This window comes from Sceloporus occidentalis, unplaced genomic scaffold, assembly GCF_023333645.1.
Source record: "Sceloporus occidentalis isolate IW3139 unplaced genomic scaffold, rSceOcc1.0.p SCAF_18, whole genome shotgun sequence".
Lineage (NCBI taxonomy): Eukaryota > Metazoa > Chordata > Lepidosauria > Squamata > Phrynosomatidae > Sceloporus > Sceloporus occidentalis.
Window position 1 is genome coordinate 15,051,918 of NW_028316998.1, and position 72,089 is coordinate 15,124,006.

The following is a 72,089-nucleotide window of genomic DNA, read 5'->3' on the forward strand; positions in this document are numbered from 1 at the left end:
TTTTAATCATTCCTGATTATGATGTATGTTGTTATTTGCATTTGTTTATTATAATTACCCTCCCAATCACTTTACATCCAGGAAACATATTCCTGCCCCACAATACCCTCAACATTACCAGTATGAATATAAAATTAAAATAAAGGGTTTTATGCTAAGAAATTGGAGTTCTTTGTTAATGTCACTGACATTAACAAATTGCAGTGGTATTTTTTTTCTTTTTCTCTTTTTCTTGACTTTCTATTCTTCTCGCTCTTCTTTCTTTTTTTTTTTCTACCTAGTTTAATTTATCCTGCGCCATGGGGCAACTAGGTCTGTATATCTTTCATTTGGTCTCAAAGCAATGTGAACGACTAGTACAGACAATAAGTCAGTCACCCGAGGACACTGCTGTGTTGCAGAGTTGGAAGTATTTTTGTTTTGTAGAGTACAGATGCCAGATGGGTTTCTGAGAGGTGTGATCCATTTCGGCTGCTTAAAAATTTGGATACGTGTGTGTGTGTGATCTGATTCATTCCTGACACAAATCCAGCACTTTTCCCTGACAACCTGTGCATGATGAGCATCTCCACATTTAGCTGCAGTAACGCAGGAAACTGAGCACTTTGTCAGGATGCATTCATAGGCCGATTCATAGTTGAGTAGGTTCAGGTCTTGAGGTTTGTTCCTCCTTAAAGTTGTGTTGATTATATGGCTGTATTTTTCATCTAAGAGCAAAATTGGAAATAACAGTAGTGTACCGTGAAAGCTACCATTCAACTTAGCAAATGTAATAAAAATACCTAATCTTGAGTAGATCCTGAAATTGAACATTAAGATGCATCGCAATGCATGTTCTATAAGACTTGCTTTTGGGTCGCACAGGAGGTATTCTTGGCAAAGAGTCAAAATTTTCTGTGTTTTAAAAAAAATAATAATAATAATAATAATTTCAGTGAGTGTTTGGGCATTCAGTTCTAAGAATCATGCCTTCAAAGGTTTGTTTAATTACAATTATATTAAATTCAGTAGGGTAGGTAGAACATCATCTTTAATGAATGACAAATTATTTGTAATGGAGTAATGGCACAGATTAAGCTGTGTAGCTCTTGCCAAAACATTTTTTGTTTTATTGTTGTACTGCTCATCACTTTAAAACAGTACTACGGTTTCCAGCCTATCTTCTATCTGGCGTTTGGGACGAATGTTACAGCTCACAGGATAACATTTTCAATAGCTGTATTGTGGATTTTTACAGTTTCTCCAGAGTGGAATGTGGTTTAGGGTAGTATTTTACAGACAGGCTGCCCTTTCAGTACTTGCAATGTAACAATATATACAGTGATCATTTGCCAAGGAGTAACAGGTGCTATTTTAGGTGCCTTTTTAAGTGAGAAAAGATATTCTTGTGCTTGCGATTAATATCTACATATATGTTTACCACGTGAAGGGCATTAAAAAGTCGGAGTATAAACGTTGTCATTAGCTGTTGAAACTTCAGTATAAGGCTCAATTTCTTAATTGAGCTATATGCAACTCGTAACACTGGGGTCATTTTGTGATTTTTATTTTTTCTTTCTTTTCTTTAGCCACTTCTGATTAGCAGGTGACTTTAGAGTCAAGTAGTTTGTTGCCAACCATTATTATTTGCCAAGTCAATTATGTGTTTCTGATCAACATTGTTCCAGTCAGTTTAGCATGCGGTGTGGGCAGTTAAAGGAAGCTATGATGTCTCTATATTGCATTATGGAAAGCAAAGTCCAAACCTTAAACACTAAACCAAATGTTTATAGCACCACAAATGGGGCACTACAGGGTTTGTTAAGTAAGTAAGTAAGGTCCCAGTGGTCTTCAAAAGATACCTGATCCGTGGATTTCCCATAGGAAGTCCACATGTGGATTCATTGTGTAGAAACAGAACGGAAATAACTTTTAACTTCACAGGAATACAAGGATATTAGTACAGTTTTCATAAATGCTTTATTTTAAATCTACATGCAGTATACAGCATACCGCGTATAGGCATACAGCGTAAGAACAAGTAGAGCTGCCGTTTCGAACCTTCGTGCTTAGTCAAAAATGTTGGTTTTAGAAAGAATTACTTGTGCTTACTTATTACTGCTAACGTTATTTTGTGTTCCTTGTCATTTCATATAATCTGTTTCTTTGTTTCATTTTAGATAAAATAGAAGAAGCACAAAAAAAACTGAACTGCCCAAAGGAACCACATAAAGGTAATGTTTCCCTTATATCATTTTTTCTTAATAAAAATACAAACACCGACAATTCCAAGGTCTGTTCTCCTGATGCTCTCCTCCTGCTATGTGGAGTAGGCAGGAAATGGGGTGTGTCCAGGTTAAGGTGGCAGGGCTATCAAAAATAACAGAATTGGATTGGGATCAGAGATGGTCCTGGGTGTGGACAGAGCCAAACACAACTCCCTCACCCTGAACATAAAACAGTGACTTGATGCTGCTAGTTAGTTCTGATTTCCAAAGCTTCATCCATCAAGTTCAACCATTCTACAAACTCATTAATTGATCTGGAAGAATGCAACCCCCCCACCCCCACCCCCTGAATCAATAATGTCATCTCAAAGGGAAAAAAGAAATACCTTCTTAACTCAAAGGCAGTTGCACTCACCCTGGATCAACATTGCCTTATCTATTTTTACAGTCTATTCCACATTTTAACCATCCTAACAGGTTAAACTAAAACAAAGAAAATCACTGTTCAGTGGTGTTTTTAGTAGTTTCTGTAACAGTTATTTCCAGTGTCTCTCAAGCAGCAATTATTTTCTTGTGTTCTTCTTTCAGTAACCAGTGGATCAGATGTTTACTGATCTAGTGAAATTACTTAACACAAAGTTCTATACATTGTCTACTCCTCAATATACTTGCTGGCTTCTTTGCAAGATACATTAATTATTCTATGCATTACAAAAAAGCTTAAACCTTATGAAATATTAGTTGTGACTAGGTGTTTGGTTGTATGGTTCTCTATCTGCGGTCACTGTTTACATTTTAAAGGTTTTTCTTATTACTGTATTTGCTTGATTATAAGACGACCCCCCTGAATTTGAATATTAATTTAGGGGGGGAAAGCCTGAATATAAGACTAACCTATAAGAAAAAAGTTTTACCATTAATATTCACATGTAAACTATTTTTTCACATTTAATAAAAACGATGATTGGGAAAAATGCATTTTGTTTTTATAAGACCCCCTATATGCCACTCTGCATCCCAGATATGCCTTTTAACCCCCCTATATGCCATTCTGCCTCCTAGATATGTCTCTTGACCCACTATTTGCCATTCTGCCACCAGATATGCCTTATATCCCCTATATGCCACTCTGCCTCACATATATGCCTCTTGATCCCCTATTTGCCACTTTCCCTCCCTGATATTCCTTTTAACCCCCCATATGCCACTCTTACCCTCCCCTGATTTACCAGTGCTTCCCTAGACTTGTCACCCGTGTTTCAGATTCCTTGGTGTCTAGTGGGGCAGCTGGTGGAGGTCTGTGTGATGCGCACGGACAACCTCCGCTGCTGCTGCCGGAACTTCCGCTGGGGCTAATATGAATGAGCACCAGAAGGTCATGTGATGCCGGCGCTCCGTTATAGAAGCCCCAGCAGAAGTGAAAATAACCTCGTCTTATAATTGAGCAAATACAGTATTACCCACTGGCACTCCAAACACATGTGACAGCAGGTTTAGTTAAAGAAGGTCATGGGCTTGCAAATATCTCAACACCATCACATTTAGAATTTCTAATGCATGTAAAAGACAAAATGATTGCAATATCGACCATCAGGAAATTACATTATGATTTTAGGCTAATAATCGCTGTAAAGCAGTGACAGAAAAAAACAAGTACAGATTTCAAACCAGTAAAAGTTGTTGTTTTGTAATATATATATATATATTGTTACAGGGTCACCGTACCCAAGGCTGGGTACCCCTGTTTGAGGGCTGAGGAATCACCAGTCAGTCCCTCATACGGATAGCACTCAGCTATCCACGGATCATCCAGACCACCATTCGTAGTAAACCAAGAAGAACTCTCTTTATTACAAACACACAGAACTTTATACAATCTCAATGCAATGTGTACCGAACCCAACCCCCAATCCCATCAGCCACATCCCATCACAAATCCCATCAGTATACAGGGGATGTATCAGGTGAGGGGATTACAGAATACAATGGGTTCCCCCACCTGTGTTATCCCCCCTGTAGTGAGGGTGCCGTCTGGGCAGACAGGGCTGTGCTGGCTGATTAAGAGCCCCAGCCAGATTATAGGATCGTCTCTTTGAAGGCTGGGGCTGAATCCACATCAGTCTCTGGGCCGGTTACACAATAAACACAATATAATATATTACCGGGTCACAGTATACAGAACCGGACACAAAAGTGCTCCGTGACCCGGCTAAACTTCATATGACACATGAGCCAGCTAGCCTGGCCCTGTCACATATATATATATATATATATATATATTTACTCACAGAGTCCATTGCACACCATTCCAAATATTCCAAGCCCGGTGCTAGTAACCAGCAGTTTTGAAAGTGTTTTATATATATATATATATATATATATATATATATATATATATATATATATATAAATTACACACATATATGTCTACAGATTCATGTAGGGCTGCAACTAACGATTATTTTTCAATTTTAAATAATGTAATAAAAAACGTACAATTTACACTTTCATCTCTTTATTGCAATGGCCTCTCTCTCTCTCTATTCACCTTCTTATTTTACTGACATAATAATAATAAGAGATACAAGAACCCAAACACTGTGTTTCTCTAACTAGGTTTTAATGCAAAGTTATTAGTAAATATTAATTCATATGTTAACTATTTTTCATATTTTTTCATAAAACTATGAGAAGAAAGCCTTGTTTAAATTTTTTTTTATTTACCAAACTGCCCCCAGTTATGCACATCTGACCCCCAGCTTGCCACTCTGCCCCCATATATGCCTTATACCTCGTATATGCCAGATTCCACTGTGCCCCCTGATATGCCACTGTGCCCCTTATATGCCTTATACTCCTTATATGCCAGTGATATGCAACTGAGCCCCCGATATACCTTTTACCCCTAGATATGTTTTATGCCCCCCCTGATATGCCTAATATCGATATACCTTATACCCCCTATATGCCACTGAGCCCGGTGATATACCTTTTACCCCCAGATATGTTTTATGCCCCCCTGATATGCCTAATATCGATATGCCTTATACCCCCTATATGCCCTGAAATTCATAATACCCCCCATACACCACTATAACTCACCCATACACCACTCTGGCTCCTCCCCCTCCCATACACCACTCTGCCTCCTCCCCCATCCCATACTCCACTCTGCCTCCTCCCCCCTCCCATACACCACTCTGGCTCCTCCCCCTCCCATACACCACTCTGGCTCCTCCCCCTCCCATACACCACTTTGGCTCCTCCCCCCTCCCATACTCCACTCTGCCTCCTGTCAGCAACGGAGGTTCACAAGACACCAGGGAGCCATTCTCAAGACGTGTGGGAGTGGGAGGAGCCAGAGTGGTGTGTGGGAGGGTGGCTCCCATACACCCCTCTGACTCCTCCCCCCTCCAATACACCGCTTTGCCTCTCTACCTGGCTCCGTTACTGACAGGCACGTTCACTGCAGCTTCATAGAAGCCTCAGCGTAAGTGAAGGTGAGTAACGGAGGCTGTCTGTGCGATGCAGACCCCCACCGGCTGACAGAGAGGATGATTCTCTGTCAGCCGGTGGGGGTCTGCACGATGCGCACAGCCAGCCTCCATTAGTGCCCTTCACTTACGCTGAGGCTGCAGTGAAAGTGCCCGTCAGTAACGAGTCGGGAGAGAGGCAGAATGATGTATGGGAGGGGGGAGGAGTCAGAGGGGTGTATGGGAGGGGGGAGAGAGACAGAAGTGAGAGACCGGCCGACAGTGAGGGGAATCCAGGTCCCCTGCAGCGTTGCGGGGGATCTGGATTCTAGTATTATAATCCGATCTCTGTTTGAGGTCGGATTATATAAGGAGAGGAGTTTTTCAGAGCATTTGCTCTGAAAAAAACCTCTTTTTATAATCGATTAAAAAACCTCTTTTTATAATCGATTAAAAAATCGATTTTCATTATTGATTATTATCGATTTTATCGATTAGTTGTTTCAGCCCTAGATTCATGTTTTTCTAATCCATAAAGATAACTTTTTTAGGATTGAGTGTTTGCAGGCCAAGGCAGTGGTGTATTTAGATAAGGCTGATGTGAGAGGGGGAATATGATGGAAATGTGTTATTATTATCTTTTATTATTATATAGCGCCAACAATTTACGTAGCGCTGAATACAAAGGAAACTGTATGTCAATTTGAAAATACTAGGAATCAGAAAAAAATAATTATGAAATAAATTAAGTTTAAATAAATAACATTTTACTGAACGGATATGGTACAGCATAACTCCTATAACTGTATACTGAGCCAGACATTGACAGTAGTACAGCATAACCCATATCACTATACACTCAACCAGACATTGACATGGTATGCCTCTGCGCCTTTAGCAGCCTGCCTGTGCCACCTCTGCCTCTGAAGCACCCTGCCTGCATAGTATTTTTATAAAAATGTTTAAGCCCCAGTGGCCGAATGGGCTACTTACGGGAATCTTTAGGTATGTAGAGTAATGAAAGAATTGTATTTAAATATCAAAAACATTTAAAGAAACACTAACTTGGGAACATGAACACATATAACACATAATAATAAAAATCGGAAATGCTTGGCTCATTATTACTGTAAAATAAAGAAATATATAAAAAGCCTACCATATTTTGCTAATTATAAGTCTCCTTTTTGTTTCATATATCATAATAGCCGTAAATGGTTCTTTTTAAATACAATGTGTGTGTCTAGGTGTATATGTGTAGGTGAGTGATTAATAGTTTAGTTTTTAAACTTTTTGTATGAGTGACATATCTTGATAAAGAATTATGGTGTAACCCGTAATGTCGACATTTTTAACTTGAACATCCAATAAAAGATTTTCTACTTTCATAAAAAGTTCAGTTAGCTCGCCTTTTGTTTTGGACCTTATGGTTCAGGCTATAGGCACCCGGGCAGTAGATTGTGTTGTTACATTGAAGCACAGTGCAGGTAGTGTGTGCCGGTATTGCAAAGATATACATATGAGTACTATACCTGAATTTGATAAGCGAACTCTTACTGATACAGTATTCCATGGGATGGGATACATTACTTAGACGCCACTAGGTCTAAATTTTTATTTAGACCAAAGGGAGACAGTGTACCTAAAAAAAATATTATATATTTAGTGTCAGCTAAACTCTGATGTTTCATTACCAGCCCACCATGCTTTTGCAGCGCAGACCTCTATCATAGATCCAAAAAGAAAATCCACAAAATAAAGTGTCTCAACCTGGACAACTGGAATATTGGGGATGATACTAATGTTATGCCAGATTTTCCAAATAGCACTTAGATACTTAATACCGAACGAACAATTTCATAAAATGTTCTATACTATGTATTGTTTTTATCAGTTTTCTAGAGCTGTCTTTGCCAAGAGTAATTAAGCAGAATTGGACATATATCCAACTTTGGCACGCCCAAAATACTCAGACTTGTTTGTTGATGCCAACAAAAAGAAACATCTTTGGTATCAATGCCATCTGCTGATGTTGCTCATAGAACTGTTCGTTTGTCTCCCAGTAATCATTTTAATTATGTTTTGCTGATCAATATTTGCATAATGTTTTAGTGTTCTTCACCAAATGATCATCCTTATGAAAAGTTTCCATTCTACATGCTGGACATGATTACATAAATTAAGGGCAGTCTGTTTAACCCCTTAAACAACCAATGATGTAGGCACATCACAGAAAACATATAGTTAAAGACCACTGATGTGCCTGTCTTTCTTTGCGCAGTGTTGCTGTTATACCTCGACACTGAGGCATTCTTCAGCACACTAAAAAATCCGTACAAAGTAAAAGTTACCAGAACCTTCCCAGGCCTAGTTAAAAAAACCAAAAAACAATAAAATAATCATTTAAAAAAAACACGCTAAAATAAAAATGTAATACGTTTTTTAAAAGACTACAGTGATGTCACATGAAAACACTCCGTTCCCAAACGATGTAAAATAAATGTTCTAACAGTCCGAAAATTGGTGCTGTATCTTTCCAAAAATCCTTGCATAGAAAGTGTTAAAATAATACCATTCAAAATACTTTGGGGTATCTAGTTTTCAAAAATATATGGTTGGATGGGGACTAATTTGAATTGCCTAGCATCAGAGATGTCCCAGATAGGCACAGAATGACCAGATTTTAAAATTCCACGTTGAAAAGTGCACATTTCCCAAATGTGGCCTTTTAGCCCCGAAACAACTTAACAGGCATATGCATAAGTGGTATCACTATACTCAGCAGATGTTGCTGAAACATTTTGGTGGTATGTGACATATCCCATGAACTGTAAATTCATACCCGAATACAATGTATGTGGGGGGGGGGGACACAAAATAACGACCACAAACTTTGACAAAGGCTGATGGTAGAACACAGATTATAAATACCACAATTTGAAATACCCTGCTGTGTCTAGTTTTCAAAAATGTATGGTTTGATGGAGTAAATTAAATGGGTCAGCGTCAAAGATGTCCCAAATAGGACATGGACGCACGATGAACAGATTTGAAATAAAGAAGAAAAAATGGATTTGAAATAGCAATACACCATTTGTACTTATTGCCTTATAACTTGCAAGGAAACATTGGGTATTTCTAAACACAGGACACTATTAAAATCTATTTAGCATTTATCTATTTAAAAGCTATTTCATTAGCTTTTTTAGATGAGTAAAAGATTTTCAAATAGGTTTTTTTTTTTTTATTCACTATATATATATATATATATATATATATATATATATATATATATATATATCCCTTATTTGCTCGATTATAAGACGACCCTGATTATAAGAGGACCCCCAAAATCTGAATATTAATTTATGAAAAAGAAAAAGCTTGAATATAAGACGACCCTATAGGAAAAGTTTTACCAGTAAATGTTAATTCATGTAAACTATGTGAACAATTGTTTGTTAATAAAAGCTACGATTGAGAAAAATATTTTGTTTTTATTTCCTTTTTTTTTCAACCTCCCCCCCCCCCCCCAGTTATGCACATCTGCCCCCAGGCTTGCCACTCTGCCCCAGAAATGCCTTATATCCCGTATATGCCACTGTGCCCCATGATACCCCTTTTAACCCTCTAAATGCCACTGTGCCCCATGATACACCTTTTAACCCTCTAAATGCCACTGTGCCCCATGATACACCTTTTAACCCTCTATATGCCACTGTGCCCCATGAAATGCCTTTTGACCCCCTATGTCCCACTCTGCCTCCAGAAACGCCTTATACCCCTATATGCCACTCTGGCATTTAGGGGGTTAAAAGGCATATTATGGGGTAGAGTGGCATATAAAGAGGTATAGGGCATTTCAGGAGGCAGAGTGGCATATAGAGGGTTAAAAGGCATTTCTGGCGGCAGAGTGGCATTAATGGGGGTTAAAAGGCATTTCACAGAGCACTCTGCCTCCAGAAATGCCTTATGCCTCCCATTTAACACTCCCTCCTCCTCCAAACTTACCGGAGCCCCTCAGATGCAGGGGACCTGGATCATCCTGTGTTATCCCCCCCCCCAACTTACCGGTGCTTCTGAGTCCCCCGGTGCTTAGTCCGGGCAGCATGTAGATCTCTACGTGATTCGCGTAGACAACTTCCGCTCTACGCGAATCGCGTAGAGCTCTACACGCTGCCCGGACTAAGCACCAGGGACTCAGAAGCACAGGTAAGTTGGGGGGGGGGATAACACAGGATGATCCAGGTCCCCTGCATCTGAGTCCCCGGTGCTTAGTCCGGGCAGCGTGTAGAGCTCTACGCGAATCGAGTAGAGCTCTACACGCTGCCCGGACTTAGCACCGGGGACTCAGAAGCACCGTTAGTTGAGGGCGGGGGGCATAGCACAGGAGGATCTAGGTCCCCTGCATCTGAGTCCCCGGTGCTTAGTCCGGGCAGCGTGTAGAGCTCTACGCGAATCGAGTAGAGCTCTACACGCTGCCCGGACTTAGCACCGGGGACTCAGAAGCCCCGGTAAGTTTGGGGGGGGGGGCATAACACAGGAGGATCCAGGGGATCTGGATCTTAGTCTCATAGTCAGACCTATTTGAGGTCTGATTATAAGACGGCCCCGATTATAAGACGAGGGGTATTTTTCAGAGCATTTGCTCTGGAAAAAACCTCATCTTATAATCAAGCAAATACGGTATATTATAGTAAAATAGATGATATGATCTAAGCAATGTTAAAACAACTTTTTTTAAAGCCCCTGTCCTTAAGAGGTTAATCATACTATATGCCACTAGGATAATGCTGTATTAGATTCCTTGTATCACATTTTTTATTCTTTCCACATGTTTCCATCTAGTGATTTCATGAATTTCTGTGTTCTTTTCCCTTCCCGTACGTTATATCTGTATGACGCCAATTAAAAAAAGATAGCTCCTAGATTTTTTGATCTTGTGCTAAATTCTAATGTCTATTTCTCTCTGGACAATTCATATTATCTGTACTGCTATTCTGGTGTGTAAAGGTTTTTTCCCCCCAGATAGAACCATCTTTCGCAGTAATAACCTGCAGAAGGAAGTTGTCTTTTCATTTTGATTCTGTGCACAACCTAGGCTAGCAGTTATTGTGGAGTGCATATGTGTCTAGAACTCCATGAGTGCAGTGGACGAAGCTAGTGGAAACTGCAGTAAGTGGAGTTAGCTTCGGTTGCAGCAATGAATTGTGGCTCACTGGGACAAACCGGAAGTTCCAGTGGTGAGAGTGTGCAGAGTGATATTAGAGTCCATTGTTGTATGCAAGTAAAGGCAAACGTATGGTTGAGAAAGGCACTAAAATGCATATTGAGTTGGATTTTCCAGAGTTCACCATGCTTTATGAAGTGCCAACCACAGTGCGCTTTTTAGTGAGTGTGAGTGTGCGTGTGTACAGTACACCTATACATAACTTCCAAATAAAGGTTTGTATTTTTCAGCCAGCAAATACTATGAAAGTAGAATGAGCACACCAGGATGTTTGCAATATTAGGTGAAGACAGTATTCCTAGAATGAGTTGTTATATAACCAGGCCAGTTATGTGTGTCATATAAACTCTGCATCTAGACTAGCATCCAGTGCATAGGATTAACTGTGAGCCCTATGCGTACATCTTTTTTAGAGATATCTGTATGAATGCGAGGCTTCAGAAACAGAGAGAGGGACAGGGAAATACAGAGCAAAGCAAGAGAAAGGAAAAGGTAGGTGTTATAATAATGCGTGGGCTTGAGATGGCTAGGACTGCAGCGCTGAGAATTACTACAAGCTCATCTTTTGTTTTCCAATCCAATATTGCCGTTGGGAGGAATATTGCAGTCAAGGTAATTAGATTTCTCATCCTAATGTATGTAACAAGGCTTCATAATTCATTGTTCTCTAGTATAAAAATACAGTGTAGATATATTATATTATATATATATATATATATTATATAAATATCACATTGGATATTGCATGCTATGAGCCCTTATTTTTATTAAAATGGAAAGTTAATGGAAAGCTCGAGCAGTTCGCGTTCAGCCTGAGAAGTCATATTGAAGAGTGTTCTTTTGTCACCTGCGGAGAGAGGTCGTTTTCAGCCCCATTTAGTGTTATGTTAAGATATGCCTTTACTGTATGGAGGGCTTTAGGGCTGTGCATTTCAAACAGTGAATTCTAAATATTGTGCATCCCAAGTTAATAGTAACCATCTGCTTTTTATTTTACAACATACTAATATTGTGAAATATGAATTGCTCTCATTTATGTGTGTTAAAAGAAGAGCAAGATGAGTTATTTCCTGCGGTGTTTGTTTTTAGATGAGGGCTAGGGAATTTTCACCATGAATATGCATTGGTAAACAGATATGTAATATCATACATTTCTAAATAATGTTGTCACCTAACCTTATGTTAAGTGGGGATAAGGCACCTCCTGATGTTTCAACTGCTTTGACTGGCATAATCCTCAACCTCTTCTCTGACTGAGGTGTTATCACCTGGGATTACCGCAAAGCCAGGTATTAGCTATGATGCCTGGTGGTGAGAATGAACTTTAATTGAAGGTTTAGTTTCACTTCGACAAAACATTAATTGTGCTGCCTAGGATGTTATGCAAATTAAGCAAATTTTAGTCACTTAAAAAAACAATCTAGACTATTTTAAGAACCCTTCCAGTGTTTATGGCACCAACCTTTCAATACCCACTTTTTTGTCACATCCCATCTTACCTGCTTAATTTAACACTTTTTTTTTTTTGGAGTGCAGCATTAGACCCAACATTGTTAGTGTTTCTCAATGCCAAAACCCTAGAAATAATTCATTAAGAAAGTATCAATTTGCTGGGAACACTCAATGCAATACAACTCCCATGGTAGTCCTTACCATAGAAGAGGGCACTTTTCTTCTGTATGCAGTGGCGTCTCCAGGTTCATATTTAGGGGGGGCACATGGGGGGGCCAGGGACCAAAGTAGGGGGGCCAATTATAAAACGGTACATATACACTATATATATATATATATATATATATATATATATATATATATATATATATATATATATATATATATATATATATATACACATATACACACACACACACACACACACACACGTTAGACGTGCATTTTTAACTACATAATATGCACTTATCTCTTTGAAGTAAAGACTGTGATTAAAATATGATTTCAAAATAACAGCTAAATTATTTTTCATTCTTTAATATTAGCCCCTGCAGCCAATATATATAAATATTAGACCCTGCTGCAGATATATAGAAATATTACACCCTGCTTCCGATATATATTAATATTAACCCCTGCTGCGGATATATTAATATTAGCCCCTGCTGCGGATACATACTTATATTATACCCTGCTGCCGATATACATAGAAATTATACCCTGCTGCCAACATATATTAATATTAGCCCCTACTGCCGATATATAGTATTAGTCCCTGCAGCCAATATATATAAATATTAGCCCCTGCAGCCAATATTTATTGATAATAGGCCCTGCAGCCAATATATATTAATATTAGCCCCTGCTGCCGATATATATAAACATTAGTCCCAGCTTCCGATATATATTAATATTAGCCCCTGCAGCCAATATATATTAATATTAGACCCTGCTGCCAATATATTTGCCACACTGACTGCAGATCAGGGGAAGACAGTGAGAGTCAGTGCAGTGTTCCCTCCTTCTGACTGCACCGTTACATTGAGAGGTCCTCTCCCCTGTAATCATCCCCAGAGTCCCTTTGTCCCCTCATTCACTAAACCATAGCGCTCTTTTACTTACACCCTGTAGTTCAGGTATAGATCAAATAAACAACACATGGAAACAGCACATGCAACTGAATAAGACAAAAAAACCCTTGTATTTGCAGGTATACATAAATAATGTATGGAAACATAGCATTGCAGGTATAAACCAACAGAACACACAAACCCAGCATTGCAGGTATATATCAACTGGAAATCACATGTACACTCAGCACTGAAGGTTTAGATCAAATAATCAACACATGGAAACAGCACTCCAGGTATTGATCAACTGAATAAGACATGCAAATCCTATATTTCCATAAACATTAATAATGTATGGAAATATAGCCGATACAGATGAACAGAATGACACAAAACCCAGCTTTGCAGATATAAATCAATTGGAAATTACATATAAACTCTGCATTAAAGGTATAGATAAAACCCCCTAAATTACAGGCATAGATCACTGGTCACACACCCCAAAGCCAGCCCTGGTGTCCACACTGCCCACATAGAACCTGACCAGCACCTAAGTTACACATTATGTCAACTTTGTCCCCAAACAGCTGAACGTACGCCGTTTTTGTCCCATAAAGACCTCTCCCTCCCAATCTATCCTATCTACCCCCTCTCCCTCCCAATCTATCCTATCTACCCCCTCTCCCTCCCTATCTACCACATCTGCCCCCTCTCCCTCCCTATCTACCACATCTGCCTCCCAACCTATCCTATGTATCCCTCTCTCCCTCCCAATCTATCCTATCTACCCCCTCTCCCTCCCAATCAATCCTAACTATCCCCTCTCCCTCCCAATGTATCCCATCCACCCCCATCTCCCTCCCAATCTATCCCATCTACCCCCCTCTCCCTCCCAATCTATCCTTATCTATCCTTATCTACCCCCTCTCCCTCCCAATCTATCCTTATCTACCCCTTCTCACTTCCTATCTACCTCTTCTGACTCTCTAACCCCCACCTAACTTTCTAACCCCCCCTTTGAAGTTCACTTACCTTGGGCTTGTCCAGCGGTGAGATCGCGAGGTCTCTGTATCCCTGGTTCTGCCGGCTTCACTGCTGGGCGCCGGATATGACGACATATACCGGCGCTCGGCTTGAAATGCCGGCACTGCGAACCAGGAAGAGGCCTCTCGGTCGCGGAGAAGAGTGAGAGGCGCCGAACGGTTGCTGAGAACTTATTCCTCAGCAACCGCTCGGCGCCTCTCACTCTCTCCTCCGGGTCTATTAAAAAAAAAAAAAAAAGACGGCGTTTCGATTGGGGGGGCACACCGGGGGGCACAGCATGATGTAGGGGGGGCCATGGCCCCCTCTGGCCCCCCCCTGCCGACGCCACTGTCTGTATGCTACATGTTTTGTTTGTTTGTTATCTTTATTTTTTTTTGTTTGCTTTGGTGTCAAGAATGAGAATTATAATCAGCATTTGTTTTTTCCAAGAATGTAGTATTTTACTATTGATTTTTGTTTCTGGATTCCTTTTATATACAAGTACTTTCACATTTAAAGCAGATGTTGTTTTTAATATCACAAATGGCATTTAAGATGGACCTTGTGTCATTTTTCTGTATTGTGTGGGGTACACATCTATGTGGAGCACCTTAGAAAGTACCTGTACGATGTGTTTTCTGGCCCCCATATGTTATGTTACATGGCTTTTATAACACATTTCTATTTGCTATGCAGATCCAAGAGTATAATGAAAGTCATATGAAATATTAATTGAGGGGGACATATTCCCCTTCTTATGTCTTATTTAGCCATCCAAAATTAAAATTATATATTAAGTTTAAACCATGTAGCTTTATGGGAAGTGTCGTTTATGCACAAAATACTTTTGTGTGTTCAAGATTACAGGTCCTCTTCAGAAACGATGACCAGGCTACTTGCTGCTGTGCTTTATTAATTCAGAAAAAGAAAAATTGTAATTAAAACATTTGGCTGATGAACATGTTTACAAGATTACTTTTTTAATTTTTGTAAATTATTTTTCTACCATGTAGAAATCCCAGACGTTGGTTCCAGAACTTTTTTGGATTCGGTCAAGGGTGTGAAGAGGAAAAAAATTGTAACTGAAAATCATCATAAGAAAATACCAAAGTCACCACTGAAGAATGTATCTAAAGATAAGCAAAGGAATGAAATAGAGGCCATTGCCGCTTCCAGCAGTGATTTTTCTGTCTCTAGCAGCTCCAAATATAAAGAACTTTTAGTTTTACCTGATCAGAAACAAAGCATCACACAATTTCTCAGTCCAGAGTTGATTGTGCAATCTGTGAAGTCGGGTATTTCAATGCAAGCTAAAAAGCTTTCTGTACCTCCTGACTTATGTAATGGGAGAAGTGAGAAGTCTGAATATGGTAATAAAATGGCCACATCAAAGGAAAGGACTACTTCGAACCCTTTACCAAGTAGCCATAGGAGTGCAAATATAAATTCACAGAATGTTAATAAACAGTATGCATGTGCAAACTCAGCTTTCGATGTGTTGTTGAAAGCTATGGAGCCTGAGCTCAACACCTTAAACCAGTCTTGGCCACCCTGTGGAACACAAACAGAAAAACAAGGACATTTAGTAAAATGTACAACCTCATCCCCTCTTTCACATCATGAAACAAGTTTAAGATATTTGGATTACCATTCTTCTGGCTCTAGTGGGCAGCTATGCATGTCAACAAAAGGTTCTCCATCTGCTCTTTTTCACTCAGTCAGTGAATATGAACAGAGTCGTTCTGAGAGAAGGCTGCAAGAACAGAAAACTTCTGCATGTCCTAGCTCTCTGGAAGCTATCAAACACCAGCAAGTTTACAGTGTTTCTGTAACTTCTTCAATAGCTAACCCTTCATCTTCTACAATAACTCAGGTTGTTCCTGTACCAGGAAACTCTTCTTCCTCAACTAGTCACTCTAGGTTGTCTGTAAATTCTTCTTATAATCTAACTCAAGCAACTTCACTTGCAAGTGGAGAGCAAATGTGCAATATTGTTCTAAAAGACCAGAAACCAAAAAAACAAGGTAAATATATTTGTGAATATTGCAACAGAGCTTGTGCAAAGCCCAGCGTCCTATTGAAGCACATTCGGTCTCATACTGGTGAGCGCCCATACCCTTGTGTGACGTGTGGATTTTCATTCAAAACAAAAAGCAACCTATACAAGCACAAAAAATCTCATGCACATGCAATTAAGGTTGGCCTTGGTCTACGACCGGATTCTGGAGCGATGGTGCTTTCAAGTGATTCTGAAAAAGTACTCTGTATTCATTCGGATGTAGATGAAAGTGGAGAAAGTGATGATGAGTACACCTCTGAAGAAAGGCAAGATGAAATGACATCTCCTGGCTTAGAATGTTCAGAAACTGTAAATATGGTATCCAAAACAGAAGATATGTTACACAAAGAAAGTCAGTCTTCTTTAAACTGCCCTGTTGCAATGTTACAGCAGACATCTTTGAAAGAGAAAAATACAAAATCCACAGTCACCGATTTACCAAAAGTAGTTATTTACCCGGTCAGCATTTCTCCATTGAGAGCAGACAGCCCTAAAGTCCTTGAGTCGACTTCTGAGAAGTTTGTTGCACAGATGCCAGATTTCAAAACAAAAATCAAGAATCAAAATGTGTTGCGGACATGTTCACTAAGCGAAGTGGAACAGCCCATGCACAAGAAGGATGATGTGGTTCAAGTAGAAGATAAACACTTGTCAAATATGGTAACTTCTCATGCACTACTGCAGAGACAGCAAGCTACAGATTGCTCCCAAGAAGAGCAAAACAAATGTATGTTGAGTCCTAGAAGCTTGGGAAGCACCGACTCTGGTTATTTCTCTCGTTCAGAAAGCGCAGACCAAGCAATGAGCTTGCCGACTCCTTTTTCAAAACGTCTGCCTTCTGCTGATAAAGACATCTCCCTAAGTGTAAGCACCACAATACACAAAGCTGGATCAGTATTACCATCAATACAACCAATTTCTGTTGAGAAATCAACCATTACTACTGGAACAATGAGACCTCCCTTAGGAACAAGAACACTGGAAGAGCGGATTTCAAAATTAATATCCGACAATGAAGCAGTAGTAGATGACAAACAGCTAGATAGTGTCAAACCAAGACGCACCTCTCTCTCAAGGAGAGGGAGCATTGATTCTCCAAAGTCTTACATATTTAAGGACTCCTTCCAGTTTGATTTAAAGCCTGTAGGAAGACGCACTAGCTCAAGTTCTGACGTACCAAAATCCCCATTCACGCCAACTGATAAATCTAAGCAAGTGTTTTTTCTTTCAGTTCCTTCACAATATCCTTCAATGGACTGTTTGCCAATTACTAGAAGTAATTCAATGCCAACGACAGGCTATTCAGCTGTTCCACCAGGTTTACCTACTTCTCAGCCACTGCGTGTCAGTCAGTCATTTGATGAGAAAATAGGTTCTCTCTATGATGATGTTTTTATATCCGGTCCTTCTATCCCTCAGCAAACTGCACATCCTCGCACTCTTGTTAGACAGGTTGCAGTAGAAGACTCTTTAAACACCGAGCACTATGGTCTGGGGCCAGCACGCTCAGTAGACGAAAGTTATCCTGGAAACAAAGTTCCATCAGATGTTTTGCTGCCGAGAAGTAAATCTTTTATACAAGGCTCGAGTTTGGACAAGACAAAAAAAACACATCAAGGAAGAGGTACAATGTTTGAGTGTGAAACCTGTAGAAACAGGTACAGAAAATTAGAAAACTTTGAAAATCACAAGAAGTTTTACTGTTCCGAGTTACATGGACCAAAGAGTAAAACAGTATCTCGGGAAACAGAACACAGCTCAGCAGTAAATAGCTCACAGCCTCAAATTCTTCACTACAGAGTAGGTCCTTCATCAGGAGTGTTGGATCATCCACTGCAAATAAGAAAAAGAAGAAAGATGAAAAGCGTTGGAGATGATGATGAGCCACAACAAACAGATAACCGCATTGCTGCTGAGAGTACAGAAGCTGTTAAAAGTTCAGGTTGTACAAAGAATTCATCTACTATTACTATATTGGGCTCCCAATCATGTACAGTATCAACCCTCAATCCTCAAGTACAGTTGGTGGCGAGGAGCACAGAGACCAGTGTAGATAGCAAGCACCCTACAATGGAGAAAAATGTACATTTAATTTCTCAAGAAAATATCAGACCAAAAAGTCAAGGAACTGGGATTTCTGTTATTCAGCACACAAATTCATTAAGTAGGCCAAATTCATTTGAGAAATCTGAGTCTGTTGAAAGAGTTTCACCCGTGCCATTTTATGAACCCCATAAAAGTGTGAACCATCCTTTAAATAGAGTTGGCATCCGTCATGATGAAAGATCCAGTTGCTCTTCTCGCAATTCCCCTAACAAATTAGTTGAAATACCTAGACCAGAAGTTCAAGAGAGTCAGCATGGCCTTTCTGCTGAACGAACTGCTTTAAATACACAGTCTCGTCTGGTACGCCAGCATAACATTCAGGTCCCAGAGATATTGGTTACAGAAGAACCAGATAAAGTACCAGAAAGCCAAACAAAAGATCAAGAAACACAAGAGAAATTTTGTTGGCCACAACGTAGTGGAAGCCTTTCTAATTTACCTACTGAAAAACTTCCTCCCAAAAAGAAACGAATAAGGTTAGCTGATCTGGGGCACTCATCTGGTGAATCAAGTTTTGAGTCAACGCTTTCAAGGAGTCTAAGTCGAGAGAGCAGCTTATCTCGTGCGTCAAGCCTCTCGGCTTCATTTGATAAAGAAGAATATGCAAAACCTGACAGTTCCACAAAAGTAGATGGAGTAAATAAATCATCTGAGTTTCTCACTATACCAACTGGCTTGAATGTTTTTGGTGGTCAAAGGGAAATGAGACGAGCTTCATCAGAGCAAATAAACTGTACACAGCCTTCAATGGAAGTCACAGATTATAGAAGTAAATCTTTCGATTGCGGAAGCATGTCTCGATCAAGGTCGTTGTCGCCCATTAATACCATGAGTCCTAAATCCCACCTAGGTGCCACAAATATTGGCCACGTTCCTTTGCTAGAAAGGAGGAGAGGGCCTCTGGTAAAACAGATATCTTTAAATATTGGTGCTGAAGACACAGCCCCTTTATCTAAGCATGCAGGGAAGCAGGTTTTACCACAACCTAATGTGCCAATAGAGAACAGATACTTAACAGAGATTAATGTATGCTCTAAAGAAGCCAATAAACAAAAAACAGCAAGTGAGCTGTCTTTTTTGGCTGAAAATGCACAACCAGCTAGTGTGGTGTCTAGTAAGCATTCTCTGTATTCTACTTCTGTACATACAACTAAAGCCACCTTATTCGATCGTGATTTTATTCACAGTATACAAAGTGAGCCAAGAAGAAATGGTAAAGATACAAATACAGTTCTCAATGCTGCAAGTGAACTGTCTCGTTTTGCTCCCAAATATGTGCTGAAAATTCCTAAAATGCAAGAAAACGATTTTTGTTCTTCCAGTCTCTCAGTAAGCTTATTGCCAAATAGATCTTCTACCAGTTCCACTGGCAAATCATGGAACCTTATAGCTGGCGGGACAGAGAGTCTTCAAAATCAGAATCAGTCTGTCAAATTAAGTGGTAAATGTAAAAATGCGTATTCAGTTGCTGTTCCAGTTCATAACTATAGTTATTCAGGTTACGGTTTCTCATCACCTGCATCCCCTCCTGATATTTTAGTAACACAGGATCAAGGCAATCAAACAGTTTGCAGAGCAGATTTCCAAGTGCCGAATATTAGAGATAAATTACATATGTCAAAGTCTCAGGAAGAGTCTAGTAGACCTATTTCAAGCCCAAACAAAGCAGATGACTGTGATAATATTTTTCTAAAATGTAATCTGCAAAAAGTGCCAGTTCCTTGTCTCCTTCCCCAGCAAGAGGCCTCTGCTTCAAGCAAGCGAATGTTATCACCAGCAAACAGTTTAGATATTGCCATGGAAAAAAATCAGAAACGAGTAAAAGATGAAAACGGTGCTGCATGTCATACCAATAGCCAACAAGTACATCTGGTGAATATAAAACCTGGGGACTCTACTAAGCCACGGAAACCAATGCTAGTACGTCAGCTCTGCACCACTAGTGAGTTCTTAGATCAGGATAATACACTAGCACCAGGGAGAAATAATCAAGCTAGTAAGTTTTCAGGAATACTGCTTGGTGATTCCAGTTCACCTAAAAAAGCAGTTTCTTGCCCTTCTAATCATATACGAGATGTGGTAGAGTATCAAAAAAACAAATCACCAGAATCATTGTGTCCTGAAGCTGAAATCCCGCAAGAAACTACTCCAGGAAGTACCCAGTCATGCGTTTTAAAACCTGTATATAGTACTCAGGAGAAGCTGGCTTTTGCTACAAAAAACATCCAGATCCAAGGACAAGTAAAACTAGGTGCAGCAATATCTGTGGTTAATATGGGGGATATGCAGAGACTGTCATTTCCAAGTCTGAAGACAACAACAAGTTTTACATGGTGTTATCTGTTAAAACGGAAGCCAATGCATCTTCCACAGAGCGACCAAAGGACTTCTGCCTATGCTTCCTGGACCATTAGTCCAAATAACCCAAATATATTTGGTTTACCAACCAAAGTAGCACTTTCTCTACTGAATTCTAAACAGAAGTCTGAGAAAGTCATATGTACCCTAGTGAAAACCTCTCATCCAAGGCAAGACATTCTAGTTTACTCAAGCAAATGGATAAATTCTATGAACAAGGTAAGAAAGACATTATATGTCTCATGAATACACAGCATAATAATAAAAAAAAAGCACTAAAGAAACCAATAAAATTATATTTATATATTATATGGACATTAAATAGGGTCTAAAAGTCCACTACTAGAATGCACATACTGGAAAAAAAAGAAAATTCTCAATATTTGGTGTTACCACCATTTGCCTTAATGACTGTTAATCTTTGAATGACAAATATAGCGTCACCACAATTAAGAAAATGTATAAGCAAAGGATGTGTAAAGAGGATATTCATAGAAATAGTAATTTTGCACAAACATAAAGATTTAACAATGAGATTAATAATGTATTAATCTTGTTAATATATTTCTAAATAATAAGAATCAACTGAGTTACAATATTTAACTACTTTTTTGGACGGTGTTTTTTTTTTTTTTGAGTACTGGTGTCTAAATCTATCTCAATATACAACATTTCGGGCAGGGTTGGACTGGGGATAAAACTTGGCAATTAAATGAAACTAAAAATCAAATGAATGAGCTAACGAATCTAAAATAAAAAGCATCCAAAAAAACACCTACAAAAAAAACAAAACACTTGAAACAAACAAAAGTGAGGTCAGCACTAATCAAGTAATTTAATAAGTGTGGAGGCAATCTCCCACTAGCCATGAGTGCTATATAAAATGTAAAAAAAAAAAAAAAAAAAAAAAGTATACAAGGAATATAAACAAATATAATACTCATAAATCTGAATAGTGTCCGATTATAGATCGGTGTCGGAGACGTATATGAAGATTGGTTTGTGAGTACCCACCTTTTGAGATTGCTGCAGTATATTTGAGGTTTCCACAAGAGGATTTTACACTGATATATTGTAGGATACTATTCAGATTTATATTAATATTGTTTATTCATCATTGTACATTTTTTCCATTTTTTATAGCACTCATTGATAGCGAGTAGTTGCCTCCATAGTTATTCAATTATTTAATTTGCGCTGACCTCACTTTTGTTTGTTTCAAGCATTAAATAAACTGCCCGTTAGTTACCCTGAGCATACACCACACTCTTCCACTGGCATACATCCATGCCACCATGTAAATCCAGCCGGAGCCCCCTAGTGTAACAATAAAGCATTAGCTTACTTATTTGAATAAAAATGTTTTTTTTCCCTCTTTAATACATTAGTTATCTTCCTACAAATCTCCTGGAAGTCAACCAGATGACAAAAAAAATACAGAAACCTATACAGATCAAGATAAAGAAGTGTTTCTAAACAAAGCTGAGCCAAGAAGAGTCAAGATATTTGATGGAGGGCAAGTCCTTTTGTTTCCTATTCATTTTGTGTTCCTGTGTGTAATGAATGCTTTTGCCATTGTCATCTACATTAGAACCATTGCTAGATATGCTGTTAGAGGCATAACAATTAAACATGTTCGTATTAATTGCCTCCACACTTATTCAATTAAACACAGGGTTAGCACAGCTGTTATTTACTACATGGTGTGAAGGGGGCTATAGGAATTTGGGACGCAAACGGTTGTCATTTTGTCAGAGCCAAGTAACACAAACTTGTATTCTGTAATAGCAGCTATATCAACTATAAATTAGAAGGGAAGCGGCACTTAAAATCAGTCACCCAATTTGATATGATTCGCTTTTTTTTTCCACAACTGCGTAAGCATATGGAGAAAAAAGTATGATCACCTTTTCATTGTTATTCCATTGTAGTGCTGTTGGGTCTATAAACTAAAAAGGGAGTTGGATGGAGAGTTTGCAAAAAGTTGCAGTGTAATATCTTTGTCTTAATTTTACATTATAAAGGGTCAGCCCAAGAACCACTTGAATGTCCCTGTATAAAGCATATTTAAATTGGTGAGATTTCTGAAAAGGCACTTTGGATTACATGGATTACACTATTCATTATGCAGGTCCAATTTAGTTATTTTTTTACTTTTTAATAGAATTTAAGTTGTTTTTTTTCCTTAAGATTTTTGCATAAAAACTTTAATTTTATATTTATTGATATGGAAAACAAAAGACTTGGTTTTCAATAGTCTGTCTAAAAGTAAGAATGTTCAATGTTATTGCAAGAACTTGTTTAATTGGTGTTAGACACCCACTAGTGGCGGCAGAGAGAAAGCATATTAGCCATTGCTGCATAGTTGAGCACTTCTCTGGGAACTTCTGCTGTAGCATATAATAATACAGTTCGTGTCAATACCATGCTATTTATCACCAACGCCATCTATACCCCAGTCTGCATTTTCCCAGTATATAGAAGTATCTTCTGTCTGGTTTACATAATAAAACACCAGGTGGTCTAAAGCAAGGGGCTGTTAAGAAAGAGCTGTTTAATGTGATGCAGAAAGATAGATGAGTAAAGAACCATTTTGATAGAATACTAGACTGGCAGGAAAAAATTCACTCTTAAAGGGATATACCAGCCATCATATGCGCTTTAAGGCATATGCATACCCGTATACCCGTATGTGTGCGTATAATATACATACATACCCAGAGCCTCCCCTTGCGGGATGCAGCCAGGACGGCACACTGACATCAGTGAGTGGTCCTACCCATGGGCGTAGGAGACGGGGGGGACACATCCCCCCCCGGTAACTCATGCGGGGGGGACCGATAATGAAGAAATCCCCCCCAGGGCCGTAGGAACCCCCCGTCAATAGAAACGCCGCAAATGCAGCCCGCGAGACCTCGAGGTGCGGCCCGCGTAAGATCAGCAGCCAGGGCAACCGATCTTACGCGTTCCGCACCTCGAGCCCTGCTACAACAAGAGCCCTGCTACTTACCTGTGGGAGGGTCTTCTGTACTGCACAGAGGAAGCGGAACCCAGCAGAGTTCACGTGACATCACATCACATCCTGCTTCCTCTGTGCAGTACCAGAGAACGCAGAGGGAGGCCGCGCCCCCTGCTGAAATCTGTGAGCGGCATCGAGGAGCTGCAGTGCAGGTAAGGGGGGTGGGGAGGGTGTTTGAATGAGTATGCGTGATTGAGGGAATGAATCTGTGAATGAATGAGTATATGAATGAATGAGTGTGTGTGTGTGATAGCATGGATGTGTAAGTGCTGGAACCTAGGCATGATGGGACTGTGATTGCTGTTAGCAATCACACTTGCTATCATGCCAAGTCAGCAAGTACATGCTGAAACCTAGCTAGCTGCCCCCCTTGTGTATTTATGCTGCCAGCAATATGGGGTCTGCACATCACTTACAGCCACCCTGTACCAGCATGTACTCACTGCCTGGGTGTGATAGGAGTGTGATTGCTAGTGATTGATAGTGTGAGAAGGGAGGGTAGGGAGGGGGTAGATTGTAAGAAAGTGTGAGAGGGGGTAGATAGTGTGAGAGATGGGGAGAAAGTGGGGATCTGATGGGGGAAAATGCTGTCCCCCCCAGATTTTTAGGAGTTCCTACGCCCATGGTCCCACCGACATCGCAGGAACCCCCCCCCCCTTTTAAAGGGGAAATGGGCAGGGAGTGGGGCGTGTCAAAACCGCCCGTGTCCACTTCCGGATTCAGGTGTTGAAGAAGCTGGAGAAGCGGCAGTTAGTTCTCAGGTGTGTGGATATCATAGCTCAGAGATCCCTTTAAATTTCAGTGGTGTACCTTTTGCAAAAGAAAGGGGGATTCTGCCTCTTCTCCCACCCCTGTTTTTTTGTTCATCCGAACATATGGCCAGTTAGCTCCCCCTCTGGCTCGGCAAATGCTGCAGACGAGGATCTGTTTAGAGTACTTTTACCCCTTAAGGGTAACGGATTGTCCTTAAACCCATTAAAGACTATGTATTGTGAGCCTGTTCATGTACAGGCTTTGTCGTGAAAGGGTTAATATGCTTTCAATGATCCCTTTAATACAGAAAAAACATAGGATAACACAAAACTAGATACCTCTAAACACTTTCTGTCACATGATTGTTGAAGCTTGACATTCTCCAATGTACACTGCTGTAGAGCCCTGCGCGGGACTACTTTTTTAATCCCACTCCCGCCCGCTCCCGCGGTTTTTAATCCCGCTCCCGCGGTTTTTAATCCCGCTCCCGCAATGTGGGTGTGCCGCTCCCGCCACATTTGTGGCCAATCCCGCCCGCTCCCGCCACATTTGTGGCCAATCATGCCCGCCTCCTTACCTGATTTCCTCCCGCGCGGCTGCCCTCGAGTTGTTCCCTCACGGCGTCTCTTCTCTTGCTCCGCCCAGGAACAAGGCGGAGTCACAGGAAGTTACGTCACATCACGTGACTCCGTTTTGTTCCTGGGCGGAGCAAGCTAGGAGACACTGTAAGGGAGCAGCAAGAAGGCAGCCTTGCGGGACTGCGCGGGATTACCGGGACCCGCAGGTACAGTGCCTGACCGCCCGCTCCCGCCCGCAGCCCCAGCAAGACCGCCCGCGCCCGCAAGTTTTTTGGCGGTTCCCACGGGACCCGCCTCCCAGTGCAGTCCTCTACACTGCTGCAGTGCAATTCTCTCAGTTCAAATGTTATCGAAGCTGCCAATTACTCTGTATATATCAAGCCGTGCTTAAACACCTTAAACATCCTTCAGCTATGGGTTGGTGCACTGTACCTCCCACCATTTTCAGAAAAAAGTCAAGCGATAATGGGGATTTTAGTCCGACAATAGATTGTTTTCTACATGTTAAGCAGAATTTTACCTGTGCCAATTACTGTTAGCTTTTGTTTGGGTGTATTTTCTTCATTTTGAGTAATCACGTATACGACTATAATTTTTCTTCAACGCCAGTTCTAATTTTAGCAAATCCTTTCCTTAGGTACAAATCAAATGAAGATTATGTGTATATCCGTGGCAGAGGAAGAGGAAAGTACATTTGTGAAGAGTGTGGAATAAGATGCAAGAAACCCAGCATGCTGAAAAAGCATATCCGTACACACACAGATGTGCGGCCTTACCACTGCAACTACTGCAATTTCTCCTTTAAAACTAAAGGTATGGCACGCATTGGTGTTAATATTACAATTTAAAAAACTTTGAAAGATATATTCCCCTTTGTGGTAGTGCTGAACCCAGCTTCCAGTGGGCCAGCCCTTCAAGACACCTGCTTATAGTGTCAAGCTGGTAGAGGGTCTGGCATGGTGCGTGGTACCAGAGACCATGATCTTCTAGTGAGATAGAAACTCTAAAATGCATCAATTTTCCCATATTCTCAGAGGACTCTGATAGCAAATCACCAATCCCTTTTGGATAAACGGTCATGATTCCAGTTGAAGCCAAAACTCTCAATGTGTACGTTGTAAGAGAAAGAGATGCTGGATAACGTACATTTATACAGTAGTAATAGTTTAAAATTATCAGCAGACTGTCACATATTTCAGTAAAGGAGGATTGCATTTTACTTGAGCAGGGCATGGGACTATTACCTTAAAAAAGCATATAAAAAGATGCATTGATCTTGGCACAGGTTAACAAATGTTTTGCATGACCTTTTGTAAAGGGTGCTAACCAGTGATTAACATTCTCTCTGATTTTCCAAATAATTGTCAAAGCTCATAATTTGCTGTTGGCTGGTTGTCACCACAGTGTTCATTTATGGCCTTTTAAATAGCTATTTAAATGATTAGAGTGACCCTAATTACAGTGGCCGGAAGTCTTATAAATAGGGGTCTTTTATTTAAAAGTATTTCCAGGTGATCCGCTTCAATGCATTTAAGGAAAATACTGTCATTAACTACAGCAGCTGCCACACTTCCCAATTCTGTATGTTTGTGTGTATCTATCTATATATATAAATGTGTGCGTATAATATACATACATTAATTAAAATATTAAAGGTTTATATATAAATGTAAAAAAAAATATGGTCGCTTACATAATTGCAAAAGGTTTTCTAGTGATCAATTAGAAAATTCCAAAATGTTGTTGAAAGCCTTCCCAGAAGATGTATATATAAACAGCTTTGTTTTTTTCTCTCCTTGAAGGCAATTTGACTAAACACATGAAGTCCAAGGCACACAGCAAGAAGTGTATGGATATGGGTGTTGCTGTTGGTCCGATAGATGACCAGGATACAGATGATTCTGGTAAGACAAATCTACTTACATTACAAGTAACTTGTATAAGTATTTCACATAGAATTTGACGGCAGTTAAGAGCCATTCAACCCGTCTAGTCTGCCCATTTTCCCATCTCCTATCAGTCTGCCCATTTTCCCAACCCTTATCAGTCCTTGGTCTTGTCCCGTAGTGAGTGTAGCTTTAGGTCTATCCCATGCCTGTTTAAATTCCCTCACTGTATTAGCTTCCACCGCTTCTGCTAGGACACCATTCCATTTATCTACTACCCTCTAATCCACTGACCCTCTAGTTCTAGTTTTGAGCTCTATTCTAACAGCTCTCCTCCATTCAAATAAGCCTGCCTCTTGTGCTTTGTAAAATCCCCTTAAGAACTTAAATGTTTTTATTGTATTTGCCCTCTGCCGTCTTTCCTCCAAGCTATACATATAAAGATCCCTTAGTATTCCCAGATTTATATCCTGCAAACCACTAGCCATTCCTGCTATTAATGCCTCCCCCCATACAACCCAGCACCCTGCTTGCTTTTTGTGACGCTTTACGTCATTGTCTGTTTACCTTTAAGTCATCAGAAGTAATTACTCCTCAGTCCCTCTCTCCCCAATGCTATATTCTGCCTTGGGATTTGTGTCCGAAGTGCATGTTTTTACTTTTACCAACATTAAACTACAGCTGCTACATTCTCAACCATTCATCTAATTTACTTTGCCTCTTGACTTGCCCCACCTGGAAGTTCTGCCCTATTGCAGACCTTTGCATCATCTGCAAATAGACATACCTTACCATTAAGACCTTCTGTAATATCACTAATAAAAATATCAAACAGTATGGGTCCCAATACTGAACTTTGAGGTACCTCACGAGTGACAAGTCCTTCCTCTGAATATACACCATTAAATTCCAACCTTCTGCCTTCAAATACTCAACCCTTGCCTTATCCACCCAACTATTCTGGCATCCAAACCCAAAGACTGCAATTTACTTATAGGCTTTCTATAGGGGACAGGTAGTAAACCTGTGTCGTTTCTGATCATCCAAACCATTTAATTCCCGATATTTTTAACAATCTTCTCCTTTAGCATGGCTTCCATTATTTTGTCAGCTACTGACGTAAGGCTTACTGCTCTTCCCTGCTACTTTTTTGTGACGTGTTACTATAGTGGTATCTTTATATTTGCGTGTGTGTTCACAGTGTTTCTAGTTATGTTTACAAAACACGTGAATGTTTGTTTTCCATCCAACTATGTTTTTGCTTCAAATAATCACATCGACCTTAAACAAGAAAGTAAGTGTTCAGAAGGAGTGTTAGGCATTTTAATTAGAAAATAAGAACTCAATTTTGTTGCTTTTTTTTATTAATATTTTATGTATTTATTTCAATGCAACATATGTACTTGCCACTTTGTAAATAATATATTTATTTTTTTGGAGAGAATTTAAGTGATCACTTTTACTATAATGTGATGTTTTTTACCATGTGATTTTTGTATTTTCTTAATAAGCACGATAATTATTAGGCTTAAAAATGCAAATGGTGACCATAAATGGACAGTGATAACAATTTGGCAGTAATGCAGCTTTTATTATTTTGATACAATGAATCCCATGACTCCAGTTTCCAGTATAATAGGGTTAAGTTACGATGCTGGTATATAGTTTGTGTATTTTGGATTTAACCGTATTCCAGGACTCTCGCTAATGAGATGCATTATTACTGTTAAGCATTAAAATGCACAAAACAAAACATTTTTTAATTTAAGAGAATGTAAAAATGATTTCTTCAACCCTAGCTGTTTTTTTTTATTTATGTGATACAGCAAATGCCAACATCTCATCTGGTACTAGTTTCTCTGTGTTCTAAATTATAGGGAAAAAACCCATTAGAACATTAGGGCGCCTAAGTACAGAGAAAAAAAAAAAAGTGGAAATCAATTAAACTTTTTGCACAATAGCTACCATTGTGTGCCAGCTGCTGCATTTTTGGTCAAAGGACCGTAATGTGCCACACAAACTAATATTTTTACAGATGCATTATTAGACACGTGGTAGTTAACATGTGGACGGTAGTTTTCAAGTGTAATGGATTGATAACATGATTTTGTTAGAGTGGTTATTTCTGAGTGCTTGTGATCTAAAATAGAGCAGATATCTCATTATTTAGTTGTATGAGATGCATGGAACCTTTCCTATGATGATAATGGCATTCCGTCTTTGAAAAGTTTACCGATTAATTTTGAACTGCATAAACATAAGGCAAATGCGTTGCAACTTTTTAAAATAGCATCTCATTAAATATGACCTTTCATGCGCCATTTAACGACAAATGAGTTAATAACGGTCAATGGCCTCCACGTTTTTGAAACCACCTCAAAGCCACCAAAAATAACTTAAACTATGGATGCAAAATTAACCCTCTCACAAGTAAAGTGCACAGAACCTTTTACTGCCTGTTTCAAAGCTAGGCTGGTATTGGTGTCCTTTGTGTTAAGATTTGTCATCATTTGGGTTTTAGAAAATCTTTTTTTTTTTTTTTTTTTAGTTTCACCTTTTGTGTCTATAATCACCCCTGTGGCTATCAGCTACAAATCTCCTGACTGGCGGAATGGCCTGTCACCAAAATACAGGCCTACAATGTCAGGAATGTTAATATGTGAATCAAGCTGTCAGGCCAGGTGAACCATTTAACGTGACAAAATGCTACCGGGAATATCCGATTTCTCCTTTTCTGCCCAAGCCCCAGTAGATATAGGTGATAATGGCTGGAAGAAATGGATGCATAATTTATACTAGTTTATACTATATACAATAGTCTATACTATAGACAATACGGTTGTACAAATAAATAAACTACATAGCAAATTTAGCAAAATTTGCTTGATACTTCTGACTAAAAATTGTGACAAAGCAAATGAGGCTGAATAAAGAGACTCGTCTAGATCATTAGAGTGTTTGTGTATACTTAACATGTCTGTGAAATTCATATAGTTAAAAAAACGTAAAAAAAGTAAAAAAAAAAAAACAAAAAACCAAAAATATATATAATGTTCCTAATTAACAGCATGCAGGCTTGATTTAGATAAGCTATTCATATTGTTTTATTTAGTATGTTTCATTACAATAGTGTACTAAAAATACTAATTCGTGACATGTAGGCCTTGGGAAACAAAAAGTGAAAAATAAGTATGAATAAATTAAAACCCCCTTATTGCGTGTACTTTATGTCAGCCTTTTTGACTTCATGTTCTGAATTGAAGATTCAGATGTAATTTTTCCTTTGTTACTTTGTGGGATTGCAGTTTATGCCGATTTCTTATCACTGATAGTACTAGATATTACAAGAGGTGGATTACCACATAGGAACCGGAGGGAAAAAAAACTGCCTCCATTATCCCAGCAGGTGTCACCCTTTGCCACAGATGAACACCACGTCACAGCCGCACAGTAGCGTCGTGTTGTGAATGGCATATAATGTAAAATACTTTATAAAATTATTAGTTTACAAATAATGGTTTTATCACTCTTTAGAACTTTCACCATATCTCTGATGCTAAGAGCAGAGAATAGAAAAATATTGATTAAGCACAATTTCTAAACATGCAGAATTTGTATGATGATTATTCATATTCTGCAGCACTGTACGGTTGGTAAACAAGACATAAGTAGCGCATCACATAATAACAGGTGAAGAGGGCCCTGCTCGTAAAATTTAGAGCTGCAACAACTAATCGATAAAATCAATAATTAAAATCGCTGTCAACGATTTTCATTATTGATTAGTTTAATCAATTTTATAGAATATAGTGACTTTAACACCAAGATCCAGATCCCCCGCAGTGCTGCAGGAGACCTGGATTCTCCTCTCTACCAGCGAGTGGATATCTGTGTGATGCATGCAGACAACCTCCGCTGCCGGTGCTTCCTCTGGGGCTTCTATGATGGAGCACAGGAAGCTCTTGCATTGCCGGCGCTCCACCATAGAAGTCCCAGAGGAAGTGCCGGCAGCAGCAGAGGTTATCTGCGGGGATCTGGATCCTCCTCTCTGGCAGCAGGTGCACTATGCGCACAGACAACCTCTGCTACTGCCCTCCACTTCCGCAGGGCTTTTATGACGGAGTACCGACGTGACATGATCTGCCGGTGCTCCATCATAGAAGCTCCAACGGAAATACCGGCAGCAGCAAATGTTGTCTATACGCATTGCGCAGACGTTCACCGGCTTCGCCCACTAGACACCAGGGAGTCTGGAGCTGGGGGGCAGAGTGGCGTATCGGGGTATAAGGCATATCTGGGGGCTCAGTGCCCTATAGGGGGTATAAGGCATATCTGGGGGCAGAGTGGCAAGCCTGGGGTCAAATGGGGGGGCAGGTTGGCAAATAAAAACAAGAAATGCATTTTTTATTTAATATGAAAAAATAGTTTACATGTCCATTAATAATTACTAGTAAAACTTTTTAGATATTAAAACCTAGTTTGAGAAATATTGTTTCTTGTACCTTTTTAAAATCTAGCTTTTATTATTATTATGTCAGTAAAATAAGAAGGCAATTAGAGCAATGCCATTGTGATAGAGATGAAAGTGTTGAGTTCCCAGAGTGCAGTAACACATGTTAAAGTAAATTTTAAGTTTTCTATTCTGCTGTTTGTTTTAAAAACCCAGTTTGTTCATGAAATCGTTTTAAACATATTGTTTTTTTTATCCCAATAATCGAAAAAATAATTGGCCAACTAATCGATTATGAAAATGCAGCCCTAGTACAATCTTACAATCTAGGAGGATATACTCATGGGGGGGGGGAAATCTGATGTGTAAAGGTCAGCGGTAGTTGTAGATCAAAAGCTTGTTTAATTGACAGAGACTGTATTCTGACTAATTAGCCCATGTGAAGTTAAAGATGTCATATTTTTATTTCAGTGATAATTAATACTCTAATAATTCCAGGAAACTGTGTTGCCATTCCTGTGGGCTATTTCAAATGACTGTTCTAATCTTTTTTTGTAACCTTGGGGTAAAACAGTGAATGTTCATACAGCTAATGTGTTTTTTTTCTTAATCTGGATTAAACTAGAACCCTGACATTCGATCAAATGCAGTTTTGTGCTAAACCACATACGATCAAGAAAGTACTTGTGTTCTTCAAAGACTTTTTTATGCTCCTGCAGGGCAGGAACATAGGACTTTTTTTTGACAAATATTGTCAGGAATGTAGATCCAGTCAAGTGACTGACTTTTTTTGTACGGAAAAGTCCTGTTAAAGATAAATTGTTGGATACATTTACTGCTTTTTAGGCGGTTTAAATCCAGTTCTATGCAGTTACGTGAAAAAGAGATCGTTTGCGAGGCTTAGTTAATGGCAGTGAATTTACTCCCACTCCTCCCACACGTACTTCAGACAGAGGAAGATGAGAAATCACCTTTAACATCATCTGTTGTCTGAATGCTGTGCTAACAGTCATCCTTACATTACTAAACTCCTGTCTTTAAGAGCAGATTTAAAAAAACAAAACAAAAAAAAACTGTGAACACAAAGAGCAGAAAAGGAGCGTTTCTTCCTCAACGCCACGTTTATCAATCAAGAAATTCTATTCTATAGGGTTCTGTAAGCATTCTCTAACATAAGCAATTAAGAGAAAGGAATATATTTTGAGCCTTAATCCTTAACTTTTGTTCAATATAGTGTTTATGTGTTAGAAGAGCGATAGAACTCAGGAAAAATTGGGTATATCTGGACAACCCAGTTGCTCATTTTTGACTGGATAGTCTGAACTGAATTGCGGTGGCAGCCAAGGAATTTTCTGAAAGACGCCTAAGACAAAATTAGCATAAATAGTAAACCAGAAAAGCTGTTACAAAGGGCATAGTCCCATAAAGCATTATACCATAGATTTACAGTGCAAGAATGTAATGAAACAATAACAGATTTATTACATAAAATTGGCTAAGGGTGGGGGTTATACGTTATGAAGTCCTTGCCCAGATGATATTGCCAGACAAGGGATAGCCTTCATCGAATCGGCCCTCCGCAGCTAGAAAGACAGCCAACCTCTCCCAGGCGGGGTACAAGTGTTCTTATCCAGGTTTATAGCACCAAGGTCCATAATTCACCACTAAATCAATTGGATATATATAGAATGAAATTACTTACTTTTTATTTTATACTCGCAACCCAACCTGTTTCGTTGGACCACCAACTTATTCAGGGGTTCATATACGAGTGGTATCAACAGCCCAGAGATTTTCACAGGAAATTTTAACCTAGTTTAATTTTGCATGACATCTTAGTAAATCCTCCCTTAACAGATCAATAATTTGTATATCTACAATTAAGTTAAAAAAAAAATATAGGAAAGAAAAAATATAAATTTTCCAATTTTGTCCTAGACTGGTAAAAATTCCTTCCCGGCTACTACTAGATCGACATTACAAAACGGACTTTTGACTTCATTTCTTACAAATGGTTGCAGTGCAATTTACATCTTATTTGCCCTTACTGCAAACCTTCTTTCCTTTAGTGAATAAATGTTCTTCGCGTAAGCTGCCTCATACAGTCCCTTTCTATTACATTCTTCCAGCTCTCTTAACGTGAGCCACTCAAGTAATGCAGAGACACAGAGTGTGAATTCTCAGCTGTTGTCAAGTCTATGTATACTGTTGATCCTTAAATCATTTCCAAGGGGTTAAAAATGTATATTAGGACAGTGCAGCATATTGTAAACTTGAACCAACCCATATGTGTTAATAGTAATCAATTAATTGATTTAACCTTGGGGTTCTTGTTAAGCTATAGTATGTTTACTTAGAATTGCAAAATAGTAATAAAAACATATTAATCAGATCACTTGATTAAGAATGAAAAATGCTTTGTCATATTCCTTTAAAATTGAACCCAAGGCAAGCATGAATGACAATAATATTTTTTAAGTGCACCCATGTGTTTTTTGGGGCTTTTGTGTGCAAACCTGGAAAATTACCTGGGAATTGGGCAAAATATCTTTTAGATTGTCCTTGTCTCATTGTCATTAGTAAAGAGGTTTTTCATCTCTAATATGCCTGGAGTTCAAGGAGATTAAGCTGTAATTAGTACCGGTGGGCTTTAAGAGGTCAAAGGTGTTGGTGATGTTTGCAGAAGAAGGGGGTGAGGTCACCCAGGCTGTTTTAGTTTAAAGAAAATAATGATAGAGGTCTGTTTGCACAGGAGCAAAATGACAACCCAGACAACACAAGAGATTAACACTTTTCCTTCATAAAGAGGTAAAAACAAACAAAGTAGATTCCAGAAAAGAGATGGGTAGTAGTACAGGATTTCACCCGCTCTCAAAAGAAGGGTTTCACATATCGGTCATTTTCATTTGTAATTAATTGTATGAATTTTACCATTTACGCAGCCTCCTTCAGATCATAAAATAGTTGCCACGTAGCCAGAGATCCATTGGGTCAATAAAACTTTGTGTGTATGTATATATATATTACAGTAGGATATATTTGCCTACAAATTGCAGAATTGCATTTATCATTTCCAGTAGTTCTAGTAGTTCAACCAGATCCCAGGGTGTTTAAAGTGGACTTTCAGATGTCTTATGCATTATAGTGCATATGATGGCTGACTTGTCCCTTTAAGTATTCGCAAAAAGCAACCCTGTTTAACCCTGTGCTGAGTAAATGGAGGCTACTGTTACTGTGAATAATAGTTGCCGATCACTTTGCACTTGTTCCGAGAGAGATTTCCGTAAAGCGGTCTAAATCTCATGTCGCCCGGTCACTGGGAGGAAGCCAACAACCACAGCGAAATCGATAGTGATTAAATATATCTCCTTTCTTAATTTCTGCGTTCTCTTTTATAATGTAAATGACACAGGAATATGTGCTCACCAAATGACTGAGAAATCACTTTAATGGCCAGAAGGTATCTTCTAACAGTTTGAATTCAACTACGTTTTTGTTCTCCTGTTATCGCCTATATAATAGACCTACCAGAAGTGACACGTGACGTAAAGAGGTTGAAACGGTGGGATAGAGCTGGGCTTTGTGTTTTTACCTTTCATGCATCACTCGCTGAAGGAAGCAAGCCCTTTTGCCTGTAAGGTTTAAGAGCAGGATGATGAGGAATATGTACACTCTGAAAGCCAACTTGAAAGGGATGTGCAGTGAAAATCTGTCTGCTGCCAGTCACCCAGAACCAAAGGCCTATTTAGTTTTACTTGGTGCTGAGGATCAAAGGGGGAATTATTTTGTAAGATTAGCTATGTCCACAAACACAGGCAGCTGCGATGCTTCAGGGAGCAAATGAAATCAGGAGAAGGAGCTTTGATACTGGGTGTTTCCTCACTGCTGGAAGAGGTACATCATTTAAGCAGGCAGTCCGCTATAGCCACTAAATCATTGTCATTCCAAAATGTCTGTCTGCAGGCATATTATATATATAGGTACCACCTTTGTGGACAGTTTTACATATTTTCTGCATATTTTTTCCATGTATTTTTTACACAAGAAAATAATAATTGCTATTTTTAACACTAATCATTTGTATAAATGTTTTCCTTATTAATTTTGCAAATGTTAATTTATTGATATTTTTCTTAAAATGATTACTTACAGATCTACAATGAGAACACATGTATATGTACTACACATGTTTTATATATATACTCTATATATTTGTGTGTGTAATATATATATATATATATATATCTGACATCCCTTAGAAAAGGAGTTTCTCCTGCAAGAGATTTTGCAAAATGTGAATTCCCCTCTTTGTACATACCTGCTTTAAGTGCAATTTTAGAGCATTGCACAACATAAAAATGCCCTAATCTTAAAAAGGAAGTCATGTATGTGAGGAGCACCTAAAATTATCTATGTCCTGGGAAAGCCCCCTTTTTTTAATCTCAAATAAATTTTCCAAGAATGAAGGCACAATTCTTTATTATGTATTTGGCAATGTGAGCAAGGGAATGGAATTACGTAATGTTCCTCATAAATAATTCTATTTTATATTTTACATTCATTGTTAAGGCTCTCTCTATCAGTCTGAGCTGCCTTTGAACTTGTAATCACCAGGCAATGGGTTTGGTAATGTATATTAAGCACTTGGTATCCAAGGGTTTGGTGTACATCATCTAAAAAGATTAGCTTATTTAATGATGAAAAAAAGTAATAAATTGGGACCTTATGTATTTTCCATATGAGTAGCCATTTGCATGATTATGGCTCCCTCTTTTTAAGTTACTACCTAGTGGAAACATATTGGTTCAGGCAGCCTTTGTAAGGGTGCCGTAAGTAGAAGGATAGAATAGTGAACGCTGTATTTGTTTCTTTTATTGTTTGTTTTATGCGATTAAGGCTTTGATTCAATTTAAAAAATATTTCCTTGGAATATTCATCTTTATTACTGACAAATGTGCCATACATCAATCCAATCCATCTGGTGGGATTTTTTTGATGCTCTGTTCTTGATGTATCCAGAAAAAAAGTAGTTGATAGGGAAGTGCAGTCCTTCCTCAAATATATTGCTGATATTATGTGCCATAGAACGTGCTTAAAATAGGTAGCTAAAATGTGATAAAGATTTATTTCATTTGATAAGAACATGTTATATTTATTGCGAAACCAAGTTCACATTCTCTGTAGCCCACAATGCAAACAACGCTATCATGCAATGTTTTAAATGTAATTACGTTGAAGCCAATGTTTGGCCCGTCGAGTACAGAACAAGATCAATATTCATATGTTTGGTAACTTACCGCAATCTATGTTTCTTCATAAACACACAAAACATGGCTGTGCAAGTTGTGATTTGGCATCAGCGTATTCTGGGTTGAAAAATTGGCACAAGTCCATGGCCCACAAACGAAGCCAAGTGTGTTAAAGTTCTATAGATAAAGCTCTGTGCCTTATGTACCAGTTTCAAATGATGTTCCATAACAGTACAACGTTGCTAGTCCTGTGAAAATGGCTGTGTGTCGTCCAATCACTGTTACAAAACCAGACATATTGTTATTGTTTTAAACATTTCAACTAAAACAACTTACTTTCTTTGTGGTTTGAAAACCATCTTCTATATCTCTGTATATCGGTAGAAGAGAATAACAAAACATGCCCAAATATTTTTTTTCTTCGTCAGGTGAGAGACCAAAGTATACCGGTGATCGTTCGGGATTTGAGGCAGAGGATTCTGATGGCGCAGAAGATGATGAGAACGACAATGAGGACGAGGATGAGGACAGCCAAACTGAATCGGGTCTTTCTGCTACCCCATCTGTTACTGCAAGTCCTCAGCATTACCCCTTCCGAAACAGCCAGCAAGAGGCATCAAGTGCTGATGAAGATAGCAGAACACCACATTGTTTTTCGCAATCAAATTCAATGGACATTCTTCCTAAAGCATTAATGACCAGGATGACCGCAATTACTGCTACGGCTGCCTGCACACCCGAGAACCATGAAGCAAAGGCTGAAGTATATCTACAGAAGAAGCTTGTACCTCGGAACACGGAAGCATTGTTTCCCAAGTCTCTGTGCCATCAGATGTCTGTGGATTATCCAGACCCTGGTGAGAATTCGGAGTCCTCCACAGAAACCATAGCTGGGACAACAGCAAAAGTGAGTAGTTCCTGAGTTTTATGTTTATATTCTGAAAGAGAAACCATAGGTATTGGTACCATAGGTAAGGCTATTCCCAAACAAGCTTATTGGGTTAAAAGGATAGTAAACACGCTACCTCACCAACGAAGAATACACATGGAAGTACTTGGTAAGTACTATGATCTTTAGTGAGCCAAAACCGGTGATTCTTTGTTATCACTGACATACTTCCAGCTTTTTATAACATTTCATCACATCCATATGAGCTACAGCTTGCCATGCCTGATGTAGGCTTTACATCATGCATATAAATCTGAAATGTGAAATTAGTTTATTGTGATTAAAGTGAGGTGGCATAACAGTCTTTTCAAAAACATGAATAGCATGCTTTTACTTTTCAATAATATCAGCTGATGAAAAGAAAAAATTTGTAAAAAATAAAAAAGATTGTAAGTAGAAATATTATTTGCAACTGCTAGCAACATGGCTTTCATTGAAATCCTAATGTAGTCGTGGGGAGAAAAAAGGCAAATCTTAGATGATTAATACCTCACCATTGAGAGGTTGTCTACATACCTGGTGAATGACTGATATTGATAATATTAGTTTGATTTATGAAGTAACAGTCTTGGCATTTGGTAGGTTATATTAGGGAACCGATTAGCCATACATCAAATATACTTATGGCAGTGATGGACACGTAATAAGTCTGTTGTTATGACTCCCCACACACCAAATATATGTTCAAAAGTGTAAAGTCCAGTTCAGAAATCCTGTATTTATACTTGATGCGAAGGTCTTTACAGCTGGAATAACAAATTATATATAAATGCAGGCATGACAGATATCGAAGGGGGTTACTAGTCCAAGCCGTTGTATATGTGTACTCCTTATGTCAATAACGTTGCCTTGTTGGAGGAAAATTGTGCCTAAATTTTAAACTCTATACAGAGCCTTTATGAATAGCAGATTCAGTGCAAAGGAGTGTCCTTATCAGCATAGATTTCTTGTTGATTGTGACATTCCACTAGTTGCTAAATAGTGATTTGTCTTATGTACTTAAAACCTGTTTTACAGCAGTCCTTATAAACCTCTCCAAGTATTTCAGACATAAATTGTATTGTAATGCTTCTCTTGATCCAGAACGCATCGCCTGTGAATGCTCCACCTTCTCCAGTCGACAGAAGTACGCAGACAATGGATTCATGTGCAGGTCCATCGGATTATGAAGCTCACCGGCAAAAATCATCTGGCATGGCACCGCAGCCAACATCAATGGCGACTCCTCCAACACATCTTTATAGCCATCTGCCTTTGCATTCTCAGCAGCCGGTGACATCGCCCTTCAGTATGATCCCAGTGGGAGGAATTCAGATTGTCCCTGCTGGTCTAACAGCATACTCAACATTTGTGCCCATTCAAGCTGGACCAATGCAGCTCACAATTCCTGCTGTGGGGGTAATTCACAGGACTACAAGTAGTCCAGGAGAAAAGGTTGCTGAGGTACCCCGCACCTCAAGTCCCATAGGCATGGCTGAAGTAAATGGAGTTCTCCCGTGTATTCCAATAGGTCAGATTAATATGCCAAGTCTCAGCACACAAAGTTTACAGCCCATTCAGCCTCTAAATGTGGAAACATTAAACATACTAGGCCTGTCAAACACACATGTAGCTCCACATATTCACCACCCTGGGCTTACTCTAAATGCATTGGGTTTACAGGTTTTGACTGCACCCCACAGTAACCCCAGTCCACAGACCCACATTCCAGGCCTCCAGATAGTAAACATAGCACTCCCCACCTTAATCCCATCGATCAGTCCCTTAACAGTAGAAGGCCAGGGCGTCGCGGATAAATCCCCATCAAGCAGCAGAGCACCTTGCCAGGGTCTAGTCAGCTTTTCAGGGTCGGACACCAAAAGTACGGGGAAAGCGGAGTCTTCCCCAATCACACCAGATATTACTGACAGTCATATGACACTGAGGGACTGCACTGTTGTGAAAGATAAAAACACCACTTGCACTTTAAATGCTGACAAAGGGGTTCTATTAAGTCAACATTGTAATGTTGGCACCAATAAGACTAAAACAACTTCCGCTCCAGATCTCTGTTTGACATCTCAAACTAGCAAGCCACCTGCCAGTCAAGCTCCTTCCCCCATTAGACATCAGAGGAGAGTGGATTTTGTCTCAAGGCAGAGCACTGTGCGGTTTTGTGATTCCAGCAGCGATGATGATGAGGACAAATTGGTTATAGCAACTTAGACACTTGTTACCATTTTCCTTTTAGATTTTTTTAGGGTACATTTGCAAAGAGAGACTTAAAGGTGTATTTGAAAACCTTACTTATCTTTAAAGCACATTATTTTTTCTTACACATTACTTATACACGTGCAATCATGAACTCTTGACCAATATTTTTTTTCGTTGTCTGCTCCCATCATTTTTTGTATATGTTGTATAAACAATTGTGCCTTTCTGAGTTTTTTTTTTTTTGTGTAGAAATCTGTACATATCAGTGAATAAAATATAAATATATACAAATATTATATATGTACATAACCAAGGTAGTTGCTTGTGTTTAGTACGTAAGTATCTCATGTTGAGTAAAATTATTAAATTATGAAATACATATGTATATGTTGCACTGTTAAATTTAATTTTTTTATGGATGTGGGGCAAATTTTTGTGTATAGATCTTCTATGTAAAACTCCATATTTATTGTGTCCATATTAGTCTTGAAATATGGTTCTGTCCATCTGTGTAGCTTTACACTTAAGTAGCTTTACACTTAAGAGAAGAATTCTGTGTTGACAAATGTTCCAGTAAACTTTTTATTACTGACTTTACTATGTGTTGCATGGTGGTTTTCTGATGTTATACTAATATGATTATCTGATGAAAACCCTGTTTAAGAACCCCTGGGGTTGTGGGCCCATGGAATATGCATTTATTTAAGCGCATAGTTTTCACGATGAAGTATCACATGGCCAGTTTTTCATGGTTTAAAAGCTCTGAGTTATGATCTCTTATGGCTTCAAGTGTTCTATGGCTGTTAGAACATCAAGCTGGCTGGCAAAAAAAATTCAATAGTGAAGCTGTATATCTCAAAAATGTACTTGTTTATTCCCCCAGAAAATACTATTTTTTTCCAACCTTTATTGTTATAAAAACGTTATAAAATAAGATTTTTTTTTTCTTATTAAGTTCAGAATTATTGTGATCTAGGCCTGTAGAAACTCGGTTAATACGAATCCTCTATGGATTTATATCCTTCTCATATATATATATATAATATAAATATTTTCTCAGTCATAAAGTTCCGGTTTAAGATCTATCTATAAACAGTATTTAGCTGGTAATTATATTTTTTGTAAATACAATAGCCCTTTTTTGTAAATGTGAACGAAGAAGCACTCGACAGAGAAAAGCACTAATCAAATCCTGAAGCAAACAATGAAAGAATTAACCTATTTGTGTGTGAGCTTATTGCTGTGCACCGTGTGAAACCTTTCCTTGGTTAAGAAGAACAGCCATCAAAACAAGTTGATTCTGCATCACCTTTTTGAGGAACGTACTGATTAAAGAGAGCAAATGTATCAGGATTTACAAACTAACTTAATGCTCCTACATGTGTAAAATAATTCAGCAAAGTACCTTGTTGGTGTTCGCAAAGTTGGTAGCCAGTTTCTTCAATTTGCGTTACAAAGGGGAATCCCTCTATGCTTCTCAATGCAGAAAAACACATTAAATAAGGTAACACTCATATGTATTAAGGTACATGTGTGGGCTGGTGTGTATTTTTATTTTGACAAGTTTGTCATAATTGTATTGATCAATGGAAGGTTGTATTTTTTTTTTTTTTTTAACCATCTTAAAGTAGACTATAGTCTTCAAGACCGGCCTTTAAAAAAAAAAAAGTAAGTTTTTGTGTACATGTTAAATATTTTGTCCAAAGGCCAATTGCTGTAGTGCCAAGACCATGGCCTTATTCGATTTTAAACCTGATTATTTCCTAGCTTGTGTCAAGTTTATCACTTGCGTTCTGGCACAAGCACCAAAACATGAAAACCTGTCCTTTGTTCGTCTTCAAACAGGTGTGCCTTATGTAGCAACAGTGGATCCGAAATGTGATACTCTTTAGTGAAACATAGCCCAGAAGAGATATACAGTATCGTTTAGATTGAGAAAGGCTAATGTTTTTTTTCTGTGGTGGTGTTTTAATCATTACTTAATGTATTATGTTTTGTTCTTTTAAATAGATTTTCTTTGTTTTTCTGCGGGTAAGGGTTGTTGTCTATTTAGGATTAGTCACTTTGGGGAATTTCTATTTGCTTTCACTTAGGCTTACACATTTCCTAAGGTCCTAGGTCATCTCATGCAAGTTAATTTGGAGAAATATTGCCATAGATTTCAGGAACACTTGCCTAAATTTTGAATATTCCAGTATCAGTAACAACTGTAGCACCAAATGGCCAAATGTTAATAATAAAACCCCATGGATGGAAAGTACCCTTTGAGATAATGGAGCCCAATGGCTGGCACCTCCACTAGTTGGATTCACCTTAATATTTCCATTGTATAACAAGATGTATGTTATATTGTGGTTCTCATCGAAATTATGACATGGAGCAATGATGTCAATATAGATATATTATGCATTTTCATTTTCATTATGATTGGTCAATTCTAAAAATATGTAGCCTGCTGCATTATGTGATCTTGATCCTCTTTTATTCTTGGAGGTACCATGTGGCATTGAGCAGAAATTTTATTTTTTATGTTTAGGTTGCAAAGGGAATTGGAACAAGTCTGATAATTACAGACAAATGTAAAGGACCAACATGTAGTAACTGCATTAAGAGAAGAACATTTACAGCAATAAATCCATAGGCAGGTGATTTTTTGAAATGGAAGGCTAGGTTAAGTAACCTCTATATAACGGTTTGGAAGACATTTCTAAATAATGGCTGGCGATTAACCCTTTTAGCAATATTTTAACGAGTAAGGTATATGTTGGAATTTGAGCTGCTCTAAATCATGCTTATAATATTACTCCTCATTAATGTGTCATGGTGGAGAAGATATAGAATTCAGAAATTTCCATGTTTGTGCAATAGTGCAAAGGTTGCTCTGCTTTTTCAAACTGCATTTGTTAACAAAGCTGCCAAGTATTGTGTTAATAACATATGCCTCTACTAGGATAATCCTTTGATGCTGTACATTCCATGTGCCCGTTTACGGAACACTTCACTCTTCTCTATCTAATGTACGGCTCTACCATCAGTGCAGAGGATAGAAGTTTATTTGGCAAAGAGAGAGGCAAACCAATGTATTAAAAAGAAAATCATTTTAGGACATTTTCCTTATTGTACATACATATGTTGGTCAATTACTATGACTCTTATGTGTTGCTAAACCGTTTTTTTTTGATCACTAATTAGTAGCTTTATTAAGCAATTGAAGAATACAAAATTTCTTTCCTATAACCAATAATTAATATTTATCAACAAGTCAAAAACCACTGCTGTGTGTGTTTTTTATTGGATTTCCAATTCCCACAATTGTTAGCCACTGTTCTGCTTTTTTACTTCCAATTTTAGGAGGCAATTTTGCTTGTTACGTATTGTGATCTCTAGCATTACAAAAAGAAATAGTAATACGAGCTCTAATTACAAAAAGAAATAGTAATACGAGCTCTAATTACAAAAAGAAATAGTAATACGAGCTCTAATAGAAATCTCAATTTTTTTTTTGTGATAATTCAATGTGGTTGTCGCCGCTGAAAAGTCGAAGCTGACCAGACTCAACTGTATTTGCTTCCTTCTGCATGCTAACACTCGCGTAGTAACATTAATGCACGGGTTGCATGTGAGTGGATGCTTGTGCATGTGGCAATTACATTTTAGAAGTTGCAGCCAAGGTCCTGAGAGTTCAAAAACAACCTCACCTACAATTTTATAAAAATGGGGGGGAAACATTACAAATAATCAAATATACACAGACAGTCCCCATGATGCCCTCGTACCTAAAGGTCTATGGGTTTTTTAGTGTCCCCTCTTCCCCCGCCCTGTGTATCGCGGGATGGGTAGTACATTAAACCCACACATTACTCCCCTTTATAGTAATTTGATGGGTGATGTGAGCTATTTGGCCCATCAGTCCTTAGTCTTGTCTTTGGGAGAGCTTTATGTCTATGCCATGCACTATATTACCACTTCTGATCAGAGGTTCTTTATCTCTGTAAAATGATTCTTCCGCAGATTGGAATCGATTACATTCCCCGTAGCTGCAGTAAAGTTGATACGAGTCAATTGTTTTATGGAAGCTTTAGTGAATACACAAAAATATATTTGCTGGGATAATAAAGTAAAGGACTAGTTATATTTGCTACCTGCAGTTCCTGCAAATTTTAGGTATATACTAAAATGTTTTCCAGTAGCCAAAGAAATGCATTGCGCTAGATTATGTCAAATACAAATGACTTCTTGTATCGCAATGGCACAAATTGGTAATATACTTTCCCCATCCGTTCATTTTTAATGGTCAGATAAAAAGCATGCTTGTAGTACACTTCTTCAATAACATCGCATTATTGGCAGACTCTTTGCAATGCTGATATTCATGTCTGTCGCTATAGATCAAAATTGCTTAGGGTTAAACTTTATGTATTTGGCCTTTGCCTTTGTTTTGGAATTCCTTTTGTTTAACTGTTTGTTCTTGAATCCTTATTGTTAAACTGCGTTTCATTTCTAGCTCAGGGAGGACGCTGGCTATTGGCTTTAGCAAACACAATCTTTTGTCATTCCTAGGTTTGCTGGTAATTTATCCACAAAAAGCAAGAAAAGTGTCTAGATAAATAGAAACTGTTTTCTACTAAATTTCTACTTAAACAAGCACTTTGCACCATAGTGCATACCATCTGTCTTCACCCATTATGCCTGTGATAAAGGAACAGCTCAACGGTAGCTGGCTAGGATTCATCCAAATGATAGATTTATTATGATATTGAATAAGTCTTACCATATATACAAGAATGACCTCGCTTTGGGCACTATTTTTTTTACCCTTTCAGGCTAGTAGAATTGGAATACTCCAACTGCTGTTCATGTCAATATAGAAGAAATGGAGGTCATGAGTTCTGGGTTGAGAATGATGAAACAGTGGAATGTTGGCAGCGTGTCTCCTGCAAATAAACTTTTTGGGTTTTTATCTATTCAAGACTCTTCCTGCACAGACAGATAATGTCATAATCACAGTATGCTTCATTAGTTTAATGATACGTGGGACTCTTACAAAAATGTCACAAACATTATAGCTTGAACACAGGTGACTTCTGATTGTGCCGTCTTTAATTTAAATGGACCTCCAGAGTCTTTGTGCTATGGACACAATTCCCCTTACCTCTACCTGTAGGCAGTGAAGCGCGGTAGAAGTATATCTGAAGTATGTTCTGTTGCTTTGGAATAAATAGCAACCATGGTATGAAAACTGAAAGGAAGTGAGGAGGATTAGCATTTACACTATGACACTGTTGCTTCAATCCTGCTCTGTTAACAATATCAAAGAATCCCTCTAAATGCACTTTTCCGTTTTTTTTGTATTGTTTAATTTGGGAATAGTAGGCAGAGTAACGTTTTCAATTAATTATTTGGGTATTGAACGTATAAATAAGATCTTTAGTTAACCACAGAAGTTACATAATGAAGATGTCAGTTATTTTCAAGAATGTCAGCATTCCTTTTTCCATATTGTTACTTTAGCGTAACGGTTCAATTCATTTCACATTTATGCTATGACTGGGGTAAATCAAGGCATTTCATGTAGTAAAAACAGCTTCATCACACATAGACAATGCAGAATAGAGGTCATGAACATATTCAGGTCTTCATGTTTAAACATGGAAAGGTCAGAACTTATTAATCATTAATATAAATCATAGATTTGAAGACCTATTATCAACACTAGAGCCCAATGTAGAGACACGTCAAGGGAGGTGCAGTGTCATACTTAGGCTGTCAGCAGAATTCCAATACATTCTTCATTGACGGGTCATGGGTAACGAAGAAAAATTTGTGGGTGATGCCCTGGATTTTTCCTTGACGGAGGCAGATGTTATGTGTCGGAGCTGGAAAATTAATCTGAATAACTGAATGTGACATAACATAAAATAACAGATGGTCTCCAGTGCTGGATTCTATTATTATTTGATCTCAAATGTGACACTTTTTTTTAAGGTTTGTCTGTTGGTCTATATTATACACTATATTAAAAGGAGTCCGTTTTAAATATCTCTGATGACTTACCACGGGAGGTCTTAAATACCTCCTGTTTGCAGTAAGAAGTGCATTCCTGGCGCTCGGTCATGTAAGCAAAAGCCTGCTCAGAGATCAGCTAATTAGCTAGGCTTGCTTAGTTCTCTTTAGTAATGGCAGGTTTGTTTTGCCCAACAAGGTCAAATGTTAAGACCTGTATAATTCAGTGGCAGTAGCACTGATAAAACAAACTTTCCTTTCCTTTTTTAAAACATTTAACCAATGCATAATAGAACTTTTAGCTTTGTTAAATAATCAGTCAATAAGCTATTTAATGGGCTGTGTAGACAGGAGTTTTCTCGGTGGATTTATGTGACCAAAATAATGAGTCTGGAAATAAATGAGTAAAAAGAAAGTATTTTAGAATAGTCCATTATATAATAAGCTATCATAAAAGGTGCCAGAGGAAAATGTTTTAGTAACAATTTTTAATTCCATAAGATCACCTTTCTTGGCTGACCTGGAGGACAATGGCAATAAATGTGACAAAGATTTTATTAAGAATGACATTCATTATGGGGAGGTGTCAAATCTAGAATGTCCATCCATATTTCTATATTTTTTTCCTACAATATGTTAAATATAGGAATATAGAATTTGACGGCAGATGAGAGCCATCTAGTCTGCTCATTTTTTCCTAATGTAGGATCTTAATCAGTCTTTGACCTTGCATTAGATAATTTATGCCTATTATTAGCCTCTACTACTTTTGATGGGAGGCTGTTTCTGTTTATCTACCTTCTCACTAAAGCAAAACTTCCTTACAATACACCTAAACCCGTGGCCCTCTAGTTACGATTACGACCTTGTTCTAGCATTTCTACTTCTTTGAAAAAACTTTTTTTTTTTTAAATCCCTTTCAACGTTTAAATGTTTCTATCACATCTGCTCTTTTCATCTTTCCTCAAAGCTATATTAAGCTCCCTTAGTCTTTTCTGATACATTTCTCTCTAGCTATACTACCCAGCACCCTGCTCTGGCCTTGTTACATTACCGGATTCACTTTAAATCCAAATAAATAATTACCGTATTTTTCGCTCCATAAGACGCAGTTTTTTTCCTCCCAAAGTAGGATGAAAAATCAGCCGCGTCTTATGGAGCGAAGATGCACGCACGCAGGGAGGGAGGGGGGGGGCAACGATATACCGTATTTATCGGCGTATAACACGCACTTTTTTAACTAAAATCCGGAGCTTAAACCCTACCTGCGTGTTATACGCCGATAAATCCGGGGTCGCAACTGAGGCAGGCGGCGGCGGCCGCCAGCAGAGGAGTCCTGGATTTCTGCCAGTCAGGGGGGCCCAAGGGGTGCCGAGCGGTTGCTGAAGACAACCGCTCGGCAACTCTCGGGCCCCCCTGCCTGACAGATATACAGGAATCCTTTGCTGGCGGCGGCCGCCACCGCCACCGCCGCCTGCCTCAGCGCTTCAACTCCTGTGTTGGAAGCGTTTGTCTCGGGTGCCGGCGCTTTACGCTGGGCGCCGGCATATGACGTCAGACGCCGGCGCTCAGCAGTGAAGCGCCGGCACCCGAGACAAACGCCTCACGCTTCCAACACAGGAGTTTAAGGTAAGTGACCGGGGCGGGGGGGGGGATCCTGAGAAGGGGGGGGTTAGGGAGTTAGAGGGGAGATCCTGAGAAGGGGGGGTTAGGGAGTTAGAGGGGAGATCCTGAGAAGGGGGGGTTAGGGAGGGAGGTCTTACTGTGTGTGTCTCACTGTGTCTGTGTGTGTCTCACTGTGTCTGTGTGTGTCTTACTGTGTCTGTGTGTGTCTTACTGTGTGTGTCTTACTGTGTTCATAGCTTATTCAGTTATTGTAATAAATATTTTAGCCCATTTTTTAGCTCAAAATATTTTTTCCTTTTTTTTCTCCTCTAAAATCTAGGTGCGTCTTATCAGCAGGTGCGTCTTATAGAGCGAAAAATACGGTATTCCCAAATCCCTTTCTTCTGTTGTCACTGACAGAACAGTGCCTGCCTATGCTATAATTTGCCTTGGGATTTTTTTTATTCCCAAATGCGTTATTTTACATTTATTAACTTAATACTGCAGTTCAACTATTCTCCTAATTTACTTAAATCACTTGCTTTTTGGCTTGTTCCACCAGTAATATCTACCATGTTGCAGACCTTTTGTATCAGCTGCAAAAAAGTCTTCCCTGCAACTTTTACCATGACTGCCAACTTTCAGTCGTCTGGAACCAGTAGTGCAAAGGGGTTTGCCAGGACCATCGGGTTCCAAGGACTGTTTTTACGGTGATTAATTCAAGTAGAACTTCTTCCTCTGTAAACAAACATGGTTTACATGTCTAGTTTGTATTTCTTCTTTCTGAGGTCCCTTCCTTTCATCTTCTTTTATAAAAACTCATCAGAGGTATGTATTTAGGCAGTCCGCTTGATCTGTAGCCTTATTTATATAACTAAAAACCACCAGGTAGTGGAAATAGCATCAAAGGAAAGCCAGAGGTTTTCTACTCTATATATTTCTAAATACACTGTATACATCTAACACACAAAGGTGATTTGTTTGCATAATGCTCCCAGGGCCTGAAATCCAAAGCCCTATACAGGAACAAAGATGTTTCACACAACTGGCCACTGCTGTGCATACAAAGTCATTTCCACTAATGAAAAGTACGTCTGCATGTGTTGTGTCGGGACGCCATGTTAGACTACAGTATTCTGACACAACTGTATTAAGCTACAATTCCAACATTATTCACTGTGTATAACAGGCTTTCAATTTAAGAAAAATATTGCAATTATGTTTCTTCCCCTTTATAATTATTAAACTGATTCATAAAGGTTTATACATGCAGACAAGAATAGGCTGAATGAGTATTACTATTTTCTATGTATGTGCATGTTTTTATTGTACCCGCTTTAAGTATAATTCAATAGCTGTGGTTTAATGGCCAAAATTACTTGTTTCTTATGGCCTTAACATTCTTTACACTTTTGTATAGTCCCACTCACCCATGTCCACAACTCTTCCTAAGAGAAAGAGTACAAAAACTTTACAATAGTAACAATCCCAGCAGAATGCACACCGGGAATAAGGGTGTCATCCATAAATGTGACTAACAGGATATCAGTTTTAGGAAGCATTTTGTTAAGAAGAGTACCTAGCAAAACAACATGGGTGGGCGGCTGGTTTGAAAATGACATTGAAAGGACGTTTCAGTATGTGTATAATTTATTTAGTTATGTGTACTCCTCTCAGAAGCTTTAGTTAAGTACAAAAATTGAAAGGGGTTTGTCAAAGTTTAGAGCATATTCATGAGCTTTTTGCTATAAAGTTAGGTTGTGTCGTTATTATGTATACACTACATTTGTTTAAGTCCCATTAAATTCGACAGGACTGTTACAATCGGGGAGAGTAATAAAAAATCAATTGCATTAAAATTTACATTATGTAAAAATGACAATGACGTTAACACACATTGTAAGATCAAAATGTAGCATTACATATAAATACGATGTTAAAAGTAAAATTGATTTAAAGTTTGCATAGAGCTAAATATGTTTCTTCTACATTAACATATTTCCTCCCTTGGTTAAATATTAATGTTTACATCAAAATCTATTAAGTATGTACTTTTATTTAAATGTGACAAAATAGTTCCTTTGTTTGGCAAGCATACAGTGTGACATAGATGGTTTACTAGGGAAGAATGCCAAGCAGCCCCTGAACATGTTCTACTGATAGCTGTGCACCCAAGTGCAACATCTACCTGAAAGTAGACATGCAGTGTTTCTCCACGACACACCACACATTTCCTCATAAAAGTAGCAGAGAAGCATGCAGAATTTGCCTCACTGACCTCTAAAAAAAAGAAATTGCCATGCAATGAACAATGAAAATCCTAATTGTTCTTGTTTTACAATGAGGGTATATACGTCAAACACTGTTCCATCTTGCTCCATGTTTGGAATGTTCTAAGCAGATTTTCATAAGACCCAACTGTTGTCTACCCAACCCCCCAGAAAATGAGTTCATAGTATCTTCATGATGTAACAAAAAATGTAAGCTACATGCATTGTTGAGCAGATGGAAAGATAGCAGTAGGGTACACTGACATTACTGTTTCAAATAATGTATTGTTCATTTGGCACACAAAGGGTTAAGAAGTGCTTCTTAGTAAACAGGAAGTAGCACCCAATGTCCGGCTGTAACACAGTCATTACAAGAAATGGTGCATAGTGGAACAATTTTATACTTCCATGGACAGAGTCCGTACAGACAGAAGATGGAAGAATACAGTTGTTCCCTCTATATACTACTTATTGTATTGAACATGTGACAGCTGGACATTGATTGCCACTTCCCCTGTGAGCATTCTGACAACAAAGCATACTAATTGACCACTGCCATGGTGTTTAGTTAAAAGTATATGATATATGATCATTCATTGATTGATTCAAGATGATTCTTTGGCTATATTGTAGACTGCCCACATTTTACAAATGTGGCAAAGCCCAAATCAAAGGGATTAGCCCAATGCTGGATTTACATTCTAGGTTTCCCATGTGTAAATAGATCCATATACTTATTGGCACAATACATCCAAATGGGAAACCAAAGGAGCACCCTATTTGAGATGGTATATGTGGTCTAGTGGGAAGCTCAAACACCATAGAGAACCAGAAATATGAAAACGTATTATAAATTCACTATGACTAAAGTTGAACTCAATAGATCAAAAGATGAAATTGTGCTTGGTGGTAACAGCAAAAATAAATATAACTTTGATTAAATATTCAAACAATAAAAAAAATGGTAGTAATTAGAATAGTAGAGGAGAAAACAATTTACTACCTACGAGTCTATCAGCTCATTTAATAGTCTGGCTTGAAATGAGAAGGACTGAGGAAGCCAATGAAGTAGGTTATGTTTAACTTGTTAGTTGCTGATTTTGATTTGCTCTGTCGTTAGGAGAGGTTAGGGAGTTTTGCTTACATTAATGAAATGGTCGTAGTTATTTTTCAATCGGGACAATTTAATTGTGCAGATGCTTTTAAGGATGTTAGAGATAACAACGAGGAAGGAAAAGTGATTTAAAAATGGAAATAGATAGGCGTCCAAAAAAACGAAAAAATTCCACCTAAGATAAAAAGGGTAGTCGTGTGCCTTTTTTATGTTTAACGTTGCTGGTCCTGGTCTCTCTGTAAACTGAGCAGTAAATTATTTCGTGACTGCCTTCAAATGTCAAAGCCGCAGTAAATGAATCCAGTTACCATTGTGGTTTGGTACAGCAATCGAGATGATGGTGATTTGTCCTCATCATCAACACAGAATCCAGCATCCATGGAAGCAACTAGAGAGAGAGAGGACAGGACACTACATAGTGTTTGTAATGCTAGAACTACTACAATAGTAAACCAAAATAATAAAATAACAATATATTTAATGGACTATTAAATTAGAATATTTTGTCATGTAAGATATAGTAACATGTTCAAGTTGAGTTCGTATTGGATTCAATAAGCAGGATGCATCTGGGTTACTTTGTTCTATGCCTTAGAAAATTTGTACAACCCTAAGTTGTTCTTACTTTAATACAAAAGCTCAGACATTTCTAAAGGGCTTACAGTGGGTTACTGGTTGAACCTTCCCTATTTTGTATTTTCATTTTTGTATGCCATGAAGGAAATAACAGAGGTGCAAGCTACAATAGCAGTAACAGAATAAAAAAGCTCTAAAATATAGTGTTGCGGATATATCTTTTATAGGTAAAAACATATGGTTGGTAGGTTGAAATGCAAAGGAAACATAAAAATGACATAATATGAAATAACAATGAAAATAACACACAGGTTTTGGTGCACATGGGCCACAGAAAAAAAAGTTTTAAATGTTGGTGCTTGTGGCTTCAGAGACATTTATCAAATTTAAAATACATTTGTTTCTGGAACATTGTATTAATTTGTCTTCAAGGAAAATTCCTGAGCTCTCATTTTCTTAGGCTATCATCCTATTTTTTGAGAACAGAAAAGAAGGTCAACTTAAATAAACCTTACAAGTGAACTGTTGAAAAAATACCAAACTGGGAAAGAAGTGAAGATTTAAGGAACAATGTCTCTGACACTTTTATGCGCGGGTGACTTTCTATAGGAGCAGGCATGCATTTTCTATCATCTCTGAAATATTTGTGAAGACAGAGTTTTGCTACTGGGAAAAATAGCGATACCAGGGCAGCTTGGATTTATAGGCACCCGCAATCCAAAAAGTAAAAAATTTACCTGTTGCAGTGACTTGACTACAGCAGCCTCGACTCCTGTGCTAGGCCTCCCCAGAAACACATAACCCCCAATAAATACATAACAACCAAGGCTGGGTTACAAAAGGCCACAGCCGTTTTATTTTAACACTAGCCATTTTATTTTAACGCTGGCAGACCTAAAACCGAAATAGGTGCAACAGGACAATGACCAACACGCTAAAACCAATAAATAACAAATTAACATAAATAATTAACATTAATCATTTAAATCATCCCAAGGCTTATCCAGGTACCACACAGGGAAGGACATATCGGGATACCCAAATCCAGACCTGAGGTTCCTGCCGCCACAAGTACCACCAAATGCTTTCCCAGCAGCATTAACCCCCTAGATACCTGGTAAGCTTCCGCACAACCGTGACAAAAACACATACCCCAGGAACACTCATCATAACAGGGAGGGAGGGTGGGACAAACAACAAGAGGTAAGGTGACAACAATAAATGTCGCCTAACCTTGTGGCACCCACCCCTTAAATAACCCTCCATTAAACCCTCCCCTAACTTTTCAAAAAATGCCGCCAGGCCTAGCCCTGCTCAGCACCCAGTCAAGGGCCTACTCTAAGCCCCAATGGCTTCATGCTCCTGTTTTACATAATTGCACAGAACAACATAAATAAAATCAGAATTGTAACAAAAATATGATGTCATAGAGCATGTCGTCAAGTCCTTTTTGACTTCATTATTTTGTGGAATACGAGGCTGGCCTGCAGGTTTTCCATCACTGGTGTAGAGTGATGATTATCTCTTCTTTCCTCTCTGTCAGTATTAGCTTATCTGTAGTGTAAATTTCCTGTAGCAGTAATGTCTTTATCCAGAGAAATACATAGAACCAGCACAGTGTATAGGAACACACAAGAAACTCAGCACCATTGCGTCTGCAGAGCTGTTCAGCGACTTTTATTCCAACCAAAATACAAACATTGTTTCTACCTTTCAACATCTTTCTCATCTTTGTTTTTTAATTTTACTTTATTTTGTGTAAAAGTGAGGGTTCTGATTTAAAATCTATATTAGGAAATCTACTGGATGGCTTTATATTAGTTGCAATGATCATGGGTAATTAAGTTTGGAAAAATTGTCCAAAATTGGTTTCTAAGGAGTATAGATGGAGCTCTGTGATGTTCTCTGATGTTGCAAAATCTATTCATAGTGAGCACAATATCTTACGGTATGAACTCAGAGAGGGTATTAACACAGTGGTTTGATACGAATGACATATTTCCAGTTGGACAAACATGACATGTGATGTACGTCAATGTTCTGGTACAGTCTTTTTACATTTTTCGCTAATGACTTAACGGAACAAAGAAAGCAGTATCTCAGTTCTCTTAATGACGCAAAATTACGAAAGATATTAAACTCAGAACAGGATGCTTCATTTCGGCAGAAGGGTTTGGAAAGAATTTGAATAAATGATAAATAACTGGCCGATGATGCCAAGAGAGGCCTGCCAATCTTCACCTCAAGGGACAAACTTTGCAAAAATGGCCAGGTTATAGACCATAAAGACTATATATGCAGTAGTAACTACTTAGTCCGGTAAAACACACATCCACCAAAGAAATCCCATATAAAAAACAAAGTAAATAAACAAAAGATCCAGTCAGTCTAATTTTTTTAAGAATCCCTGGTAGCTGCATGCGACAAAAAAAACCAAGATTGTGGCTTTGTCCCAAAATCTTTAACTCAGAGCAGTTAAAGGATTAGCTATATTATTAACTACTTAATTCTCCCCAAGCAATGCATTCATACACATAATCACTCAGACACCATATGTGGATACAGTTATTCATAAAATAATTCATAAAACAAGATGACGTTGCCAGAAAACCAATTTTACAAGTGTTAACACTGACATTTTGCAATCAATGTTTGCACTGCACCATGTGAGGGCCGCACCATGATCCCCATTTACCACAGAGGACTAGGACTCCCGCCACCAGACTATAGGACACCGTCTCCAAACCATAAGCCTGGGCTGTCCCAATATCTCCAAGTCCAACCATCCACCCTGGCTCTGTTGCATCACATAGAGAGTGTATCAATAAATGCTACTATCTTTGACTACAGTGGTATTTCTCACAACCATTCCACAATGAAGAAGTAGTAGAAAGTCATATAAGAAGTTGTATGCACTTTTCATTAAAAATGTGTGTCACTGGGTGTGAACCCAAGCCATTACGGCACATTAAAAAACAATTAGCTACATGAATTTTATAGCTTGGTGACTAGCGTCTTGTATTCTGAACAAAATAATATAAAAATAAACCGGACTCATAAAGTTATTTCAGTCTCCTTAGAAAGGTAATAAATATATTTAAAAAAATTAGCGAACCACAGCAGACAATGTGAACAATCTCTACGTGATAAAGCAATAAAGTTGAGCAAAAGCAGAACTATTTCTGAAATCTTCATAGGACCCTGCGAAAAAATAGCCAAAGAGATATTTGTTGAGTAAACAGAACATGGTGAAAACCTGGTTCACATACGTCAGAAGTTTCAGAAGCACAAAAGAAGAAATTGCATGAATTCTATTCCTGACATAATGCAAATATTTACCTGATATTGTTTTTTTGTGGACTCATAACAACATATTTAAGAAAGTATCTCAAGTGCTGGTTAAGAAATGTAAGACTTTGACATGACGTCCCGAGCCCATAATAATGGTGGAACCTGTGAAACCGCTGTTTGCCCAAGACACCTGCCAAACATCAGCTCTGGACGATAAAGAAAGATTCCAATCTAACTTAACACAAATGCTGCAATTTAGATACAGTTAATTGACCTTTTATCACTAAAATGAATCTTACTAGCCATAACAAAGTGCAGCACAGGGGCATTTAGACTTCATGCACTTAACCCAAATGATCAATAATAGATCCATCTTGGCATGATTGAATGATGCTGCTAATTTGTGTTAGCAAACATTGTTATGTGCAGTATATTGCTGTTCCTATAATTTTAAGAACAATTAATTTGGCTTTCTTCTCATCTGAAATTTCCATAATTTCACTTGAAATCAGTGAGATACTGGTTCATTACATATGGGCGCCAACTAATCAAACCTTCTTCTGAGAGAAGCTCAATGGAGTTTGTATGTGTTTGTATTAAACCACAGACCTACTGGATTCCTTATTACCAAGCTCTAGATTAGAAGTGGAGAGCCTGCATCTATGCTTCCTTTTAAGGTAAATCTGACTACACGTTCTAGACAGCTCTAGACACGTGTAGTACATTGTGCTGCAGAACATTGTTCACCTGGTTTGAACACAGACAAATGTTTTTTATGTTAGTCACTCCACTAAACTATAACTCCCATTTTCTTACATCATCAATAAAAAAAAAGACAGAAATCCTAGGATTATTGGATTGAGAACAGGCTTTTCAATGACGGTTGCCTTTGAATCCTGTTCACCTAAAGAGATTCCTGGTGTGTGTTACTATACTAGCACCCCTCTCCTTGAAACTACAGCTGTTTAATACTTGCACACCTTGAGGTACACTATACAGCCAATATTTTATATTTAAAGGAAACTATTTGGCCAAAATAATTAAGAAATAAGAGTTCTATCTCAGTACAGATCTACATAGCTGCCTTATGCTGTATGCAGCTTCTTAATAGTAATCAGAGCCGGCCTTAAGGGTTCTGGCGCCCTGTGCGGACTACTCCTCTGGCGCCCCCTTCTCACTACCTCCCCCCCCTCTGCCCCTTCTCACTACCCCCTCTGCCCCTTCTCACTACCCCCTATCTGCCCCTTCTCACTACCCCCTTTGCCCCTTCTCACTACTCCCCTATCTGCCCCTTCTCACTACCCCCCCTTTGCCCCTTCTCACTACACCCCCCCTTCTCACTATCCTCCCATGCCCCTTATAACTATCTACTCCCTCTCCCTACTTCTCATTATCCTCACTTACCTTGTTGCCGGAGTCCTGCGGTAGGAGCGGGAGGCATCCGTCTTCCTGCTCTGCCACGGTGCCGGCATTTCATGTTGAGCGCCGGAATATGATGTCATATGCCGGTGCTCAACATGAAATGCCGGCTCCGCGACGGAGTCACGGAGAGTGAGGGGCGCCGAGCAGTTGTTGAAAACTTCACGAGCAACCGCTCGGCGCCCCTGCCCGGGACTTAAATTAAAGCATCAGTTTTTTTTACTTTATTTAACACAGGGCGCCTGTTGCCATGGCGCCCTGTGCGGCCGCACAGGTCACACACCCCTAAGGCTGGTCCTGATAGTAATCACAGCATATGATGTCAGATTCCGCTTTGGAAGGGTAAAATGTTTTGCTTTCCTGCTGCTTGCCTTCCTAAAATCAATCTAAGCTGCCTAAAATGTGGGGCTGACTCTATTTGATTAGCTTATGTGAACTCTGTATATGGCCTTCCATAACAACTGCTTAAAGGCTTTTAAATACCTTTTGCTTATTGTACGCAGGAGACTTTGATTACCATGAGCGGAAATGTCTGAAGTTGGCTGCATCATAATATTTTGGAACTTAATTATGGAAAATTGCAGAAATTCATTATTAATCCCTGAAAGGGAACCTATGAGCAGTAATGGGTCACATTATTAAGATATCCAGCAATAAGTCTAATTCACCCTTCTGGGTACTCTTTGTGTACCATAATAAACAGAGAAAGGATTGCATTCTGCTATGCAGTATAAAAAGTGTATCGCATTCCAAAAAAGCTTATGTATACTACTTGACTGTAAGCTACTCTTCGACTTGTTTCTGTAAGTCCATATGAATACGATGACACTATATATATTATTAAATAATAATTTGTACATGGAAGAGTTTCCCATTCTTCTTTCCATATGGTTTTGTTTTCCTGCTGTGTGCAGGCCGTGTCTAAAAAAGCTGGCAGCAGAACAATAACTTCGTAGCACCATGAGTTCTTCTCAGTCTGTTTTATATGGTGATGCAACTCATTTTAATAAAACTATCTGACACCTCTATCATTTCAAGCTGTACTTCTGCATCATATCATATTAATTACTTATTGAATGGTATCATCACTGAAACACACTATTTTATTTTTTTTGTAGTTTTTAGTTGTTTGCCAAAACACAAAAATAAACAGTGCATAAACAGTACATACATGCCTCAATACACAGATTCTAAATACCCTTGTGGCACTGTAAAATTACTAGGGGAAAATAATATCATCTCATGTAGGTAAGATTATTGCTTACTGACCAGAGATAGGTAAAGTGTCTGTACAAGGACACCAGTGTCAGTGGCAAGGTTTGTGAAGGTCCATAGAACATCATTTAATTGTCCACCACAGACTCCAGTGAATGTCCACCATGAGCAGATTTGGTGCCTATTCTTGTTATTAACCAGTGGCCAGACCAGCCCCAGAATCAATCGTGATCATACAAAACACACTTCTAAGGTTATCAATGGGTGAGGATTATCTGCTCGCCTTGATGCTATGTCCTGATGTGACACTGCTTGTTTCAGTAGACAATATTACGAGTGGAAGTTTCCTGAAATGTAAAAACATTTGTTAGTGGAAAGTTGAGTTAGGTAAGGTTCACTTAAAGGAGATGGAGATTTGGGATCAGGCATTCTTGCTCCCATCTTTGCGTGCTAATTTTTCTGGAGAACTCTAAGTAACTGCTATTTTGGAATTTGGGACTTGAAATGATTGGCCTTAATAAGGTCATGCTGTCGGATAGGAAGATGACTTCCTACTACACGTATGGTGAAACGCGTTGAGAAACTTTGAATTCGATTATCGATCTTCGGACTTTTTTCATACGGACTTACTGATTATTTCCTGCCACTGTGAAGGACATCCTCACACTGCTTTTACGCATAACATATCCGTTATGTCCATACGCTTGTAAGTTTTTTACTTTTATTTATTAAAGAAATATCAACTTTTATTGCACTATTCCGGTTTCTGATTTTTATCACAGAATTTCCAAAGACAGCAAAGATGAGCGATCACTTTCAAGCACGTTTGTGAGTGCAATTATTATCACATTTATTTTTTTTTGTGTTGAGACTTATTACACTATATTTGTTTAATTTTTTCCCCACATATCTATGCGCCCCGGTATTCGGCATACTGTTTCTAACAACACTCATGAGGAGTGTTAATTTCGGGAGCAGCAAGATCTGTAGGGTAATTATACACATTTTTTACGACTCACCCATCTGTGGAGGTGTTCTCATTTCTCTCTATATTGTACACGTATGGTGGGTCTGTCAAAAATAACCATACTGTGGAAAGAGGTGTTCTAACTGGCTACTAAACTATTGATTTTACCTATCCAGCTGAAGGTGGGGATGGTTATATTGGGCATGTTACCTGATACAGTTCCATCTGTGTTACATGTCAGAAAACATAGTTGTCACGGAAGCCTCCGTGCCATGGGCTCCTGGAGGGGACTGAGTGCCAGCCTCCTTCCTACAGACTATGGGCCCTGGTAAGGAGTGCCACGTTATCCAAATAATAAGAGACTCTAAAGACTGTGGAGCTCAGAAACAGATTTGGGGTTCCTGCATTTTGTGACTGTTCCTAGAGCCACCCTACCCCTCAGTTAATGTTATCCAGTGACATGAAGCCCTTTTGTGTGTTATTAATAAAAATTTATTTTATTATTGCCTTATTTCCTAACCATTTACACACAGCACACTAAGGTCTGGGAGATAACCTAATGAAGACAATGTAATTATCTTAGTGGTGTCTGTATCCTTTTGTATTGTTCATCCCTTTACTGCCCCTGCTGTCTCTGGGATGCAGATCAAAGGGGCGGTTTGTATTCTAGTATCTTATTTTATGTTAATGTGTGTTTTGCTGGATATATCCAGCCGTCTGTGTCTAAAATAAATCAGTTCTCCCCTTGTTGTTCCTAAAGACTAGTCTTGCCTGATTATTTGGGTACTGGATAGCGATATCCCTTTACTTTGCTTGGGTATATTGCCCAGGGATTGTGGTGGTTTGTCGTCCTAGCGGGAGAAGTCGTCTCTTTGCGGAGAGGGACAACCTGAGGTCAGGGCCGGCCCAAGGCAAAATGCCGCCTGGGGCGAATTTTAAAATGCTGCCCCCCCATTATCTACCCTTCCTCTCCCCCCCCCCCCTTGTACTTACCTTTCAGCAGTCCTGCGGCAAGTCTCCCTGTTCGGTCTCGGTGCCGGCTTGTAATGCTGAGCGCCGGAAATCTTCCGGCACTCAGCATTACAAGCCGGCACCGAGACCGAACAGGGAGACTCGCCGCAGAGGAGAGAGAGAGGGGCGCCGAGCAGGTACCGACAGCTTGGTAAGCGAAATCCACTCGGCGCCCCTTTCTCTGTCTTAAACACACTTGCGGTTGCCCCACTCAGCTCCATTGTCGGGCCGGCCCTGCCTGAGGTCCCTGGTCAGTCCGTCACAACAGTGGTTGCTTTTATTGTAGTATTCTAGATGACATTTTAACCAATGATAAATTATCATGCTCTTTTCTTTTTGTTTTCTCTTCAACAAAAGCAAAAAACAAAAAATACATAAAAAAGACAACTATTTAATACAATAATTTTGTTAATAATTCTGTTAACCATTAATATGCTTTTATTACTTTTATTATTATGGAAGAGCACATAAGGAATATCCAAGACCGTTTTTACAGATTGGAAGACTGCATATCTTCTCTAGAGTTTTACATATTTTTCATTGCTGGCTCCAGAAGAATGCAGAGTATATTGTTACTTAAATTCTAAAATATGTAAAAAGCAAATATTGTTTTACGTTCACATCTGTATACAGTTCTTGAGCTTGTCAAATTGTCATCAAATAACAAAAATTGTGTTTTTAATTCAACACCTCCATTTGATTGCTTACTTTTCTTAAAACCACAGAGGTATACTTGTGTAAAGAACTTCAACGTCATGAGTAAAAACATCAGGAGACTGAAAAAAAAAATCTAGGAAACCCTACATGGCTGTGACAAAACAAATTGTAAAAACAATTATGATGCACCTGCTCACAGATACTAAGAGTGCTAGGTCACGAATGGATGTCCATGGAATACACTATTCAGGAATTTCAGGCAGCTTGCTCACAGTACTTCATCATGTGAGACGGTACAAACAATATGAAGGTCCCACAATACTTCATACATAAACATTTACATGTCAGGTAGATATAACCTGAAGTGTAAAAGAAAGTATGGAGGCATTAATAGACAGACATCTTGATTTAACATTCAAATTAACTTATTAACCTCTTAAATACTAAGCTATTTGAATATTAATTTAAGAAAAGAAAAAAAAAGCCTTAACATAAGACTACCCTAAAAGAAAAAAGTTTCACTAGTAAATATTAATTCACTTGTAAACTATTTTTTCATATTTAATAAAAAGTATGATTGAGAAAAATGCATTTTTTTGTTTTTATTTCCTTTTGTTTGCCAACCTGCCCCCAGTTATGCACATCTGCCCCCAGATATGCCTTATACCCCCTTATATGCCACTCTGCCCCCCATAAATGCCTTATACCACCCTATATGCCACTCTGCCTCCCTGATATTATACTCCGCCACCAGATATGCCTTTTAACCCCCTATTTGCCACTCTGCCTCCCAGATATACCTTTTAGCCCCCCTAAATGCCACTCTGCCCCAGATATGCCTTATACCCCTATATGCCACTCTGCCCCCCAGATATGCCTTTTAACCCCCCTAGATGCCACTCTGCCTCCCAGATATGCCTCTTGACCCCCTATTTGCCATTCTGCCCCTCAGATATGCCTTATACCCCCTATATGCCACTCTTTTTTTCAATATATACCAAGCAAAACATCCGAGCACATCCAGCAAACACTGTTTAAAAGCACAGATTTAGGGATTCTCTCACATATAAGCTATATCTAATTTTACATGGTTATATTGCTTACCAAGGAGCTGAATTAGTGGGACTTCACTCCTTTTTTTATGTAGGCACACATGTGCCTCATTAATGGTGTCCATAAGGCTTAAAATAGTTTGAGACTCTCAGTGGGTTGAAATCCAGTGCAGTCTCACTAATTCAGCTCCTTAGTAAGGAAGACTATGGCTGATAATTCATCACTCAATAAAAACACAAAAACCTGGTGGATTTATTAACCCCTTAACGTCCTTTGCCGGGTCAGGCACGTCATGCAAAACGGTCACTTAACGACCTATGACGTGCCTGACACGTCATCAGACTTAAACAAGCTTAGAAAGTGATCAACGATCACTTTCTAAGCTTAAACGGTGTTGCTGTAATGCCTCGATGTCGAGGCATTCAGCAACACCGAGATCGGCATGATGGGCCATCTCTGGCCCCTCCCCGGGGCGTCAACATCCGCCATACATTGTATGGCGGCGGACGCCCGTTTTAAAAGCGTTTAGGAGGCGATCAACGATCACCTCCTTAACTTCAATGGTGTCGCTGGAATGCCTCGATCAGGAGGCATCCAGTGACACCAAATACTTACCCCAGGGCGGGCTGTGACTGCTCCGGAGAGCGGTCACAGCCGCAGCTGCACGCAGTCTTCGCCATCCGCAAGATGGCGGCGGCCCGGGAAAAAAAATAATAAAGTTGAAAAAATTCGCTAGACGGTCTCCAGACCCTCTAGAGAACTCTGGCTCCACTTGCAGGTTGAATACAGGTACTGCATTCAACCATACAAGTCAATGGAGCCCAGCTTTCTAATCACTATGTGATTAGTAAAATATTTAAAAATAAATAAATAAATAAATAAGGAAAAAAAGAAAAAGCTTAAAAAAAACATGGTAACATTTAAAAATTATTAAAATAAAAAAATAAAGTTTATTATTATGAGCAAGTGCTAAAATTAGCGCTGTATCTTCCCAAAAATCCTGACGTGGAAAAATTTAAATAAAAGCATTTCAAATACCCAAGGGGTGTCTAATTTAAAAAAATGAATGGTTTGATGGGGTAAATTGGATAGGGCAAAGGCACAGACTGACCGAAATGGGGGGAAAAAAAGCGCACTTCCAAAATGTGGCATTTTAACCCCAAACACCAGACAAACCCATACATGTGGGGTATGACTGAACTTGGGAGATGTTCCTGAACACATATTAGGGTGTTGTTTGATAGTGATGTATACCTGGAGCTATAAATTTATACCCAAAGTACAATTTGTGTGAAAAAAATACAAAAAAAAAATACTACCACAAAGTGTGGCAAAGGCTGGTGGTAGAATCTGATGCATGGAAAGGGTTAAATACTACCATTTTAAGTACCTTGGGGTGTCTAGTTTTCAAAAATATATGGTTTTATGAGGTAAATTGTAGTGGCCAGGCTCAAAGATAGGGCATAGGCACAGACTGACCAAAATAGGGAAAAAAAAGCGCACTTCCCAAATATGGCCTTTTAACCCCAAACAGCAGTCAAACCCATGCATGGGTGGTATCACTGTACTCGAGAGATGTTGTTGAACACATATTAGGGTGTTGTTTGATAGTGACGTATACCTGGAGCTATAAATGTATACCCAAAGTACAATTTGTGTAAAAAAAAATACTAACACAAAGTGTGGCAAAGGCTGGTGGTAGAATCTCATGCATGGAAAGGGTTAAAATACTAGCATTTGAAATACCTTGGGGTGTCTAGTTTTCAAAAATATATGGTTTGATGGGGTAAATTGAATTAGCCGGCTTCAAAGATGGTCCTATTAGGACATGGGGGCAGAATGACCAGATGTAAAAGTTCCAAGTTAAAAAATGTGCACTTCCTAAATGTGGTGTTTTACCTCCCAAACAACCCGACAAACCCATGCATGGGGGGAAAGACTGTACTCGGGAGATGTTGCTGAACACATATTGGGGTGTTGTTTGAAAGTGATGTATACCAGGAGGTGTAAATCCATACCTGAAGAGCAATTTTAGCGATAAAAAACACCAAATAAATTACTGCCACAAAGTTTGACAAAGACTGGTGGTAGAATTAGTGCATGGAAAGAGTTAAAATTCTAGCATTTGAAATACCTTGGGGTGTCTAGTTTTCAAAAATATATGATTTGATTGGGTAAATTGCATTGGCCGGCTTCAAAGATACCCGAAATGGCACATGGGGGAAGAATTACCAGATTTGGAAAAAATGGTTTTGAAATAGCAAACCGCTACTTGTACTTAATGCTCCATAACGTGCAGAAAAAAGTAAAAAAACATAAAAACATTGGGTATTTCTAAACTCAGGACAAATAGTAGAATATATTTAGTAGGTTTTTTCATTAGCTTTTTTGGATGAGTAAAAGATTTTTGGGGTAAAAGTCAGAAAATGTGGGGGTTTTTACATTTTTCATCATATTTTATTATTTTTTTTATGGGAAATTAGATAATATGATTAAAACAATGGTATCTGAAGAAACCCCTTCTTGTCCTGACAAAAACAACATATAATTTGTGTGTGTTCACTAAATGAGTAAAGAGAAAATTACATCTAAACACGAACACCGCAAAAGTGTTAAAACAGCCTCGGTCCCAATGGTACAAAAGGTAAAACACGGCCTGGTCCTTAAGGGGTTAAACACGTACAACATACTTAAAATATAAACATGTAAACATAAACATTTAAACATCCACTCAATATTATGTAATCCCCAAATTTTCATCAGCTATTACCACAACTATGTAAGTGCATAATTTAACTCAAACTGAATGTCCTAGCTTACTAGGATAGGGACCCCAGGAATGCTGATAAGACTGCTTACATAGTGTGACAGAATCTCCACTATTTATGCCTTATGAGTTCCATGGTATTCACTAGGCATGCATTGAATTATTGCTTTGTTTTGTGTACTTATTTGCCATTATTTTTCTTTTTTGTTTTTTAGATGGCACGCTCCTCTATTTTTGTGTATGTTTTGTACCTGAGCTATACACTGATTCCTACAGATAATGATCAGACATTTATATTCTTTTTTGTTACACTTAGAGAAGATACTGATCTCTACTCCACTCCCTTTAACTCTCAAGCAATATGTGTGTAGCAACAGGAGACCTACAGACAAAACATTTTATTCACTTGGAGAGCACATAAATCACACTGAGAAAACCAAAGGTAACACACAGCACAAAGTGGCTGCCAACCATAGTGGCTAATACAGTATATTCCAGAGTGTCACTACAACATACTACATCTATCCTTTACATTTCTTGTAAATAAGGTATGCCAAACTAGCATTCTTACCAACTATTTACAAACACATACTTAGTCCACGCATATTACATCTTCCGAAGCCTTGTGATGCTGGAGCATCCTCTGAAGTCTTGCAGATATCTTGCTTAATTATCCAAGTAATCATTGCTTCCAGAGACTTGTGGTCTGAATGCACCAAGAAAAGTTTCCCAAAAATGTGCTGGTGGAACTTCTTTGTCGCATTTTAGCCGACAGTTCTTTCTCAGTCTGTGTATAGTTCTGCTCTATAAGAGAATTAATGATTATGTGAATTAAAGAGTGAATGACTGTATAAGTGATGGTCAAACAAAGTGTTTTGCAAAGGTTGCACAAGCATGGTGTTTGAGCTTTAGGGACCAAGATGATACAGACAGGGTGTTTATGGGACTGTGGATCACAATGTGAGGAAGAACTCAACACTCCTTTTGCTTGAATTCTGGATCCTCAGTGTTGTATGTCCCTCACGTGCACTTTGGCAAGGATCTTTTGTAGTAGGGCTGCTGGTAAACCATTTGCCTCTGCTCCAGTATGCAATTTTCAGTTGACTACAGTGCCATTACTTACATCACCAAGTACGATACTGGTCAGGCATTTTGACTCTTTTGATTTTCCCTACCAGTTATTTACTGTTGCCTCTGTTCTCTACTTTCTATGTTGTGATATGTAAAATTTTTTGCAATGTGTACCAAATGCTTCTAAAGCCAGACATCTATTTGGTATTCACAACCTACCAAACCAAAGCTTATCTTTCGAATATTTAGTCTTGTTAACTTTAATGAAACCTATTTGTTTTTAAATGTAGCTTTGCTTTCCAGTGCATCGATAGTCCAATCTGTGCTTGCAGGCCTAACCTTAATTTGTGCTTTTGTGGATTCAGCCACCCGGTATATCTATATTGATTTTTGTAGTGGGTGGTCAGTTCCTCTGAGAAGTCTTTGTTTAAGTCTAGAATCTGTAACACCAAACACTAATTTGAAATAATTATTGTTTCATCTAGAGTGGCTCTCTTGTTTTAATGTCATATATCTCTCAATGCCTTCTACAAATTTAGATGTGTGCAGAATAGATGTCTCTTTCAACATTTTTTGGGGGGATTATAATAGTCCATGGATTTTGTAAATACAGAAACCTGGCAATGTTAATGTTTCTGTATTAATCAAATGCTACATATCAAAATGCTTAGTATAGTACATAACGTAAAAAAAAAAATACATAGCACTTAAGAAAGTATTTGATGTTGCAACGATACCATTTATTTTGAGCATCTATTTTTGACAAACGTGTTGCAAAAAATCATTACGCCTTGTTTCCTCTGTTTGCACAAGTTCCTGTAGTTTATGTCCTACTCTACCAGTAAGCATTTTTTGTTGGTTATTCATTTTTCAATCACCTGATTTTTGTTTGTACTTGCTGAAATATGCGAGACACGGGTTTTATCTGGAAGTACACCTTTGTAAATACATTCAGTGAATTCCTGATTTAAACAAAACGAAACAAACAAACAAAATTTTAAACCACAAAGGAAAAAAACATTTCTTACTATTTGCAACTACATTTACATTTAAAAATTCAATTATATTCATCCAATTAGCTTGGAAATAAGTATTTTATTCACATACTTAGTTAAACAGAAATTCATCGATCAAAGCTAATATTATTTAAAAAATGATATAAAAATAAGAAACCACTGTATAATTTCCATTTTGAAATCTATTTAAATGAAACATATAGTCATAATAAAAGGTGGATTTGGCTCAAGTCAAGATGGTTAAACCTTTTATCGGGCTAACACAGAAAAAGATTTAATGTCACATACATGTTATAAGATACGAAATGACTACTTCCTGTCCCAAAGCCCTTGGGCAGTCTTTGAAGTTAATGTAAATTTTTTTTACCTTCTTTGAAAAAATTTACATTTCTCTGAAAACAAACATATTCAATGAAAAATATACCCTAATTCCAATTCCACTGCAATGTTGGTCTGTTGAAATGAATTTAGGCATTATTTTATTATGTTTGATTCCTTTCTGTAATATCCATTAAAACTTTATTCAATACAATTGTTTTGTTGCTCTTATTTCATGTGACGCTAGAGCACGGACGCTAGTGGCTTGAAAATAATCTCATGACCACATCCAGATTTACTGTTTATAGATCCCTGTAAATGTTAGCGAGTAGTTCATTAATTTAGGTCACCAATCAGTCAATAAGAGCCAATAAAAAGCTGTTTCGTTGATTATATGTAAATACATCTACGGCTATTACTCAAGTATAAATTATGTTTTCATCTCAAGAATTTTCCCCAGGGTCTCACGACACACATTTCAGTCTATGTCCTGACTTGCAAACAAGAAAACCTGCAAAGGAACTAATTTGAACACAAACTACTGCCATATATGTGTTTGTTTTTAAGTGATGTTTTGAGTAACTCTCACTTGTATGAGAGTGTGACACTTTTATTCAGAGGATAGCGTCCACACCCACATGTGAGTTGTATTTGTCTTTTAATGATTAACAACTAATGATTTCTATTAGTAAGTCACATTACTATAGCTCTGCAAGTTCTTCTACTAGTGTAAAAAGTAAATCAGTTGAAATACCCTTTGAAATCATATGAAAAGAGCTAAATTGAGCTATTCAAAGACATGTTGTTCTGAAAAACTTCCCAGCGCTAAATTGCAGCTAAGCTGGATATTTCAAAGATGGCAGTGAAACACACTCTAAAAAGATTTTCTGAAACCAAATCATTTTCATATAAAGCAAGCCAAAGGAGACCCAAAGTGACCACACCATCAGAAGACCAGTATTCCAAGCTAACATCATTATGTTATTTAACAGCATTTTCATCCATAATTCCAGCCCAACAGTATTTTAGCAGTGGAAGGCAATTTTTTTTGCAATGCATTACTTTTTATATTTTTGGAAGGTTTTTTTATCAACTAAATTATTTTATTCATTAGGGTTGGGGGTTATATAGCGTGGAATTTTTGTGTTAAGGTTAAAGTGGGGAGGGGAGTGCGGTCTATAATCGTGCCAATACGGTATATAGTTTTCGTGGGTTAAATTGAAATATGGAACCATCATACTGCCTCTAATGAGACATGTGTCCAGTAAATACATCATTAAAAAACAGAAATGCGCATATTCCAATTTAGACCCCATAATATCCCCAAAACATGGCAGATCTATGTATGTGGGACTTGACTGTATCCAGGATATATTGTTTGAAAATTAAGATTTTTTTCTGTGTTTGCACATTTTCTGTTGAAGAAATCGACTGCAATAGGGTAATTTTTTAAAAAAAAATTAGCCCAAATTTTCATATTTAATTATATATAAATGAGAATAGTTTTAGAAGAAAATCCTTGCTGCCCTGGAAAGAAACAATATTTGGTTCGTGTGGGTGAAATAAATGAGAGAGAAATTACAGTTGAACAAAGTCATAGCAAAACTGCTGAAAACCTTCTGTAGAATGATGTAAAATGCCTGCACCCTGAAGGGGTTAAATATAGTGCAGGAAATATTTAGGCATGCGGGTGCTTTACCTATTCTGGAGTGTGTGACTTGAACAAGATTGACTAGACATTAAATAAAAATGAAGCACTCTATTCCCTTCCATCCCTTTCATCTTAAAGTTGTATGGAAAAGGATTAATTTTCTAGCAGGACAACCATCCAAAACACACACATCAAAGCTGTGCAAGGTGAATCTGAAGTCCAGCGAAGAGCAACAAGTGCTAATTTCCATGGCTTTCCTACTGCATTCACTGGATGTCAACCCCATTGAAGATCAAAACATGCTGTGACATCTCTGCACACTCTCTTTGATGCTCTAAAGGAGATCTGGAATCATCTGGATTGTAAAAACGAGTTACAGCAGTCATTAAGGCAAATGGTGGCCCTGCCAAATATTGAGAATTTTTGATTTTCAAAATGTACTAATATTTTACCAAGCCAAGCCAGACAATGTTCATTATTTTTGTACGTGAAGACATGCTGTTACACATTCTGCTTTTACTCTAGAACTGCGCTTTAAATAGACAATTGTCGACTGGTACGTGCCCTGTGTCAGGAACTTGTTATATTTAGAAGAGCCACCCTGATCGAGAGATTACGAAGTTTGTTTTGAGGACCATCATCCTTAGGAACTTTGTTCACCTAACAAATCACGTTAGTAAAGTCCTTGAAGCATTGTCAGTACTTGTAGGGATAGTTACAAATAATAGGTTTCTGTGAAATGTTCTGAATAATATCACTGCCACTTTAATGTGTGGGAATTGCAGCCAATAACGATCCTGACACCGTGTTGGGTTTTGATAACAGTTTAATTCTATGGCTTTGTGGCGGGACATTTCAATCTGTTCATTAAAGGTCAAGTGCAGTAATGGCTACTCTGATTTCCATCAAACTATACAAAACTCACTTCAACTAAACTGCAGCACAGTTGAGCAGGTGCACGTTGAAAACTGATTGTAACTCAGTTAGAATTAAGTTAAAACTTGCAATCTGTTCTTTTCAAAGAGAAGACGCAGGGAAAGTGAATTAAGTCGCTCAAATTTCACTTACAAATTTTTTTCAAATAAAAGGGAAATAAATAACACAAAATGTTATTAGTGACAATCAGAGTAGGTAGAGGGGAGTGCCTCCTCCTTCTCCCACTGATGTGCAGTGAGGCTGGGGACTAAAAACTTACCCTTAAAGGCCTAAGGACTTGGCTAGTCCCTCTTTCACCCCTCCTACAATTAGTGTGATGGGGTTAAATATCATAAAATATCCTTAGAAGAAACATAGAGCTCACCTATGTCCCCTTGTTACCATCATGTGCCCAGTAGGATGACGTGTGTTAAATGTGTCAATGAACCCTTTGTTGTGCACATGTCTGCACTCTACCTCCATCAGCCGTAATGGAGGGAGTTGAATACAAAAAATCAAAACAATACCTTTTCTCCTCTCAACCTCTAAGTACCCAAAGGAGATGAGTCCCATCCATGGCATCCTTTGAATACCAAGAGAGTGAACACTGAAAACGAGGTGCAACCTGATACACTAAAGGGATTTAAACATGCATAGGATAGGCATTAGGCTATCTTAAATATAAGAAAAGACCAAGCACGATTTGTGGTATTTACAGCAGTAAAAAAGGGCAGACTACATGGGTTGAATGCTTACTTGAGTTAACCCTTAAGTGACAACTCAAATGTATATGATATGCTGTATTGTATATTATTGTCTCTTTCAAAGAGTACACTAGTGATTGCACTTTATATGATTTGTACTTCGTACAACACTATATTATATTAAAAACTGCAAGATAACATTTTTTAATACATGAATATGTATATATATTTATTATTAACACAAATGTTTCTGATTTATTTCATAATTAAAACACTTGAATCCAAGATCCATTTAATTTTATTTGTAAAATATAATATATCATATACTGATGAACTGATAGCTGAAAATGGCAAAAATATGCATTTTTTACAACAATTTTCTTTAGAAATTCTTAGAATTTCTTAGAAAGCCAATGCCCAATGATGCAGAAATCTATTGGAGGAATGTCTGCAAGAAACAAATTCTTAAGGGTCACTAACACTGGAGTTCCTTCTATGGTTTAAAGTTCCTTTTTTGCAATAGTGTAAATTCACTTCTATTTCTGGCATGTTTAAATCTCTAATTTGATCCAGTAAAAACAATATTTTTCACTTATGAGGAAGTTTTATCATTAGAGCATTCTGAGTGTTTATTTTTGTTTGCATAGATACTATGCAGATCATACAGCTGTTCTTAGAGTTTATGGTTTCTACTACAATAAAAGGGAGGGGACAAAATGTTCAGTAGTTACAAAGATATTATAGTGGATGCAATAGTTATAAATGTTTTCCAGGACACTTTACTTTTTTATATATTGCTGACCAGACTGCATAAATTGCTGCCCTGCAGTATAGATGTATAGACTTATAGAAATGAACCAATTAGTCAGTTATACATTCTACATACTGCAGGGTGGCATTTTATCTGGACTGGTCAGCAATATGTAAATATTATATGCGTCCTGGAAAACATGGCTGATGTGATCTCCCTAGCCGAGGCGGATGCACTGGATGCCCCTCTCTATCCTCTGCTCCTTGCCGCCACCCGCCTAGGGGCTGCCCTGACTGCGGTGGTGGGAGTGCGAAGCCTCTGTCTCGGTGCCAGAGATTTATGCTGAGAGTAGATAGTGAGAAAGGTAGTAAGAATATTGAAATAAAGAAAAAACATATACTGGAGAGATAATAAGGAGGAGAAAGAAAGGTGTCAGTTGGGTGCTGGGGCAAGTTGCGTGTGTGCAATCTGGATGCTGGGGCAAGTATTATGTGTATGCAACCTGGATGCTGGGGTGAGTCCTGTGTGCAACCTGGGTGCTGGGGCAAGTTGGGTGTGTGCAACCTGGGTGCTGGGGCAAGTTGTGTGTTTGCAACTTGGGTGCTGAGACAAGTCCTATGTGGGCAATCTGGGTGTTAGGGCCTGTGATCTATGTGGGTCAATGAATACTAATGTGCATTTGTAAGTTGGTCGCACTTTCGTAGTTTTCTGTTTTTTTATTCTAACTTTGTTTATACCATGAAAATTGAGTGTGTTGATCTGTGATGAATCAATGTTCATATTCTTAATTGTGCAACCTTTTTTAGTTGTTCTGCATTCATGGTGTAGCTGTTCCTTTTATGTATTCAAATTGGTCCCTCACAATGTATAATGTATAATTACAACTACTTGGTGTAAAAACTAGGAATGCTTTCACAATGGCCAAGCGCATAAAATTAAACAGAGATACGAATATACTGATGCGATATTGGGAGTTATGCTGTACTACAGTCAGTATCTGGCTAAGTATATATAGATATGGGAGTTATGGTGTATCACCGTCAATGTCTGGCATGGTACATAGTGATGGGAGATATGCCGTACCACCCTCTGGCTCTGTCTTGCTATAAGAGATGCCTCAGTGGATCACTATATAATGATATGAGTTATACTGTTGTGGTTATAGTGATGGAAATTGTGGTATAACACCATCAGGCTCAGTATATATATATATATACTGATGAAAGTCTGTAATAAATAAGACTGAAACGTTGACTTGAAAACCGAAGTTGTTTGTGTGGTTATTTGGAAAGTCCCTGGAGTGCCGGTAACTATTTTTGGACTTTATATTGTTTACTGCTGCAGCTATTTGGCACCGGGCAGAAACTTGGCATTTGGAGTGCAATTGTTAATTTTGGACTTTATATATATATATATATATATATATATATATATATATATATATATATATATATATTGATGGGGGTTATACTGTACCACCATCGGGCTCAGTATATATTGATGGGAGTTATGTTGTACCACCCTCAGTGTCAAAGTCTGAAATACTCAATGGGCTTGGGGACATTTGTTTTACTATTATTTTTTAACTCTCTGCAGTTGATCATGAATATCATGAATTTCCTTGTTGTTTATTTATCTACTTTATTTAAAATAATCGCTG

General features: G+C 38.4%; 1 protein-coding gene across 1 annotated transcript; it reads left to right on the forward strand.

The window, feature by feature from the left end:
• Nucleotides 1–6,660: 6,660 nt before the first annotated feature.
• LOC149302698 (zinc finger protein 40-like) lies at nt 6,661–40,067 on the forward strand. Its single transcript, XM_089482317.1, has 7 exons — nt 6,661–6,685; nt 15,469–21,197; nt 22,367–22,494; nt 25,966–26,141; nt 27,131–27,232; nt 37,342–37,824; nt 38,911–40,067. The coding sequence occupies exons 1-7, from the start codon at nt 6,661–6,663 to the stop codon at nt 40,065–40,067; spliced, it is 7,800 nt and encodes a 2,599-aa protein (XP_089338443.1).
• Nucleotides 40,068–72,089: the final 32,022 nt, after the last annotated feature.

Coding starts and splice junctions, on each gene's coding strand:
- LOC149302698 (XM_089482317.1), top strand. CDS start 6,661: ATGGGCTACTTACGGGAATCTTTAG. Junction 22,495..25,965: donor GTCAAGATATTTGATGGAGG/GCAAGTCCTTTT, acceptor TCCTTTCCTTAG/GTACAAATCAAATGAAGATT. Junction 37,825..38,910: donor TGGGACAACAGCAAAAGTGA/GTAGTTCCTGAG, acceptor CAAGTATTTCAG/ACATAAATTGTATTGTAATG.